The sequence below is a fragment of the Solanum tuberosum genome, unplaced genomic scaffold, assembly GCF_000226075.1.
Source record: "Solanum tuberosum cultivar DM 1-3 516 R44 unplaced genomic scaffold, SolTub_3.0 scf00161, whole genome shotgun sequence".
Taxonomy (NCBI): domain Eukaryota; kingdom Viridiplantae; phylum Streptophyta; class Magnoliopsida; order Solanales; family Solanaceae; genus Solanum; species Solanum tuberosum.
In genome coordinates, this window is record NW_006239086.1 from 1,000,133 (window position 1) to 1,072,221 (window position 72,089).

At 37.5% G+C, this 72,089-nt stretch overlaps 2 protein-coding genes across 2 annotated transcripts; both read left to right on the plus strand.

The window, feature by feature from the left end:
* Positions 1-47,507: 47,507 nt before the first annotated feature.
* On the plus strand, positions 47,508-48,464 carry LOC107061720 (uncharacterized). The gene has a single exon (XM_015311492.1). The coding sequence runs from the start codon at positions 47,508-47,510 to the stop codon at positions 48,462-48,464; it is 957 nt and encodes a 318-aa protein (XP_015166978.1).
* Positions 48,465-48,492: 28 nt separating this feature from the next.
* On the plus strand, positions 48,493-49,565 carry LOC107061721 (uncharacterized). The gene is made up of 3 exons (XM_015311493.1): positions 48,493-48,849; positions 48,907-49,086; positions 49,152-49,565. The coding sequence occupies exons 1-3, from the start codon at positions 48,493-48,495 to the stop codon at positions 49,563-49,565; spliced, it is 951 nt and encodes a 316-aa protein (XP_015166979.1).
* Positions 49,566-72,089: the final 22,524 nt, after the last annotated feature.

A 72,089-nucleotide genomic window follows, 5' to 3' on the forward strand; every position in this document is an offset into this window, starting at 1 on the left:
CAACCCACAGCCTTATGGAATCTCTGTTCCGATCTAATTTGGGGAAAAATAGATCTGAACCATAACATCTCTTTTAAGCAAATCATGGACATCAAACCTAAATTGCATGCATTAGACTAGTTACCTTTTATAATAAATCTCTTCCGAGCATCAACCAAAGATCTAAACTAAGATTAAGTTAGCAACCTTAACCCATGAGTTAATTCCATACTAATAAGGCCAAATCCATGAATGAACGGCAATATAAAAGAGAAAAACACAATACCACTAGATTAATCAACAATAACCCTATAACTATACCCCCAGACTTTGGGGTTTTAGCCACCCATCATAAAAAAGTGAAGAAATTATTCCTGTCATGAAGACAGCCCTGGATGTGATGAAATTAAGCAATTGTAATCAATACCCACTTTGATTTCAAAATTTGTCAAATCCAAGAACAAAAGTAAAAATCCCAAAAGAAAGAGTGTTTATGTCAAAAACATACAAAGTTAAGAACTCAAAACTATATTCCAAAAATCTCAAAATTTCTCTTTTGCAAAAGTTTTCTATTTTCTCTCTCGTTTGGGCTATTTATAGTTTCCCAAATTTTGGCTCAAAATTCACTATATGACCACTACGGCAATGTTAGTTGGGATCGCCAAGATGATTCGGAGGATCATCATATGGTGCTTTGCATACCTTTTCCTTGCTTTGAGCTTCAGGTGCTTGAAGCTCAGTCTTTGAGCTCATTTGAGTTTTCCTTTCACATTCGGTGAATAGACGAGTACCACCTTTGTTCGCATTTTGAGCCTTCACTTTTCCTCCAAGTCCTGTCGCCTTCGGTGATGGTCAACATGTTCGCTCTTTGTGTTCGGTGATTTATTGCTCCTCATTAAGTTCGCGGACCTTCCTCAATTAATTTATATATTGAGCACTCACTTTGGGCGAGGTCATGGCAGTTGGATGATCCACCCTTTCAGTTAGGCGATCAACAATGTGGAGTTTATACTTCTTTCCATGTATTTGGCCTTTCTTTTAAGTATTCATCCTTTCCTTGTCCCTTAGCCTTTATAGCTACAAATCATCAAAATCACATTAGAATAGGACATAATTAGGCATTGGGAAATTAATTGTTGAACTAAATAGACTTCTAATGAGTGTAAATCTACTACTCATCAACACCCCAACTTAAAATTTTGCTTTTCCTTAAGTAAATCAAGAACGTAATTCGTTAAACAAGGGTGTCTACAACAGTTCTCAATGAGAGCTAATATGCAAGTGCCACTACAAGACTACTGTTAATCAAACGCAACACTCAATCATGATAAAAAAGCTTCAAATGATAACTAGCCGGTATAAAACCAAGCTCAAGCTCACTATTGCTTCTTAACTTATGCAAAACCATGTTTCAACAAAAGCATTCAAGTGTCCTCACATCAAGAATGATTCCATGCTCTCACAAAGTAAGTCAATAAAAAAATTAGAAATCAATATAACTCTCACTCTCCAAAAGAGAAATACATCCAAGCTTCATCCCATAGGTTTGCCCATATTTTCCAATCATCACAGAACCTAGTTCATGAAAGATCTCAAGGGTCTTTAAGGCTTGTAATGGTGATGAGGGTTAATGTATGGACAATTTGGCTCTGTGACTTCACCTTTTCAAAGTATTGTTGTACTCATCGTCACCCTTCTCTAGTTCTTTCCTTTGTTTTTACTTGGAGACTCAAATTTCAATTGTTCATTCAATTCATTGGATACCCCTTCTTTTTATTTCCTCAAACCTTCTTTTCCACTTCAATTTTTTCTGAAATTTTTGGCTCAATGAGTTTTTTATAAGGAGTTGTTCCTTCTTTTCATAGCACAATTCAAAATTGAGTCTCACTTCATCTTTCTTTGCCTTCCCCTTGGCTTTATTTCCTCCTTCCTTTCAATACCCCCAACTCAGGATTTTGGCGTATGTTTTCTATTCAAACAAACCAATGCTTAGAAAATGATTAATGAGTGAGAAGTTAGGGACAATTTGGCTCAAGTGGTTTCAACAAGGTTATCAACAAACGATTTAGACTCAAATGGTGCCAAAATGATTGCACACCCTCTAGGTCTGAACATTTGGGTTCCCTCTTAAAATTTATGCCCAAGATCATTCCTTGCATTCAACAAAGCTATGGCCTTATCGACACGTCAGATTGTGGTGTAATAGTTCAGAATGGGTTAGAATATTCATTAGTAGTGGAGGTTCAAGAGAAACATTATAGTGATCCCATACTACTTCAGTTAAAAGGTGTAGTTCATCAGCAGCGAGTTGAGGTGTTCTCCCAAAGGGGAGATGGTGTGCTTCGTTACTAGGGTCGCTTATATGTTCCAAATGTGGGGGAGTCAAGGCAGCAGATCCTTATAAAATCCCATAATCCAAAATATTCTATTCATTAGGGTGCCACTAAGATGTACCATGATCTACATGAAGTCTATTGGTGGAACAACATGAAGAGGAACATCCAGATATTGTGGCTAAATGTCCTAACTGTCAATAGGTTAAAGTAGAACATCAGAAACTAGGAGATGTGACTTAGGTGATTAATATTCCTATATGGAAGTTGGAACTGATAAACATGGATTTCATTACGGGTTTAACTCGTACATGCACACAACATGATTCCATTTGGGTGATAGTGGACAAAGTAACTAGGTCGCTCACTTCTAGGCTATCTGGACTACAGATTCAACAGAGAACTACGCCAGACTCTACATCAGCAGGACAGTCAGGTTGCATGGGGTTCCCTTGTATATCATCTCAGATAGGGGTCCTCAGTTTACATCTCATTTGTGGAGATCATCTTAGAAAGGTCTTGGTACTTACGTAAATTGCAGTACAACTTTTCATCCGCAGAAAGATGGTCAGACAGAACGTACCATTCAAATCTTAGCGGACATGTTTAGAGCTTGCATGATCGATTACAAAGGCAGTTGGGATGATCACCTACCTCTTATAGAGTTTGCCTATAATAATTACTTTTATTCAAGTATTCAGCTGGCCCATTATGAGGCACTGTATGGGCATACATTCAAGTCTCTGGTTGGTTGTTTTAAAGTAGGTGAAGCTTCCTTGATTTGGCCAGATTCGGTTCATGAGGCTATGGAGAAGGTTCAACTCATTAGAGATAGACTAAAGATAACTCAGAGTTGTCATAAGTCATATGCAGATGTGAGGAGAAGGGACTTAAAGTTGGAAATTTGATGGTTGGGTTTTCCTAAAGGTGTCACCCATGAAGAGGGTGATGGGATTTGGCAATAAATGGAAGCTCAGCACCAAGTTGGTAGGTCATTACATAATCTTGAAAAAGGGTAGGTAATATGGCTTATGAGTTAGAGTTGCCAGCAGAACTAGCAGCGATTCATTCGGTCTTTCACATTTCCTTGTTGAAGAAGTGTGTGTGAGATCTACCATCGATAGTAACTCTAGAGAGTATAGATGTGAATGATAGCCTCACTTATAAGGAGGTTCCAGATGAAATTCTTGACCGTCAGGTTTGTATGTTGAGAAATAAGGAAGTCGCTTTAGTAAAGGTTTTATGGAAGAATTATTCAGTATAAGGAGCTATTTGGAAGCTGAAGCAACCATGATGGACAAGTACCCTCACTTCTTCTCCTCCGATTAAGTTTCATCTTGAAGTAATAGTTCCTCTCATGTCTGCCAATTTACTCATGTGTAATTCAATCTCAGTTTAATGTTCTATTATGTATTCCTGCATTTCAACATGTTTTCATGTCCATAGGACTCAACTCAGTTAGATATCAGTTGGTAGTACTCAGTTGGTAGGGATTGCAGCTCTTTCCCACCGAACCCAGCTTGTTTAGTCTTAATTTGAGGATTAATGATCCGAAGGGGAAGATATTGTAACACCTGAGAAATCTGAACTTGGAATGGAAACAGAAAAGAGGCAGACCACAACAGAAGGGTTCCAGGGCTGTGAAGAGGCCCAAGACCCTTCACTCAGCCCGTAAAGTTGCACCCAGTGACTAAGAAAAAGTCACGGACACTTAGACGATTTGTCATTCTTCACACGGGCCGTGATGTTGTCCAAGAAAGGGATTAGAGAACCCCCCCCCCCAATGACCATGAAGGATCGCTGACACTTAGACTGTCCGTGAATCTTTACACATACCATGAAGTTGTCCGTGAAAGGGATCAGAGAAACCCCAAGACTCTTGGGCATGACCACAACCCAGTTAATAGTATGTCATTAGGAGTACGGTGCGTCAACCAAGCCGTGATCCCTGAGTCACGATTTTCAACATAGCTTTTATAAAATTTCCCAGGGGTATTTTGGATTTTTCCTTTCTCTTTAAAGGCCTAAGTTACGTCGTTTTACATCATCTAAGCCTACTTAATTAGCCAAAAACTATCTCAAGAATTAATTCTCGTAAAATCATCAGACTCAGAAATAAAAGAAGAGAAAGAGGCTATAATTTTCATCCCAGAACAAGCAGAGCTCTCCTTCTTGTTTAGCCCCAAAATCTAAAGGATTTCTCTCTATTTTTTGTCACCAGGTATGTGGGTATTCAATTAGGTTTTCGTTCACCCTTTTACCCAAATCTTCATACTCCTTTTTCGATTATTATGGTTTTATAAAACTAGGTTTCTTGCCCAACTATGCAGATTCTTTACAAAATTGATTCTTGACTACTCGATTCTACAATTATTTAAATTAGTTTGCATGAATTCTTAGGAAGATTTGAAAGGAAAGGAACTTATCCTATAATTGTAGCTTTTCACATGAATTATATCTTGTCTAAAATTTAGCTCAGGCTGTTAGCATTTAGTTTTAAAAATAATTTAGTCAGTTTTTTAACCATATGCCATGCACCGAGGATACCCCCTAGATGTAACACGTGACCTAGGATCACGAGTGACTCTAAGGTAACCTTGAGTGTGGCATATCATAAGCATACTACAAATAACTAAGTAAGACATGAACTATGCGGAAGCTAAATCAATATATATCTAAAGAGGAACAAGCCTAATTAGTCAGAACGTAAATATAACATAATATTAGAGTTCTAGTGCAGACTGAAACAACACTAAATAACTCAAGTTGAATCTACTACTTTGTTTGAAAAGCCTCTAACTGAGTCGAGTTGCTGGGACATGTCCTTAGCTAACTCTAAGAAAACTTAAAACTGGAAGTAAAGTCTGAACTATAAATCATGTCTATTGTCTTTGAAGTATGAGGACTGACCACTCAAGCTGTTGAATGCGGACCGAGAATTTATCTAAGCGGGATCTGGATTTTGAGTGGTTGAACTTACATAATAAAACGATGTAGCGTAGAAGTATACATCATTACTTTGAATGTACTGAGTATGCATGATATATATTCTAAGCTGAATAAATTATATAGGCTGAACATTACATAACTGAACAATGATATAATCTGAACAAGGATATAGATATGTACTGAAGTATAACTGAAAATAACTAACTGAATGCAATGACTAAGTACTAATCATGAAGGTACATGCAGAACTGAATACCGAAATGTATATATTGAAAGCCTGGTCAATGCACTAAGTGTCTGACTATGGGAGCTACTATTAACCGACATAAACCACGTGACCTAACCGTGGAATCCGATGTATACGCCCAATCAAAAAGACCTAATATGCCTTGCTAGGGGTATAAAGGCATGATTGTGGCGTGATCACTAAAACTAATGCCCAACTGAGGGGACTTATAAACCTACATGAGGACGTAGTTCTAGGACATTGAGGTTACGTTAAACACTAGTCCAACTCGATGCTAAGTCTACTCCCATCTAAATATTCATGAAGCTAAAATGTACTAAATATGAATAGCTCAATAACTTAAATAGTAACTGAGAATGTGACATTTATATACTGAGAAAGTTTCATTCAAAATCTGGAGCATGATTTTATAACTGACCTAGAAAGTATAATTATGAACAAAGAGAATTTACAAAAACAAGGGTTCTGAGTTTTACCCAAAGAATTATGCAATGTTTCCAAGAAAACATATTATTTCAACTAAGGATACTATAGCAGCAAAATCACCACGAATCTCCAAGGTTTTATAAACCCTACGTCTAAACAAGCTATGAAGAATCAAAGAACAGATTAAATTCTAGGGACCTAGTGGATGAAAGGAACCCTCTAGTGAAATCCCACATACCTGGTGATGAAGTCTACAGAGAAATCCTTTGGATTTCAAGGCTGAACTTTGAAGAACACTACTGCTTGTTCTTGAAAGAAACTTGCGCCTTTTTCTCTTCTTTTCGTTCTAACTTGGATGATTTTTTTGGAGAATGAGGGTTCTGCTATGTCTGATTAGATTATTAGGCTTAGACTGAGTAAAACGACATAGTTTAGGCATCAAAAGATGTAGTTTAAGTGCCCAAAGCATAGGGGAAAAGAAAAAAATGACCCTGACTTAAATCTAATGAAGTGCCACTCACGAGGGGAGTGACAGGCCATCGTTTCAATCACTGCCTGTCAACTGGGTCGTGGTTTTCTCTCTGCAAGTAGGGCTTCACTAAAACGAGCATAACTTTAACTCTGAGCTTGGATTTTAGCAAACTCGGTGGTGTTGGAAAGATAATTCAATTATCTTTAATTGGATAGGTCATAGGCCACCTAATTCATTTTGTGCTAAAAGAGATGACTATTTAAAATTTACCCAACAACCATTTTTAGCTGCTAACCCTCACCAACGGCCTGACTTACGATCCGTAGGTCCAACCACGAACCGTATTGGTCGGCCGTAGGTGGGATCAGAGACCCTTAGATCCTAGAACCCAATTACAGGACCCACCTACGAACCATGCGTCAGACCATAGACTATTGGTGGCTTCCGTTGGTTCTGGCACTAGGTCCTAGAAAGTTTAATATTTTTTCTACGCAAATCTAAGGTGTTACAATATCTCCGCATTGGAAACATTCATCCTCGAATGAGGTCTAAACAAGCTGAGAATGGAGGGAAGGAGTTGCAATCCCTACCACTAAGTACTTGAAACTGATATCTAACTAAATTGAGTTCCATGATCATGCAAATAAGCTGAAATGCAAGAATAACTGAGGGAACAAGACACTGAGACTAAATTACTCATTAGTAAACTTAGAGACTGGAGACGAACTAGTACCTCAAGATTAAACGGAATCGGAAGGAAAGAGGAGAAGTACTTGGCCATCATGGTTTTCTCTATTTCCCAAGTAGCTCCCTCTACAGACTAACTCCTCCATAAAACCTTCACTAAAGTGACTTCCTTATTTCTCAACCTACGAACCCGACGGTCAAGAATCTCAAATGGCACCTCTTCATAAGTAAGACTATCCTTCACAACCACACTCTCTAATGGTACTATCGATGTCAGATCAGCCACACACTTCTTCAACAAGGAAATGTGATAGACTTGAATAACCGCGGCTAGTTCTACATGTAACTCTAACTCATAAGATACATTACCAACCTTTTTCATGATTCTGTAAGGACATACATATCTTAGACTGAGCTTCCCTTTCTTGCCAAATCTCATCACCCCCTTCATAGGTGAAACCTTCAGGATAACCCAATCATCGATTTCAAACTCTTAGTCCTTTCTCCTCACATCCGCATAGGACTTCTGACGACTCTGAGTTGTCTTTTGTCTATCTCTTATGAGATGAACTTTCTATATAGCCTCATGAACCGAATCTGTCCTAATCAAGGTTGCTTCACCTACTTCGAACCAACTAACTGAATATCTACATCTACACCCATATATTACCTCATAAGGGGCCATCAGAATACTAAAATGGAAGTTCTTATTATATGCGAGCTCTATGAGAGGTAGGTGATCATCCTAACTACCCTTGAAATCGATCACACAAGCTCTCAACATGTCCTGTAAGGTCTGAATGGTACGCTCTGCCTGACCATCCGTCTTTAGATGAAATTAAATACTGAGATTTACCTGAGTACCAAGACCTTTCTAAAATGATTTCTAGAAATGAGAGGTAAACTAAGGACCTCTGTCTGATATGATAGACAAGGGAACCCCATTGCAACCTGACTATCTCATTGATGTAGATTTTGGCGTAGTCCTCTTCTGAATCTGTAGTCTTGACTGCCAAGAACTGAGCTAATTAGTGACTCTGTCCACTATCACCCTAATGGAGTCATGATGTCTGCGAGTACAAGGTAAACCTGTAATAAACTCCATGTTTATCACTTCCCACTTCCAAATAGGAATTCTATTCTCTTGAGTCATACCTCCAAGTTCTGATGTTCTACCTTAAACTTATGTCAGTTAGGTCATTTAGCCACAAAATTTGTGATGTCCCTCTTCATGTCGTTCCACCAATAGACTTCCCGTAGATCACAGTACATCTTAGTGGCACCTGGATGAATAGAATAACAGGATTTATGGGCTTCTGTAAGGATTTTCTACCTCAACTCACCCTTATTTGAAACACATAAGTGACCTTGGTAACGAAGTACACCATCTCCTCCTTGGGAGAAAACCTAAACTTTGTGTTGATGAATTGCACCTTTCAACTAAAGTTATATTGGATTCCTATCCTTTTTTCCTTAACCTCTGCTACCAATGAGGATTCTAATCCATTCCGAACTATCACACCACCATCTGGCATGTCTGTAAGGTAAACTCCTAAGAGAGCGAGCCGGTGAACATTTTTGGCTAACTCTTTCTTTTCTTCCTCAACATGTGCTACACTACCCATAGTGTAACACTTCGGACAAGTTGAACTAGAGCCTAAACGAGAGGGTTAACGTCAAGGGTTAAGGGCAAGTGCTAAGGGTTTTGGGTGAAGACCATGGCTAGGGGGCCAAGGCTGCCTAAAACTAGCCTAGCCACAGCCTACCATGACCACGAGGGTCTTCACGACCCGTGGTGGCCACCGCTAGTCATGGTGTCACCCGTGGTTGGCAAGGCAGTATGCCCTAAAAAGGTGCAAAGCTAAGGTAACCCCACGAGCCTTCCCATGTCCTGTGGTCATGACCACGAGCCGTGAAGTGGCTCGTGAAGGGGAGCCTTAGCTTGGCACCTTTTTAGGGCATACTTCCTTGCCAACCACGGGTGGCACCACGACTCGTGGTGGTCACCATGGGTTGTGAAGACCCTCATGGTCATGGTAGGCAGTGGCTAGGCTAGTGTTAGGCAACCTTGGCCCCATATCCATGGCCTTCACTCAAAACCCTTTGCTCTTGCCCTTAACCCTTGGCATTAACCCTCACGTTTAGGCTCTAGTTCAACCTACTTATTTCAAAGGTGTTACATTATCTCCCCCTTGGGAACATTCGTCCTCGAATGACACATTAGACACCTTACGACTTTATAGACTCAAGACTAGCATCCCATCATGCATGACACATCAATAAAATGCACAAATCATAGGAGGAAACATCAACTCCATATCAATAAGCTTAATGCAACAGAAGGAAGTATGAACTACATCTACAAACTCATTATGCACGAAAACATCAACATTTCTTATTTTGTTGGAGGAATTTTTCCTTCTCCAACTCACATCATGCTAATCATAACATCATTAAGCAAATTATGAAACTCTTCACAAAGACACATTTCAGCATGTTCAACAAGTCAACTCAAGAAGTATTTAGGCAACTCAATATAGATGCACATCAACATGAGGTTTAAAAATCATGAAAACTCAATTTCGCTTTAAACATACATTCATAAAAAATATGCATAACATAAGGAGATCATGGAAACACATAATCACACATGACTCCAAAACATGAAACAAGCAATAAGGAACTCTTGGTCTCAAGCTTGAATAGGAATATAAGAAAGTGATGAGAATATCGGAACTTTCAATAACCTTACTATTCAACATACCATCTCCCCTTTGGGAGTAAACCCACACTAAGGCTAACATGAAAATAACATAGGGACCTCTATAAAACATTCATAACCAAAAATGAATTATCAACATACCGGTGCCTTCATCCGAAAGAGCACCTTTGTCCTTTTTAGCTTGAAGTACATAGAAATGATTTTTCTTTGGAGCATTAGGATCCAGGTCATTAAGAGAGGATTGTTTGGCCTCTCCTCCTTTGGCCGCAAGAGTACGGCAATTTTTCACTTGGTGATCATTCTTCCCACAACCATAGCACCCATTAGTACCGGCTAGGCACATTCCATAATGCCTTTTTCCACAAGTGGTGCAAGTAGGTTTAGAAAATGGAGGTCCATTACCTTTCTCTTGGTTAACCTTAGGAGTGCTTGAAGAATCTTGGTTTGGAGCTCTCTTTTTTAACCTTGGTTGACCTTGCTCACCGGATCTAACTCTCTTCATCTCCCTATTCTTCCTCTTAAGTTTGGACTCCTCAATAGATTGAGCGTACACCATAAGCCTAGAAATGTTCATATCATCATTGAGAATTGCCATACGACATTTTTCCTCAATTAGGTCGGACACACCCGTCACATATCTACTCATCTCATCCCTAGGGTTAGACACCAAAGATGGAGTATACTTAGACAAAAGTGTAAATTTCAAAGAATATTCTTGAACATTCATGTTACCTTGCCTAAGATTGATAAACTCCACCACCTTAGCCTCCCTCTTCTCACGGGGAAAGAACCTATCAAGGAATGCTTTCTTGAACACTTCCCAATCTATAGGCCCCGTTCGTAATGGCCTATTATTCTTCCATTGAGTGAACCAAACTTGGGCAATATTCTTCAATTGATAAGAGACAAGTTCTGCTTTTTCTATAGAAGTCACCCCCATAACATTCACTACCTTATACACCTCATCCACAAACTCTTGGGGATCCTCTCCCACCTTAGAACATAGAAACATCGGATGATTCATCCTCACAAAGTCTCTCAAACTAGAAGCCATAGTACTCATAATAAGGTTCACATGAGTTTGAACACCCCTAGTAGCTTGGGCCATCATGGCTTGGTCTTGAGTAGTTATGGCTTGAGCCATCATCAAAAGAGCCGACTTAACTTCTTCATTGGACATGGCCGGAGCATCAACCGGAACTTGATTCCATTGAGGAACTTGGTCACCTTGAGGACCTTGGGGAGGAAGTCCCTCATTCACATTCTCCTATTCCATTCTTCTTGCGGTCGCCCTTCTTGTATTCATATCCTATAAACACAAGAGAAGGGTTAGGAAAAGGACTTCATAGAGTTAAAACTCTAAGGCACGACTTAAAGAGTAATGAAAGAAGTGAAGTTTCCTAACGTCTTATCGCCTGTCAATCATAAATGTGTCGCAATACACACCCATGAACAAGACTCTACTCGACGTGGCTTGTGAGACATCAATCCTAAAAACCATCCCAAAATCTTACGCTCTGATACCATATTTGTCATGACCCAAGCCTAAACCCCGGACGCGACACAGCGTACAAGACTCCGAAGAGCCTCATACAAGCCTCATATAATTCATAACATAAGGCAATAGAAATAGTGAGGAATTTAAAACTTAACTTTAAATCCATACAATCAAAAATCATTTATAACAACGGAAGTCTACTAGTCTCACATGGCCACCTAAAAACAATCTTTGAATCAAAAGTAGGGTCACGACCCTTTACTATAGAAGTCAAATAAATGTCTAGTACAATGAAGAAAAGAAACATCAAATAAGCACTTGTCCTCGAATCCATGAGGACATACCACTAGCCTTGGAAGAACTCAATCCAAGCTTCAACTAGAGAGAATCAACTCACTTGCCGAAACCTACACTTTGTCGAAAAATAGAAGAATATGGGTTAGGACATTTAATATACTAAGTATGATAGCCATGCAAAAACCATTCTTAAAAAGGACATTTTGATTGAAAACCATGCATATGCCAATTTTGAGAAAGTTCATGAACATAAGCATAAGAGGCATAAGATACAACATAACCAAGATATAACCCATTTAATCACATTAAGCTTTCACCTTAAGTAGCCCTAAGCTATACTTTGTGCAATGTATGAATAGCGTCCCATACCACCATCCACACTAAGTACCACTTTAAGGCCACCAAAAGTGAACTTATCATTCCTCATTTTCATCTTTAAACAATACTCATACATAAGGAACATAAGCATTTCATAAGTCATGACAAGGAAGTAACTCATAGTACGATCCAAGTAAAGCATACATCATCATATTAAGCATATAAATCAACATTCTTCATTAGCTTTATTAAGAGCACATTCTTTCATTATACATTAGGACCTTAGAGAATCAAACCATAACCTCTCAAATCCTACTCGTGCAATGCATGGATGGCATCCCATACTACCACCCACACTTTATAGAACTTTTCAAGTAACCATAGCACGTATCTCACATGATGGGAATAAGCATTAACCGACATAGACCATGTGAGCTTGACATGGAATCCAGTTTCATGACCCCACACCGTAAAGAGGTGGTCTTACTTGCCTAAGTTAGGACCGGTAACATGTTAGCCTAAGTGCATACACTAGCTAGAAACCTATGCAGGCACATAGTTATGGGATATAAAAGATGTTCATTGAAACCCGGCCTAACATTGGGAGAGCTTCCATATTACCACATCCACTCGATGCTTAGCCTCTATTCCCATAGAGTAGTTCATTAGTTTAACATCATCACACATGAAAGAGTGCCATAAGCCTACCTATTAAAGGTACATTATTAGGATAGCTAATTGAATCCTCATGAAAGGGTGCCATAAGCTTACCGATTCAAGGTTCATCATTACATTTATGGAAGGGTGCCATAAGACTACCAATCCCAAGGTACATTATTATCATGCATCTAAGGGTGCCATTAGACTACCGATCGAAGATTCAACAATCAACAATACTTTCATGTATACAAGAAGATGATGCAAAAGCCTACATATTCAAGATATACATTACATTGAAGAACCCTTCACATTCTATCGTCAACATTCATAAGTGCACAATTGAGAATGAACCTTTCAATAATAGCAGAATTACATTATAGACATGATCATATAACATTCATTGAAATCATAAACATTTACATAACATCATACTCATACATTAACCTTCATGATATTGCCTTCCAAGGCTATAAATTACAATTCACTAACACACGTAGAATACTACAATTTAGGCATGAATAATGATGTAATTCAATAATCTAAATCAATTTAGGCATAATCCATCAACATACTTCCATAAGTCAATCAACCCAAGTCACAAACATCCAATTTAGTAATTTGGGGGAAAACATGGGTTCTTGGGGAAATTCATTCATAAATCATCATAAATACATCAATTCATTCATAAATTAACAAATATAAACCCTTGAAAACGTTTTTGAATTGAACCCATACTTTGATTGTAAACCTTACTTTTTGGGAAAGTTTGGAACTTGAAATTAATCATGTTTGGAATTGGCTCCTTGAATGAAACTTAATCAAAGATGAAGAATACCATACCTTTGATGGAGTTTTCCTCTAAATTTGGAAAGAAACACTTTGAATCTTCAAGCCCTAGCCCCCACTTTTTCTTCTTCTTCTTTGGGAACTTCTAGAGAGCGAATTTTTTAGAGAAAGAACTCTTTTGATTTGATTTGATTTGGGTTTTGGAGAATAAAGGAGTAAATGAAGTGTTTTATGACCTAAAACTATTTATATAAGTCATATAAATCAATCAAATTAGACCACATATAATAACTAATTAATTAGGAAATTACCAAATGACCCTCAACTTAGGTAGCCCATCCCAGGGACCACGCCCCCTTTCACGGCTCGTCAAGGGCACCATGGCTTGTGGTGGTGCCTAAGGTCCCTTGACCAGTAGCCTTCCCAACATGATATGACTCCCTATAGCCAAGACATGACTACGAGACCTCCCACGATCCATGGTCAAGACCATGAGTCTTGGTGATGGTCGTCGTCGTTTTATGACTTAAAACTATTTATATAAGTCATATAAATCAATCAAATTAGACCCCATACAATAACTAATTAATTAGGAAATTACCAAATGACCCTCAACTTAGGTAGCCCATCCCAGGGACCACGCCCCCTTACACGGCTCGTCAAGGGCACCATGGCTTGTGGTGGTGCCTATGGTCCCTTGACTAGTAGCCTTCCCAACATGATATGACTCCCTAAAGTCAAGACATGACTACGAGACCTCCGACGATCCATGGTCAAGACCACGAGTCGTGGTGAAGGTCGTCGTCTTGAGGCAGTGTCAAGGCTCAAAGCCTAGCCTCCATACGCCTAAGTTATCTTCACCACCACCCTTTTTGTCACGATCCGAGCCTACACCCCAGACGTGACTTGACGTACAAGACTCCGAAGAGCCTCATACAAGCCCCATAGCATTCATAACATTTGATATATAGAAAATGGTATGGAATTAAAACTTTTCTTTAAATCCATACAGTAGAAAATTTTCATTTAAAACAGTGGAAGTCTACTTCTCTCACATGTCCATCTAAATGTATTTTGAAACAAAAGTAGGGTCACGGCCCATTTACAATAGAAAGTCTAAAAAATGTCAATTACATGAAAGAAATGAACACTTGTCCTCGGATCCATCAGGACATACCGCAAGTCTTGGTAGAACTCAATCCACGCCATTTGAACTAGACAGAAAGCAACTCACTTGCTGGAACCTACACTTTGTAGAAAAATAGAAGAAATATTGGTTAGCACATTTAATGTACTAAGTATGATAGCCAGGCAACACCCATGCTTAAAAAGTACATTTTGGTTGAAAAACCATGCATATGCCAATTTTGAGAAAAGTTCATGAACATAAGCATAAAAGGAATAAGATACAACATAACCAACATATAAACCATTTAATCACATTAAGCTTTCACCTTAAGTAACCCTAAGCTATACTTTGTGCACTGTATGATAGCGTCCTATACCACCATCCACACTAAGTACCACATTAAGGCCACCAAAAGTGAAGTTACCATTCTTCCTTTTCATCTTTAGACAATACTCATACATAAGGAACATAAACATTTCATAATTCATGGCAAGGAAGTAACTCATAGTACGATCCAAGTAAAGCATACATCATCACATTGAGAATATAAGTCAACATTCTTCTTTAGCTTCATTAAGAGTATATTCTTTCATTAGACATTAGGACCTTAGAGAATCACACCATAGCGTCTCAAAGCCTACTCGTGCAATGCATTGATGGCATTCCATACTACCACCCACACTTCATAGAACCTTTGAAGTAATTATATCACGTATCTCACATGATGGGAATAAGAATTAACCGACATATACCATGTGATCTTGACATGGAATCCAGTGTCATGACACCACACCGTAAAGAGGTGGCCTTACTTGCCTAAGGTAGGACCGATAACATGTTAGCCTAAGTGGATCCACTAGCTAGAAACCTATGCGGGGACATAGTTATGGGATATGAAAGATGTTCATTGACATCTGGCCTAACATTGGCAGAACTTCCATCTTACCACATCCACTCGGTGCTTAGCCTCAATTGTCATAGAGTAGTTCATTAGTTTAACATCATTACACCTGAAAGGGTGCCATGAGTCTACCGATTCAAGATACATTATTTAACACATGATAGGGTGCGATAAGCATACCGATTCAAGGTACATTATTAGGATAGCTCATTGAATCCTCATAAAAGGGTGACATAAGCCTACCGATTCAAGGTTCATCATTACATTTATGGAAGGGTGCCATAAGCCTACCTATCCCGAAGTTCATTAATATCATTTATGGAAGGGTGTAATAAGCCTACCGATCCCAAGGTACATTATTATCATTCAAGTAAGGGTGCCATTAGCCTACCGATCCAAGATTCAACAATCAACAATACTTTCATTTATACAAAAGGAGGATGCATAAGCCTACCAATTAAAGATATACATTACATTGAAGAACCCTTCACAATCTATCATCAACATTCATAAGTGCACAATTGAGAATGACCATTCAGTAATAGCACAATTAAACTATAGACATGATCATATAACTTTCATTGTAATCATGAACATTTACATAACATATCATACTCATACATTAACCTTCATGAAATTGCCTTCCAAAGCGATAGATCACAATTCACATACACACCTAGAATACTACAATTTAGGCATGAATAATGATGTAATTCAATAATAGAAATCAGTTTACGCATAATCCATCAACATACTTCCATAATCAATCAACCCAAGTCACAAACATCCAATTTAGTAATTTGGGGTAAAACATGGGTTCATGGGGAAATTCATTTTAAATCATCATAAATACATCAATTCATTCATAAATCATCAAATATAAACCCTTTAAAACGTTTTTGGAATTTAACCCATGTTGTGATTGAAAACCCTACTTTTAGGGGAAGTTTGGAAGTTGAAATCATGTTTTGGAATTGGCTCCTTGAATGAAACTAAATTAAGGATGAAGACTACCATACCTTTGATGGAGTTTTCCTATAAATTTGGGAAGAAACACTTTGAATCTTCAAGCCCTAGCCCCCACTTTTTCTTCTTCTTCTTTGGGAACTTCTAGAGAGAGAATTTTTTAGAGGAAGAACTCTTTTGATTTGATTTGGGTTTTTGGAGAATAAAGGAGTAAATAAAGTGTTTTATGACCTAAAACTGTTTATATAAGTGATATAAATCAATTAAAATCTACCCCATACAATAACAAATTAATTAGGAAATTACCAAATGACCCTTGACTTAGGCATCCCATCCCAGGTACCACGCCCTCTATCACGGCTCGTCAAGCGCACCACGACTTGTGGTGGTGCCCGTGGTCCCTTGACCAGTAGCCTTCCCAACATGACATGCCTCCCTAAATCCAAGGCATGAACACGAGAACTCCCACGATCTGTGGTCAACACCACAAGTCGTGGTGAAGGTTGTGGTCTTGAGGCAGTGTCAAAGCTTCAAAGCCATGCCGCCATGCGCCTAAGTGATCTTCATGACCACGCTTCACGCCTCATCAAAGGTACCACGGCCCACGGTGGTGCCCGTGGTCCCTTGACTAGTAGCTCCCTCAACCTTACAAAACTCCCACGAGGCTAAGGTAACCCACGAGCCATGCCATGGCCCGTGGTCATGACCATGAGCCGTGAAGTGGCTCGTGAAGGTGAGCCTTGGTTGGCACCATTTTAGGGCACACTACCTTGCCAACCACGGGTGGCACCACGACTTGTCGTGGCCACCACAGGTTTTGAAAACCCTCGTGGTCATGGTAGGTAGTGGCTAGGCTTAGTTTTAGGCAGCCTTTGCCCCCTAGCCATGGCCTTCACCCAAAACCCTTAATCCTTGCCCTTAACCCTTGACGTTAACACTCATGTTTAGGCTTTAGTTCAACCTACTCATTTTTGAGGTGTCACATTAACTCCCCCTTGGGGACATTCGTCCTCGAATTTACACCTTAGACACCTAATGGAAACATAGACTCATGACTAGCAGCCCATCATGCATGACACATCAATAAAATACACAAATCATAGGAGGAAACATCAACTCCACATCAATAAGCAGAATGCAACACAAAGAAATAGGAACTACATCTACAAACTCATTATGTACGAAAATATCAACATTTCTTATTTCGTTGGAGGAATTTCCTTCTCCAACTCACATCATGCTCCTCATAACATCATTAAGCAAATTATGCAATTCTTATGAAAGACACATTTAAGCATGTTCAACAACTCAACTCATGAAGCATTTCGGCCATTCATACTAGATGCACATTAACATGAGGAACACAATCATGAAAACTCATTTTCTCATATAAACATAAATTTCATCAAAACATGCATAACATAAGGAGATCATGGAAACACATAATCACACATGACTCCAAAACATGAAACAAGCCATAGGGAACTCTTGGTCTCAAGCTTGAATGGGAATGGAAAAAAGTGATAAGGATATCTGAACTCTCAACAACCTTACTATTCAACATAATATCTCCCCCTTAGGAGTAAACCTCATACCAAGGCTTAACATGAAAATAGCATAGGGACCTCAATAAAACATTCACAACTTTAAGGAACTATCAAAATACCGGTGCCTTCATCCGGAAGAGCTCCTTTCTCCTTTTTAGCTTGAAGTACATAGAAATGATTTTTCTTTGGAGCATTAGGATCCAGGCAATCATCCACTTGGTGATCATTCTTCCCACAATCATAGCACCCAATTGTACCAGCTAGACAGTTTCCGTAATGCCTTTTTCCATAAGTGGTGCAAGTAGGTTTAGAAAATTGAGGTCCATTACCTCTCTCTTGGTTAACCTTAGGAGTTCTTGAAGAATCTTGCTTTGGAGCTATCTTTTTGAACCTTGATTGACCTTGCTCATCGGATCTAACTCTCTTCATCTCCCTATTCTTCCTCTTAAGTTTGGACTTCTCAATTGATTGAGCATACATCATAAGCCTACAAATGTTCATGTCATCAGGGAGCATTGCCATATGGCATTCTTCCTCAACTAGGTCGGACACACCCATCACATATCTACTCATCTCATCTCTAGGGTTAGACACAAAGATGGAGCATACTTAGACAATAGGGTAAATTTTAAGGAATACTCTTGCTCATTCGTGCTACCTTGCCTAATATTGATAAACTCCTCCACCTTAGCCTCCCTCTTCTCACGGGGAAAGAACCTATCAAGGAATGCTTTCTTGAACACTTCCCAATCTATAAGCTCCGCTCCTAATGGCCTATTATTCTTCCATTGAGTGAACCAAACTTGGGAAACATACTTCAATTGATAAGTGGCAAGTTCCACTTTTTCTATAGAAGTCACCCCCAAAGCATTCACTACATTATACACCTCATCCACAAACTTTTGGGGATCCTCTCCCACCTTAAAACCTAGAAACACCAGAGGATTCATCCTCACAAAGTCATTCAACCTAAAAGCCATCGTACTCACAATACGGTTCACATGAGTTTCAACACCCCTAGTAGCTTGGGCCGTCATGGATTGAACTTGAGTAGTTATGGCTTGAGTCATCATCAAAAGAGACGACCTAACTTCTTCATTGGACATAGCCGGAGGATCAACCGACACTTGATTTCCTTTTGGAACTTGGCCACCTTGAGGACCTTGGGGAGGAACTCCCTCATTCACGATCTCCTCTACCATCCTTCTTACATTCACCCTTGTTGTATTCATATCCTATAAACATAAGAGAAGGGTTCGGAAAAGGATTTCATAGAGTTAAAACTCTAAGGCACGACTTAAAGAGTAATGAAAGAAGTGAAGTTTCTTAACGTCTTATAGCCTCTCATTCATAAAATGTGTCGCGATTCACACCCATGAACAAGACGTTACACGACATGGCTTGTGAGACATTAATCCTAGAAACCATCCAAAAATCGTGTGCTCTAATACCACGTTTGTCACGACCCGAGCCTACACCCCGGACGCGACCCGGCTTACAAGACTCCAAAGAGCCTCATACAAGCCTCATAGCATTCATAACATTTGATATATAGAAAATGGTACGGAAATAAAACTTTTCTTTAAATCCATACAATAGAAAATTTTCATTTAAAACAGTGGAAGTCTATTTGTCTCACATGGCCATCTAAAAGTATCTTGAAATAAAAGTAGGGCCACGGCCCATTTACAATAGAAAGTCTAAAAAATGTCTATTACATGAAATAAATGAACACTTGTCCTCGGATCCATGAGGACATACCACAAGTCTTGGAAGAACTCAATCCAAGCTCTTTGAACTAGACGGAAAGCAACTCACTTGCTGGAACCTACACCTTGTAGAAAAATAAAAGAAATATGGGTTAGCACATTTAATGTACTAAGTATGATAGCCATTAAAAAAAAATGCTTAAAAAGGACATTTTGTTTGAAAAACCATGCATATGCCAATTCTGAGAAAAGTTCATGAACATAAGCATAAGAAGCATAAGATACAACATAACCAACATATAAGCCATTTAATCACATTAAGCTTTCACCTTAAGTAACCCTAAGCTACACTTTGTGCAATGTATGAATAGCATCCCATACCACCATCCACATTATGGCCACCAAAAGTTGAGGTGCACAATGTCCGATGTCGGACCAGGGCCAAGATGAATGTAACTTTTAGGCTTAGCCACCATCAACTTAGGCTTTTGGCCTAAGTCAAGGTGCACATTACAAAGGAGGGACCGGGACCAAGACAATATTTTAAGGGAAGGTGAGTTAGGTGAATCAAAAGAAATGGTCTATTTAAGGCTCAAATAGTTGGATCAAAGGGGACATTGATTTCATTTGGTTAGATCATTTTAGACTTCAATGGGCTATTTTGAACAATGGCCTATGATCACTTCCCAACTCCTAGCCTAGATCGTCTTAGCACGACCAACAAGGCAAGTTCTAGATTGGAACAAACTGTCTGAACATTAAACCATTCTACACACTTTTGGCACATTGTTTCATTATCAGATTATCAGATTACCCAGTTCATGTCTTTTTAGCTTAAGTCATGAAGTCAAATTGGTTCTTATCATGTCACATTCAGATCCAACACATTCAACTCATCAAGACTACAGATCTAGCACAATTCAACATTTTTGGACAAGGATCATTTTTCTCATGCTTTGCATACCATCATGCTTTCGTGTTTCTACTTACTCCCACACATACATTCCTAACCATGCCAGTTCGACAAAAATTAAAACAGTCTCTTGGGGGAAAAGAACACAGGTAAGAGAACCCCAAGAGAGGATTATGAGTTGGGTTACTCAGACTTCACCCTATCACTCAAAGCCCATTTACCCCACCCACAACAAAATAGAGTGCAATTGTCCCCAATGCACAAAAGTAAAGAATAAAGGAACGAGTGAAGCAAACCTGTGGTGCATATCGGGAGCGGGTGGGTCCAGTGTCCCGGAGCCCGCTGGATCACCAATCGAGTCACCCTCAATAGTGCCCGCATCAACCGTTTCAGCACCCTCATTAGTGCTAATATTAACTCTCACCGTACCATCAGTAATGTTCACACTGCTAGAGGCACCAACACCAATCTCCCTAATCCTCTGCTACTGTAACTCCTCATCAATGATAGATGCCCTCCGAGCTGCCTAAGTCTCTTGGCGCTCCATCTTGCGAACTCTCCCATCCTTAGTATCATCAGAAGGGCGACTGGAGCGGGGAAGTTTACCAGCATGATGGGAAGAAGCAGGCTGCGACATCTCATCTCCAAATAGTTCATCTAACACCCTATTATCAACCGTTGTAGTGGGGACCGACTCAGGCTCCGTCTCTAGTGAAGGTAGGAGGGAATCAAAATCATCCCAGAGACTCGCTAAATCTATTAGGCAAGTAGACACATCAGTGGAAGGGGTGGTCGGTCTAAGACACGCAACTCAAATGCATCAAGCTAAGGCGCTGGTGAATGGCCTGAACCTTTCAGTCCATCATCTGCTCCATCCGTTGCTAAACTCTAGTCGTGGACTCCTCAATAGCACGCTGCATCCAAGGCCGCACATGCTGAAATATTATGGCCATCTGGGCCTGTAGCTTCTGAACACGGGCTAGAGGCACTATAGCATACCCGGATGAGTGGGTGGCTCTAGAAGAGCTAAGGGCTTACTGGTGGCGGGAGAATGGGAAGCCGGGGAATCCTCAGTAGTGGCTGGAAGGACAGGCTCCTCACCCTGCATCTGCAACTAAGTCCGCTCCCAGTGGTGGCATCTGAACCAACGGCTCTCTGCGCGGTGCAGCCACATTGGCCTCATCTCGAATCAGGCCTATATCCCGGGTCTTAGTCATCTGAATCAGCTTGTCACAATGCCAAACCGGTACTCCAGCGTCCATGCACAGCTGAAAAATGAGGCATGGAAAGGGTAAGGTGGTGGTCGCCTTGAAGGCCCTCTCGTGTATCTTCGCAATAAGCATGCGGGCAAGGTCCATCTCCATCCCAGCAACCTTAGCTGCAACCATGACTGCGCGATCCCATGTAAGCACATTGTCTGCTTGCGCAGGAGACATCCGGTACCACACCAACAACCAGAAGAATATGCCCAAAAATGACAGGATGGCCTTCTTTATACCCAAGCTCAGGGTGCTGACCCACTCGGCACGGTCTCCATCTGTAGCAAGATGACAGGATAACCAGCACAATAGAGTATCCCTCTGACCTGCATTCCTCTGGAATGCTCTGCTCCTAACTATGTCCCAGCGATAATCGAAATCGGCCATGTTGATTGGCAGAGTGTGGCTCGAACCGTAGAGGAACCTCTGAATAGTAGTCTCAAATATATCAACCGAAAACTCGCGCACTAGTGTAGCCTTGAGTGGAGGCCAGGCGGCGGGATTGGCCCATTTTTAAATCAAACCTCGGAAGATGTGAATTTTAGAATTTTAGGATTCATTCAACACTCACGCTCAGAAGTGAATTCAAGTACAGTTAGTGCTCAATACCATAGGCTTGCCCTTCTTTTTGGGTGCTTTGAATCTCCAAACTAGTTTCTAGGATCACTGTAGGACTTTCTTAGCTTCTAACGTAGGCTCAGGGTCAGGTGTTGTACATTTGGGTGCTTTTTAGTGACTTTCTGCCCTCCTTGACATTACATTGGTTGTTTACCTCGTCGTTGACCTATTTTTGGCATCCTTTCATTTTACTTTCTTTCCCTAACGCATTTCAACATGGATGTGACTTTTGACTCTAATTTTTCACTTTATTATTTTTCTTTCACTTTATTTTTCTTTCTTTCTTTCAACACTTTTATTCATCATCTTTTTTCTTTCTTTTGCACAAAGTTACATCCGCTTTCTTTAATTTTCTCTTTTCAACACAAAACTCTTTTCATACCCTTTTTATTTTGGTTTCCTCTTTCATAGCCACCCTCAACTTATGGATTTTGCATTAGTTGAGGTGCACATTGTCCGATGTCGGACCAGGGACAAGATCAAGTTAACTTTTTGGCTTAGCCACCATCAACTTAGGATTTTGGCCTAACTCAAGGTGCACATGCCAAAGGAGGGACCGGGACCAAGATAGTATTTTAAAGGAAGGTGAGTTAGGTGAATCAAAAGAAATGGTCTATGTAAGGCTCAAATTTTTGGATCAAAGTGAACATTGACTTCATATGGTTAGATCATTTTAGGCTTAAGTGGACTAATTTGAGCAATGGCCTATGATCACTTCCCAACTCCTAGCCTAGATCGTCTTAGCAGGAACAACGAGGCAAGTTCTAGATTGAAACAAACTGTCTGAACATTCAACCATTCTCACACTCTTGGCACATTATTTCATTTTCAGATTATCAGATTACCCAGTTAACATTCTTTTAGCTTAAGTCATGAATTCAAATTGGTTCTTATCATGTCACATTGAGATCCAACACAATCAACTCATCAAGACTACAGATCTAGCACAATTTAACATTTTTGGACGGATCATTTTTCTCATGCTTTTCATACCATCATGCTTTCATTTTTCTACTTACTCCCACACATACATTCCTAAACATGCCAGTTCAACAGAAATTAAAACACTCTCTTGGGGAAAAAGAAAACAGGCAAGAAAACCCCAAGAGAGGATTACGAGTTGGGTTACTCAAACTTCACCCTATCACTCACAACCCATTTACTCCACCTCCAAAAAAATAGAGTGCAATTGTCCCCAGTGCACAAAAGTAAAGAATAAAGGAACGGGTGAAGCAAACATGTGGCGCATAGTGCCGAAGACCAGTCAACAAGCAGGTGGGTCCGGTGTCCCGAATCCCGCTAGATCAATAATCGGATCACCCTCAGTAGTGCCCGCATCAACCGTTTCAGCACCCTCATTAGTGCAAATATCAACTCTCGCAACACCATCAGTAATGTTCACAGTGCTAGAGGCACCAACACCAATCTCCCTAATCCTCTGCTACCGCAACTCCTCATTAATGATAGATGCCCTTCAAGCTACCTCAGTCTCTTAGATCTCCCTCTTGCGAACTCTCCCAGCCTTAGTATCATCAAAAGCGCAATTGGAGCGGGGGAGCTTCCCAGTATGATAGGATGAAGCAGGCTGCGACATCTCTTCTCCAATTAGTGCATCTAACACCGTATTATTAACCGGTGTAGTAGGGACCGACCCAGGCTCTGTCTCTTGTTGAGCTAGGAGGGCATCAAGATCAGACTGGAGACTAGCTAAATCTATCCGAAAAGCAGACACATCAGTGGTGGGGGCTGGTTGCTCTAAGACACGCAACTCAAATGCATCAAAGCGCTGGTGAACGGCCTGAACCGTTTGATCCATCATCTGCTCCATCCGCTGCTCAACTCTAGTCATGGACTCCTCAATCGCAGGCTGCATCCAAGCCCGCACATGCTGAAGTAGTATGGCAATCTGGCCTCCAGCTTCTGACCACGGGCTAGAGGCACTGTAGCATACTTGGAGGACTGAGTGGCTCTTGAAGAGTTAGGTGATTACTGGCGGCCGGAGAATGGGAAGCCAGGGCATCCTCAGTAGTGGCTGGAAGGATAGGCTCCTCACCATGTATCTCCATCTAAGTCCGCTCCCAGTGGTGGCATCCGAACCAACGACTCTCTATGTGGTGAAACCACATTGGCCTCATCTCGAATCAGGCCTATATCCAAGGTCTTGGTCACCTGAATCAGCTAGTCACAATGCTATACCAGTACTCCAGCATCCCTGCACAGCTGAAAAATGAGGCATGGGAAGGGTAAGGTGGTGGTGGCCTTGAAGGCCCTCTCGTTTATCTCCGCAATAAGCATACGGACAAAGTCCATATCCATCCTACCAACCAGAGCTCCACCCATGACTGTGTGGCCCTATGTAAGCACACTATCTGCCTGCGTATGAGACATCCAGTTCCACACCAACAACCAGAAGAATATGGCAACAAATGACAGGGTGGCCTTCTTTATACCCAAGCTCGGGGTGTTGACCCACTCAGCGCGCTCTCTATTTGTAGCAAGATGAAAGGCTAACCAGCGCAATTGAGTATCCCTCTAATCTACAGTCCTCTAGAATGCTCCGCTCCTAACTATGTCCCAGCGATAATCGAACTCGGCCGTGTTGATTGGCAGAGTGTGGCCTGGACCGTAGAGGAACCTCCGGATAGTAATCTCAGATATATCAATCGAATACCCGCGCACTAGTGTATCCTTGAGTGGAGGCTAGGTGGCGGGCTTGGCCAATATTTCAATCAAACCTCAGAGGATGGCTGCGTAGGAAGCATAGAACTCCCTAACGATCTCCTCACTATAGGACCCTCGGTTACGAGCCATCCGATCACACTTGTGTCTCCTGAAGAGCTCATGGATGGCAGGCGTAGTATGCAGACTGTCTGTGAGAACTCGGAGCTCATCAGTGACTAATCGAACCATCTTATCTTTCCTAGTCATCATCAAGGCGTCTATGTATATCTGCCACTGGCCATTTACACACCATCGGTTTGGCTCCTTAGCAATTGGATCAGGATCGATATTCGGTGGCACTAGAATGTCCCCCACACTTGTAGCCTTGGAGGATGAGGTGTTGGTGCCATCAAAACTGGAGGCAGATGCAGAGCGAGAGCCAGAAGCAAAAGTGGACTAAGAACAAGCCGGTGAACCAATCTGTGTATCCCCATCATCAGATTTGGGGGCAGTGACCACATCGAAAATCACCTGCCGGGATTGATTCCTTGTAGTGCGGGGTGCCGTGGGGGATGTCCTAGTAGTAGGTGGGACATAGGCGGGATCCTTCTCCGCATCAGTATTTTCATCAATTAGCTGAAAGGTTGATGCAACTGATTTTGACTTGCCCTTTGCGGCGTAGGTCAAAGCTTTCTTGGGAGCCATGGTACCTGTGGAAACTTAGTTTGTACCAAAATAAGCCAATAACACACTCGAAAAAAATTTAGACTAAAGAACGAACAAAACAAAAACAAAAAAAAAATTGTACAGTAGCATCTGACCACCTACGGTGGGTACCTACGGTCCGTGGGTCCCCTCCGTAGGTCAGAGGTCCTAAAAAGTTTGGTCTCTAATGGGAACCATGGATGTGCAGAACGGTCCGTCGATGAAATGACGGACCGTAGTCCACATCTGTGGTTCCACATTTGGTGGCTTTTCATGTCCAACAAAGCCACGGACCCGACCTAAGGTCTGTGGATGGGGTCCCATGGATCAGGACTATGTCAGTTTTCAGACATCCCTCAATGTCTAACTATTTTTTCAACAAATTAAACCATCCACGTAAGTCAAATCATGCATTTCAAAACAATATACGGAAGTTTGTCATCCATAGGGTTATGATTACTCACAATTTATTCGTTTTAACATACCAAACTAGGAACCCTAAGTCGAAACTTCCATTTAGACCTTATTCAATGTTTTATTTGATTAAAAAAAGAACACAATCACATTCTATCGTCCCAAGGATTTTTTTAACATACAAATCATGGGTTACACACAAAATTTTACCACTCAAGGTCAAGATCCACTTCATAACTTGATAAACCAACAATGAATAGTGAATTAAAAGTCAGGGTGAATTCGATTACCTTACAAGTAATGGAAGTCGGTGATTGTGTCATGCAATGAACTCCTTAAACCTTTTTCGAACCTTTGACACCGAACCCGGACCTTGAACTCATAAATCAACAATGAAAGTTGTGGATTTAGTTACTCATGCTTGTAAGAACACAATTGATAATAGTAGAAGAAGAATTCATGAACTTCCTTATTCAGTAGAAGAAACCCGTAATCTTCAATTGAAATTCAAAGCAAAAATCCTATAAACCGAAATTAGGAAATCAAATTGCCAGAGTTTGCAAGTTAATTCCCAAGAAAGTACCAAGAACTCAAATAATACTATGGTGTCTAACCCCCAAAAATGAGGTTTACATACCCTATTTATAGAAAAACTTGTCCTAAACAAAAAGAAAATGAAATAAGGAAATAAACTTTTCTGGACGCGGCTTCGATCTACGAAACTGACTTGCGGTCCGTAGGTCCCTTCCGTGGCTCAATACTTAGACAATTTCTCAGAAGCTGGAGCCTTCAATCTTCCAGGTACAAACGATGGACCTGCAGGACGTACCGTAGGTCGACCTACGGTCTGTGGGTCCCCTTTCGTGGCTCCACACTTAGAACTTTTCCTCAGGTACTGGAACTCAAAATCTCTGAATCAATCGACGGTTGTGCAGGACGGACCATGGGTCAAACTACGGTCCGTCACTCTCTTCTGTAGTTCTACACTTGGTTAGATTTCCCTAAGGATCATTCCACGCCATCCCAATGACGGACCTGACTAGACCTACGGTCCGTAGGTCTGTTCTGTGGGTGGCCACTTCTGCAGAATTTCAGCTGTCTCTCTCTCGACCTTGTCCAAGTATATTTCCTGCAAATATAGCACAATAAACACTAGTTCTAATCCAAAATGGCCCTAGACACATACAACTCTTAAGTGAAATATATTAAAAATACCGTAAACTCACGGTATATCAATACCCCAAACAAGAACTTACTCATTTGTACCCTTGGATCGTCATCTATGTGTTGAACATGCCTAGAGATCTGGGTAAACTTTAGCCCGTACTCTTGGACCGACATTGAACCCTGCCTCAAGTTCATAAACTTTTTTGCCTTAGCTTCTCTTAATTCCCTTGGGAAGAACCTGTCTAGAAAAGCTACAATAAAACAATCTCAATTCAGAAGAGTTGTTTCTGCACCCTTGTTGTCTTTCCACTCAGTGAACCAGATATGAGCCAAATACTTAAGTTTGTAGGATGCCAGTCCACCTGTCATTTCTAGGCACTTGCATCACCTCTAGGATATTCTTAACTTTATTAATGAAGTTCTTTGGGTCCCCACAAACCTGCGACCCTAGAAACTCGGGCGGATTCATCCAAATAAAGTCTCGAACCCTAGATGCAGTTGATCTACCATTACTGTTCGCAGGAACTATGGCCTGCTGATTGTTTTAATTTGACACATTCTAAGCCAAGAGCTGGATCGCTTTTCAAAATTCTCCATTCGTAACCTCATGGCTTGGGACTAGAGGAACCGTGTTAGCATTACATGCATTAGCATTCTGTTCATAAGCTCTACGAAGAGGCATGATCTGAAATGCATAACAACGGACTAGAAAGGAGAAGTTGAAGCATACCTCACGCACGATACGAATAACAAAGAAACTAAAGTTTTTCTTAAAATACTTTGTAGCCTACCCCTCATTATCATGACCCAAGGGTACCCCCTGGATGTAACATGGCGTATAGAACCCCGAAGAACTCCATACAAGACACTTAGCTCTCATAACATAAGAAATAGAACAATAAGCGTAAAACAATAATTCAAGTCCAATAGATTTTATAAGATGTAAAGCGGAAGCCTAAAACACTGTCTCATCATACCCATCTAAACAATAGGATGAAATTAGGCCTAGCCTACATATCATGTCCAAAGAAGAAATACATGAAAAGGAACTAAAACAATGAAAGTATGTCCTCGAAGCATGAGGACTCACCAAAGCTCAAAAATATCTCAAGTCAACCTCTAGTCACGAAACTGATTACCCTGACTGTCGGACCCTACATTTAGGGAAATGTAGTCAAGAGTATGCATTAGTACAAAACAATGTACCAAGTATGATAGTCATGCATAAAACATTGAAAACATTCTAAAATGGACATTTCATTTCATGAGATCCAATTTACCAAGCTAAAACATCATATAAGAGAGTTAGAAAACATAAGTCATAAATCATGGTCAATGCAAGCTAGCATCATCTTTAAAACATTTGAACTCATATGCGATACTTTTTGAAGTAATCTTAGTTCATTATTAATGTGGGGGATTAGCCTTAACCGATATAGGGACCATATGAGCTATTACATAATCCCCCGGTGTCACCCACACCTAAAAGGGTTGTCCTACTTGCCAAGGTAGAACCATGAATTTCTAGCTTAAGTGGATCCACTAACTAAAGTCTATCTAGACAATCATCCTATGGGGGCACATAGGTAAGGGATAAGTAGATTGCTTCTAGAAACCCGGCCTCTACTAACGTGAGAGTTTCCATCTCAATATCCTCTCGGTGCTAAGCATAAATCCCACAGAGTAGTTATTAAGTCTTGACTTATCTCATGATCCATGGATAGGTATCTTAGGATAACCAATCCAAGCTAGTTTCATTAGGATGGCTCTTACTCTTTGATTCAATTAGGTGAGAAAGCCTTTCAACTAAAGAATCTTTATTATGTGAGAAAACCTTTCACATCATGCTAGTATGTGTTTATGAGAATATTCTTTCAACAACACAACAATATCATCATCATTGGTACTTTACTCTTAAAGCACCCTTAAAACATTTGCATAGATTTCATAAGAAAATGCATGATTCCATAATTTACCTCTTGAGGTTCAAAACCACTTCCAATCATGAACACTTAGAAAATATAGGTTAGATATAGATTTCATCATAAATTCATGTAAAGCTAGCAATACATGCTTAATCTCATAAAACTCTTCCTTTACAATAAAAATCCTACATCACATGATTCATAACTTGAAAACATGGGGGTTACATGGGTTCATGGGGAAATCATCATAAAATCATCATATTTCATCAATTCATGCATAAGAGATCATAATTCAATCATTTAAATCAACATTGAAGACCCATTACAATTAAAGGAAACCCTAACTTAATTTGGGATTTCTAAATTTGAAAGTAGAGAAATTTGGGAACTCCATGGATGAAAACTATCATACCTCAAAGCCCAATGCTTAACTTCAATGGAGGAATTGAGGCTTGACCTTGATCGTAACTTGAATCCTTTATTCTTCTTCAAGTTCTAGAGAGAGAAATATTTGAGAGGAAGAACTTTGGGGATCTCTTTTGGGTTTTGGAAATAATGCCTTGAATGGGTAAGTTTTGGGGTTAAAGTCACTTATATAGGGGTCCTAGCCTAAGGTAAAATTACATAGCTTTGATTTAATTAAAACCGGAAAAGACCCAAACCACTGAACTAAAACTGCTGAACTACCACCACGCATGGCTGCCGTGGTCCCTTGACCAGTGGCTTGGCCACCACCCCTTAACCCCTAAAATCCTATCTCAACACCACGACCCGTCCCACGGCCCGTGGTGGCCTTCACGAGCCATCTAGTGGATGGCTCGTGGGAAGGGTCCTGTTTTGGGGCAGTGTAGCCTAGCTACTGCCTAGCCCTCCACAAACTTCACCACGAACCGTCATGGTGTTCGTGGGAAGGTGGGCAATGCTTGGTGAAGGCTAGGCTGCCCATGCTCCCTTCTTGTCTCTTTCCCTCTCACTTAGCCCTAGTTTAACCTACTAGATTACGTGGTGTTACATTATCTCCTCCTTGGGAACATTCGTCCTCGAATGGCATTCTAGACACCTCTTAAGGGAAATGACTCAAGACTACCACCCCATAATGCATGAAACTCATCAAAATGCACACAACCAAGGAGGAAACATCAACTCCAAGCTAAACATACTCAATGCATCATAAGGAAGGTAGAAACTACATCTAACAACCCGATATGCCTGAAATTTCAAGATTTCTCATTTTCAAGGAGGAACTACCTTCTCCAAGCTAAAACCATGCTCAACACAATCTCATGGAGCCTTTATGCAATTCATACTCAATAGAGTACCTAAAGAATGTTCAACAATTCATCTCATGAACTCTATAGGCAATTCATACTCAATGCACACCAACATGAGGAAAATTAATCATATAAACTCATTTTCTTTCAAAACACAAGTTTCTCATGAACATGCATAAAATAAGGAAATCATGGGAATAGATAAAACACACATGACACCAAACTAAAAACAAAACACGAGGAACTCATTACCTCAAGCTAGAGTAGGAGTAGAAGGAAAGAGATGAGGATATCGAGACATCATATCGGCCTTGGCCTCCCAAGTAGTACCCTCAACTAATTGATTCCTCCATAAAACTTTCACGGAAGCAACCTCTTTGTTTCTTAACCTCTTGACTTGCCGTCTAAAATCTCAACCGGAAGTTCCTCAGAAGAAAGATTTTCCTTAACTCCCAACCCTTCTAAAGGAACAATGGATGTCGGATAACCAACACATTTCTTTAACATAGAGACATGGAAAACCGGATGCACCGATGCCAACTCATTAGGCAAATCTAGTTCATAAGCAACCTTACCAACACCTCTCAAAATCTCATATGGGCCTACAAAACGGGGACTAAGCTTCCCTTTCTTACCAAACCTCATTACACCCTTCATAGGTGAAATTTTCAAATAAACTCAATCAAGAACATCAAATTCAAGATCACTTCTTTTAACATTGGCATATGACTTTTGTCGACTTTGAGACATTTTCAACCTTTCTCTAGTAAGTCAAGCCTTCTATATAGCCTCATGAACTAACTCGGGACCTATCAAGGCAAGTTCACCTATACCTCCTACCATAAAGAGCCTCAAATGGAGCCATACCAATACTCGAGTGATAGCTATTATTATAAGAAAACTCAATCAATGGCAAATGGTCATCCCAAATACCCTTAAAATCTATCACACAAGCTCTCAACATGAAATTTATTTTTATTGTACTTCTTTTTAAAACTAATTAAATTTTATCAGATTTAGAGTTACATATTTGTAATTTTTGTGCTAAATTCTAAAACATTTCATTTAAATATTTTTAGTATTATTAATCATTCATTATTTACTCATTAACTCTACTTTATCAAAAGCAGTATAAGAAACAGCATCTATTTAATATTACAACTACAATTTTATTTAGAGAATATTATGAAAACGTAAAACTTAACTCAAACTACATTAGAACAGAAGAAAATAAATTTAAGAAATGACATTACACACACCATGCTGATTTTTTAACATGTACAATTTGTAAATTAATCAAATAAATTTGCATGAATTAATTAAGTCATCCCATAATTTATAAATTCAAATGTATGTAAATTGAACTAAACATTACGTGTAAAAAAAGTAGAAGAAAATGATGTACTTTTTTGTTGTTGAAGTTTTCATGTAGTCCATTTTCTCAATTGTATTGAGAATTCAAAAGTAAGTTGTTTTAAGAATTCTGAACTAATTTTTTAATTTACTCATCATTAATTTCCTCTTGTTTGTGTGTTCTCCCATTAAAACAAAATATATACTTGTGTATTTGATATCAAATCTACATCTCTTCTATCCAGCTTTATATACATATATATAATCACCATATAATTAGAAAAAAAGAAGAGAAAAATTACTTTAACTTTAATAATAGAGTACAATCCATAAATGATATTATGCTATCAATTTATTAAAATTGAAATCTTTTCTTCCGAAGTTTGATAAGTTACCTTTATGTGCATTTATAAAATTTGAAGCCGAAACAATTTCAACATAAAATGTAAAATAGAAAAACAACCTTTTTAATATAGTCTTGTTTCACATTTTCTCCCACCTGAACAAATGCATCCAATGCAAACACATTTATTGGTTCATAAAAAATGAAGTAAAATAGACATATACATGCTAATTTGGATAGAATAATTAACTACTTAATAACAATTTAAATACTAAAATCTAAATTGAATAATTATTCTAAATTGTGAATAAAGAAGAAGAAATATATGTGCAATTGCCTAAAAAAAGAAAAAGAGAATCAACATCAATCCAAACTCGCTAGGTATGCACCACATTGACTTGGAAAAGATATTCCCATCCTAATTTGGTCTATTCGTATTGTTCCTATATGCAACAAATATTATATGCATATAACTCTTCACTTCAAACCATAAACACTCATTGGCAGAAACGAAAGAACTATTAGAAAATAAATTATAAGATTTGAAAGAGCACCTTGAAAAGCAAGAAAGTTATCATGTTAAGAGGTTGAATAAAGATAAGGCAATAAGAAAATTATGGTGTGAATAGGTTTTTAAAAAGATGGAGTTAACTGTTAATAGTAGTTTTTTTCCCTCAAGAAACGTGGGTTAAGTATTTTTAGGGATAAGATTAGTTATCCATCTTTTAAAATTTGAATTTAAATCAATTATATATGCATTTAAAAATATATACATTTTCATATAAAAAGGAGAAGGAAGAAGGAGTTGTATTTTATGTATATTTCTTAGTTAGTTCTTTAACATGGGATAGGGACATGCATAAATTAGTTTACTTTTTAAAAATCTTATATTTCTGTGTTCTTTTGTTTTTCTTTTTCAAAGATTTAAAAACAGAAAAAGAAGTAACTATTGTTTTTAATAATTGGTGTATTATTCAAAAAATAATTCTAATAATTTAACTTATAATTTAAATATTTTTTTGAAATTGTCTTATTTTTAAAATTATTTCAGAATGTATCAAGAAAATTTTACATTTTTGAATTTTTTTTGTTTTTATTTTTTAAAGAGTAAAAATACAAAAAGGTAGTAATTATTGTTTGTAATAACTGTGTATTATTCAATAAATAATTCTAATAATTTATCTTATAATTTTTTTTTAAAATGGTGTTATTTGTAAAATTAATTTAGAATGTATCAAGAAAATCTTACATTTTTGAATTTTTTTATTTTTATTTTTTAAAGATTAAAAATATAATACGAAAAGGTAGTAATCATTGTTTGTAATAACTGTGTACTAGTATACATACCCGCGCGTTGCGCGGATATTTTAAAATATAATAATTTTTAAACTTAAAAATAATTAATATGAATTATTATTATTGAGTAACAAAAGTGCATGTATATAATAGTAGGATATAGTTTTTAAAATTTTAAATTAATTTTATATAAATAATTAATATATTTTTTATAATATTAATTAGAAAAAGTTTAGACATTATAAACGCCATCAACATGATATTATGAATATAACGTGAAAACATACATGGTAATTCATTTCAAATCAATTTTAATTTGAAATTTGAAAGCAATGATATCAATTATTATCTTTAAATTGAAATACATGTGGAGAGATTTTATATGATAGAATGAAAATTTTGAAATGATAAAATAAAGTTGATCAAGATGAAAATCTAAAAATAACACTTTGCAAGTTATCATTCATTATATTGAAATCTTCTGAGCTTGTTAAATTGCTAAAGAAATAAGAATTACAACACAAATTAAGCTTGACTATATAAATTCTCACTAGTCTAAATCTTAACTTTTATCAACGTGAATCTCATCCATTTTATTCCATTTTCAAATGTAATTTCTAGTATAGTAAGATAAGCCATATATTTATAAAATTGTCCATATGTCTTTTATTTTGTATGTACAATTCAACGTTAGCTTTAATTATTATATTTTATTTATAAAGGATAAAAAGCTATAATAATTTACATTATGACAATTTAGTTTACACGATTATTAAAAGATATAATAGGGAATACTTCTTATTCTAAGTTAGCCTATATATTAAAATAAATTATTAATTTAAAATTATTTAATTTATTATTTTGGCAAAAGAGGAATTATTATTTTTTAAATTCAATTTATTATTATAATTTATAATAAATAATAAATTTGAGTTATTAAATTTTAAAAAAAGAAAGAAGAAAATTTCTTGTCACAGGCTATGCAAACCCTTCAATCCTCAACATGCTATGCAATCCTTCAATCTGGAAAAAAAAATACACACTATTTTAAGTCATTTCGTCATAGTGCATAATAAAGATAATCATTAATAATTATGAAATAATTAAGAAATAGAACTTACTAAACATTTTCGGTAAAATTATGTGAATCATCTTCTTCAGTTATAAAATCCCAGATGATTGCATATATGTTAGCACATACTATGTCTTCATTGCCAATATTTTTTAATAGTTCGTCAATTTATTTTTGTATTCAACATATATTTTTCCAAATAATAGCATAAAACATCATTCTCTATAATGCAAATAACATCTCCAAACTAAAATGTAAAAAGATAAGGCAAAAAACTAATAGAAATTGATAGAAAATTAGGAAAGCAAAATAAGTTTCCTACATGAAAAATACGATAGCACAATCTCTTAAAATGTAAATTTGAAAGTAATGTGAAGTGAACTTCAGATCTGCCTACTCTTAGCAAGAATGTTAATGACTTCTTCCTTCAGTTTTACCATTGAAAATACAACACATTGTACCTCGTGACAATTTTATTGATATATTTATATTAATATTTTAAATGGTAATGTGTTGCTTAAAATTGTTTTGATTCTTTTTAATTTTATTTTATGTAGCATGAATTCAATTGTACAACCCTATCATTAGAATGACTTTTTTCCCATAAATTGTAAAACTTTTTCTTCTTTAATTAAAATAAGTCTGAAAAATTAGTACTTGTAAATTTAACAAATGATATAGTAGATTTCCTCACAAAAGCAATATACACACACGCACCACCACTTTCAACTTGACATTTTCATGTTGCGGGGATCACATCAACTCAAATCTGCAAGATATAAAACAATTTTAGTGCATGGTAATATTTTATATTAGAAACTCACATGATAAATAAAGAATTATATTTATTATAATATAAATAATTAACGACCACCCATACTCCTTTATACAACAATTTTTCCTTCCAAACTATTATTTTATTAGAAGAAGAACAATAGACTGTAAATGATTAATCAACTGTAATAACTATCAACCATATTGATAGTTGATAGAAGTCCACATTTTTTGGTATGTAATTTAAAAAAATCTTGGATAGTTTTTCATACCTGATTTTAAATTAATGCATATGATAATTCACTGCTTGAAGCAATACATCTGTGCATTGAAGATGAATTTGTCACTCCGAAAAATGATTGTTCTAAAGGATAATACTAACAAAATGAATAAATTTTTTCTGAAAAAAGAAGACATTTATTTATAGAATGAATGAAGCAAATGGATAAAGTAGGTGGTTGCCTTTATTATAGGAATTCAAAAATAAAAAAATGGTTACATATTTGAAAAACACCATTTTCAGATATGTTTTTTTTTTTCAGATTTAAATTAAACCGTATTTGATTATCCTTTAAACAAATTTTCAGATTTAAATGGGAAGTTAGATAAACATGGAATTTATTAGATTTTCTCTTCTTTTTTTTGGGTCATTTTTTTATATACATTTTATTTTTTAAAAAAGTAAATAAATTCGTGAGTTGGTTATTTTTTTGAAAAAGTGATTTCCTTTTTCATTTATACTTTTTCCATTTATAAATTTATTATTTAAATTATTTTTCCATATTAATTAGTGGCCATTTTTTCTTTTTATCTATTATTAATAAGAGTTAAAAACTTTAATTTTTATTTTTTGAAAATGGTTGATTCACGGCCGTTTTTTATTTTATTTTATTATTATTTATTATTTTTCTAAAAAAATTTATTTAAATATTTTACACATATTTTTGAAATTCAATTATTATTATTATTATTATTATTATTATTATTATTGTAATTAAAAAAATCAAAATTTTATGGTGGTTTCTATAAGTTTACACATATTTTTGAAATTCAATTATTATTATTATTATTATTATTATTATTATTATTGTAATTAAAAAAATCAAAATTTTATGGTGGTTTCTATAAGTTTACACATATTTTTGAAATTCAATTATTATTATTATTATTATTATTATTATTATTATTGTAATTAAAAAAATCAAAATTTTATGGTGGTTTCTATAAGTTTACACATATTTTTGAAATTCAATTATTATTATTATTATTATTATTATTATTATTATTGTAATTAAAAAAATCAAAATTTTATGGTGGTTTCTATAAGTTTACACATATTTTTGAAATTCAATTATTATTATTATTATTATTATTATTATTATTATTGTAATTAAAAAAATCAAAATTTTATGGTGGTTTCTATAATTCAATAAATGATTCTAATAATTTATCTTATAATATATATTTTTTTAAATTATTTTAGAATGTATCAAAAAGGTTTTCTGCTTTATTAGAAATTTGTATTTTTTTTAATTTGAAGTGATCATTATCAAGAATAACTCTCCATGTTTCTCTCCCTCCAGAATACACATTATATTCAACTACTCATCTTTTAAAAAGCAAATACTTCCTAATCGATTATTATTGATCTCTTTACAGGATGAGAATTCATTAAGTTCTTTAATGCTTAATGTTAAACTTCATGGTTATGATTATATGAAAACAACTTCAGTTCCATACATATAAATATATAATCATAACCATGAAGTTTAACATTAAGCATTAGAGAAATTAATGAATTCTCATCCTGTAAAAAGATCTGTAAACTAGGATAAGCATTAAAATAAACTGGTTCATAAGCCAGATTAGTCTATATAGTCCCTATAAGAAATTTCTTCCAATTTTGATTTCTACGTTCTCTTAAAGCTGCTATAAAGCTTTCTGGTAGACCTCTTAAGGGTAATCCAACGGATTCATTCGACAGTCTTTCAAAAATCTGTCTGGATCATTTTAACTTAACCTTAGTAGAACTGTTCAATATGTTTTAACAATAGACATAATTGCCATTTCTTACAGTAACTTAGTAAGTTATAGTTCAACGCAAATAGTCTAGCCTATCATTTAAGCTAAGCACATAAAGAAAAAAAAACTAAAATTAAAATAATACCTGGAGTAGGACTTGAAATACACACCAAACTGAAAGTTTTTCTTATTCAACAAACTTAAAAATTTACAAAAGAAAGTATTCTAAGAGAGAGAGAGAGAGGGTTCTGAGACCTGCCTCTTAACATAAACTTATTCCTCCTTATATAGAGGTCTAAAAGATAAAAATATAAAAAGTAAAGATTACAATGGCCCACACAATTTATATTGGCCAATAATAAGAAGATAAGACCGACAAGGAAACATGGTCTTTCTACTAATATGTGGCTGACATATTATCATGGCCTTTAATCAAACATTATTAAAGTCTTTTGTCTTACTCCCCAATTATTTTATTTGTGGGGTCTTCTCATATTTTGCCTTTCCCTTTGTCTTTGCAGGCAGTGTTGTTGGAAGATTCTTCCACTTGATTTTGGATTTGTTGAAGAAGAATATCGATTTCAATTTCCTCATTGCTATCAGCACTTTGCACCTTGCCTGCTATGTATGATTCTTCACCTTAAGTGGTGTGGCTAGCTGATGCCATGGATACATCGTCGCAAATATCTATATCAAGATTCTTCATTAAGTCTTTTTTAACTTCTTCCATGTATGACGCTATTATGTCATTTTTAGAGAGTGATCCTTTTTTCATCTGAATCCTTCTGTCAATTTGCTTAAATGTACTATGTATATCCACTTCTGGTTGTGATGCTGTGATTCCATAAGTATCAATGGTTGTTATAATCGTATCTATAGTTTCTTGACCATGACATTTTCCCTCCAGGTCTTTCTGAACTAGTTTATTCCAGAATTTTGTATAAAAAATTCTATTTAGGCAAGGGAAACCGTCCTCGGTGTTATCAACATCGACCGCCCATCTCATTATCCACGGTATTGAAAATTCCATAAAGAAATACATCGTAGCCATTCCTTCAAAATATATATTATCTTTCTCTAAACTTATTAGTGTAGGAGATATATCGACCCCCCCATTCAGTGTATAAACTTTTGTGAAGTACTACTCTCAGGGTTTTGTGGAGTATTACCCTTATGTCCCCTTGTTTTTACCAAATTCAAAAACTCTTTGTATAATGGGTGATCTGTATTAAGATCAGATGTAGTAGCAATATTTGTTGCTACCAATTTTTAGTTTCCTATTTGGGAAAAGATATTACCTCTGCCTCATCGTCCTCTTTCCTTCCTTCCTGATGGGGGACAAGAAGGCCTCATCCTGTAAAATAAGAAGAGGATATTAGTTTAAATATTCTCTTGTGAGAAAATCGGGAAGACTATTATCTATTTCCTTTTTATAATGAATTTCGAAATCAAATGGGGCTAATAAAGTCTGCCATCTAGCAAACATTTGTTTTGAAATATCATGTTTACAATCTTTATTAAACATGAACTTAGCTGCTTGGCAGTCAGTTTTTATTAAAATTTTTTGGATATATAGATCACCTTGAAATTTTAGAACACTTTTCACTATTGCTAAAATTTCTTTTGCTATCGTGGCATAATTTTTCTGAGCATCGTTCCACTTGCCAGAATAGAACTAAATAATATAATGGCGTTTATTAATCAGATAAAATTGGGTTAAGATACTGCCATATCCTAAGTCAGAAGCATCTATCTCAACCATTTTTTCCCAATTTGGGTTGGCCAAAGTAAGACAAGGAAGGTTTTTAACCTTTGTCGTAATCTTTTTAACAGCTTCAGTATGTTTGTCAGACCAAGCTTTAGGATTATATTTTAGCATGTCATATAGAATAGTAGTATCCTTGGCTAAATGCTTTATAAAAGGAGCAACATAGTTAAGACTTCCAAGAAATCTCTGTAACTGAATCTTATTAGTCAGAATATCAGGAAATTTAGATGCAAATTCAATACTTCTATTAATAGGGCTAATGTTTCCTCTTTCAATATTATGACCCAAAAATCTAACATTTGTTTGAAATAAAGCCATTTTAGGGCTAGATATTACCAAGTCATTTTGGATAATAATCTTTTTAAAAAATTCTATGTGTTTAAAATGAGTTTTCACGCTTTTGGAAAATACAAGAATATCATCTATATAAATTATTATGAAATTACTGTAGGTTATGAAAATATCATTCATAATCCTTTGGAATTTAGAAGGAGTGATTTTTAAGCCAAATGGCATAACATTCCATTCATATTGCCCCATAGGAACATTGAATGTTGTCTTGTATCTGTCTGACTCAGTTATCTAAATCTGCCAATAAACTGATTTTAAATCAAATTTGGAAAATATAATGGCATCATAAACTCTATCTAATAAATCTTTCTTATTAGGGATAGGGTACCTGATCTATTTTAAGGCTTTATTAAGAGGTTTATAATTAATAACCAACATGGGCGCACCTCTTTATTGTTTAGTATGTTTCTTAACATAAAAGGCTGTACAAGATCATGGAGATTTAGAATGCCTTATAGGGCCTTTTTGAAGCAAAGAGTCAATTTCTTTTTTGCATAATTTCAGATAATCAGAATTCATCTGACAAGGTCTTACTTTTGTAGGAATATTATCCTCTATAAAATTATGCTCATATGAAAGGCTAACAACATGCTTTTTTCTATTCCAGAAAGAATTTGGATGATCTCCGCAAATATGAATGGAGAACTGATTTTTTAAAATAGCAATCTTATCCTGTAATTTAGGATTTTAAAGAATGTTATCAATCTTAATGCTATTAATTTCTCTTTTTATAAATGTGACTTATTATTTTTTAAAATCAATTTCGAAGATAATTCATTAATCATTCTTGTAAAAGGTTCTGTCATAAATTATAATGTAAAAGGTTTTTCATTCCTAGTTCCAATGATATTTTTATTATTCCAATAAGTAAGGGGGGAAATATCATTTATAAAAGGAATTCCCAAAATAATTTGGTTAGTAATATCTTTTACTAAGACAAAACATTGAGGGATACAATTCTTCCCTGTGCATATGAAAGCTTTGGGTAACTTATATTCAATACCCATTTTACTACCATTTGCCAATCTGAGGCTATGGGTTATTTTATGAAAATATCTTGAAGGGATAAGCCCTTCTTGAATGCAATTTAAATCAGCAGCACTGTCTATTAGAGCAGTAAATACTTTTTTGTAATTATAATCTATAAGAAGAGTAATCTTAGTATAAAATTTTTGGGAAGTGATAGCTTTCAAGCTTTGTAAAAAATCTTCTTTATTAGTACTGAAATTAAGGGTTTTAAGAAAGTCAAGATCTTTACTATCTCCTTCATAAGAAGATGTTTCTGAGATACTACCCAGATCCTTAAGAGTTTCGATATTATCAAGTCTATTTTCTATAGTGATATTCTTTTCTTTTAAACGATGAAAGTCATCTTTGAGATTATTAATCTCTTGCTTTAGATCACTAATTGTAGTAGGAGAACTTATAAGTTTCCTTCTTTCTAATAGGATATTTTTGACTTCAGGCATGGTGTATGAACCTTCTTTGGTAGGGACATCTTCTGTGATATGATTTTGAAAAGTGGAGGTATTGCTGATTTTATCAATAATTTGTGCTCTTATTTTCGAATCTTTAACAATTTGTTAGAGCTCTATGACTTTGTCAGTATCAATGACAGTGATGCTTAATTCCTTGAACTGGGAATAGATCTTATAGAGATCATCTTCTTCGCCTTCATTTTCGCAACTTAGCACTTGTTGACAAGGCAAGCAATCATCATATGATGACATAGAATCTTCTTAGTGAAGGGCTTTTAAATCTTCACTTGTAGAGGATTCTTCATGACTGCTGTATTCTGTTTCTGATTTTCCTAAATCAGAATTTAGCATAATTTTGCATAAAGATTCTTTGATATTATCATCTATATGTTGATTTTCTCTTTGACTCTGCAATCTCTAGCATAATGACCAAATCTACCACACTTGTGGCAAGCATCTGTTTTGTTAAATTTTTGTCTAGATTTATAAAATCTCTTCTTTTCTCTATAAGGTTCAGCTCTTCTTTCTTTCTTCTCAATTCTTCTTTTCTTTCATGCCTTATAATCCTTTTTGGAAGATTTGTTCTTAGAAGAATGCTTCAATTCTTTGGAGCTTGGTTTAGGGATATCCAAAGCCATCTGTTCACGGAATTCTCCTAACTGTTGTCTTTCATTAAGATGATGCTTTTTAACTTGTTGATTCAACTTGATTTCATTGCATAAAGAAAGTCCTTTTTGTATGAAAGCACTTATGAGTTTCCCATAGGTACAATTGTCGTAGTTAATACTATGACTATCTCCCCTTAGAGTCTTTCTAACTCTTTCTGCAAATAGAGCTGGTAATCCATCTATAAACTTAGATTTCCAATGAGAGCTATTACACTCTGGCAGCTCCATAACCCTGCTAAGAAATACATCTTTATAAAATCTAAAAGATGTGAGAGTCTTACACCTAAGATTTTGGAGCTTGGTTCTTATGATCTCGCTATTATCAGACCATCTTGCTGAAAAATGTTCTATGATATTAAAAACAAGGGTATACACAGCATTCTGAGTCAGATTATGCTCTCCTTCTTGCTTTACAGATTGAAGGATCTTATCTCTCTGCTCTGTATTAAGATAATTATCCCACCAGGCTTTTAGTTGACCAGTAAAGCCTGTCGTTATCATAGCAGCAATAGTTTTGTCACTATTGTTGTTTGCCTTATAGATAGTTTTGTACATAAGCATTCTATGTACAGTTGTATAAATCTGTCTATCTGTATAACCATCTACGTTCCATTCATAGATTTCCTTTCTATTATAACTATTAGTTATAATTTGCTCATGATCTTCCAAGAGCATATCCTGAGGAGTAGGTCTAGCATAGTAGTACATCCTTTGGACAACTTTTCTCGCATATTTTTCTGAGATTTTATTAATTTTATCAGAAAACTCTTTTTTATAATTGCTTTCTCCTCTTGAAAAATCGTCAGTACCCAAAGGCTTCAAACTACAACCTTTGAATCTCTTTTCTAAGAGACTTTCCAGATCTGAAAAGTCTTTTAACTTGAAATATCCGATCTCCGGGGGAGGTTGGATACTGGTATTGCCGACTTTTTCTTTTCCTTTAGTATTGGAATTTATTCTAGAAAGAAGTTTATCGACATTATCATGAATAGAAGTAATCTGTTCTCCTAATATGCTCATATAAATGTTAGCATAATTTTGCTGCTTGATCATAATATTAATATGCTGAGTAGTAAGTAAAGCAGTATTATCTTTCAGAAATTGGTTTTTATAATTTTTTAATAAAGAAAAACATATTTGATTTCAAGAAGAATTTTATACAGATCTTATTGAATCAAAGAAAAACTTATTAATTTCTTTTGTTCCTTGGTTTATGGCTAAGTATGTTCATAATTATATCTCTATGATAGAAAGAGATTTTACATTAAGTATTGGGGAAGTTACTAAATTTGTTTTTCCTCCCTTACAATCATTTCAAATTAATAAGGACGAAAAGATTGTAGTGAAAGCTTCTACTATTCGGGTCCGCCCTAACACCCTCCTGGATAACGGGTAATCCAACTGATTCATTCGACAGCCTTTCAAAAATCTGCCAGGATCATTTTAACTTAACCTCAGTAGAATTGTTCAATATGTTTTAACAATAGACAAATCGCCATTTCTTATAGTAACTTAGTATGTTATAGTTCAACACAAATAGTCTAGACTATCATTTAGGCTAAGCACATACAGAAAAAAACTAAAATTAAAATGTCACACCTGGACTAGACTCGCCTCGTGATACTAGATCACTGGCTAGAGGAGCTATTCTCCAAGACTCTTCTTCTTAAGCTGAAGAGGGAGGTAGTAGTTCTGATAACGGGGAAAACTCGGGCAGTAAATCTGATGTTGCTGCTGGCAGCCAATCTGCGAATGACTCGAGGGCAGTGCTGAATCTGAAAGAGGTTCTCAGGGAAACACAAGTACCTCTCCACCTGTGGCTACCATAGAAGCTAAAGCTGGAGTACAAGAAGAAGCAGCTAATAGAGAAGATGAGGAAGAAATCACCGATGATGATACCATGGTGATGTATGTGAACACTCAGGAACTGAACCCTGCATTGAGACCACAGCTGATTGTTTGTTATCATTTCATGTGGACTGTCAACCGGTCTAAAGAGTTCTTTGACAATGGTATTGTGAACAAAATTGGGGGCTTTAAGAATCGAGCAATCATGCCTGAGACTAGGGTGGTGGTAACTGATATCAAAGCATTCTCGGACATCTATCGGATATTTTAGCTCCATCAGTTCGACTGGATGGACAATGCACCTGGCAAATACTCTAGCCACCTGACTAGAGAATTTTATTCCTCTTATGCAGCTACATTGATGAATTGTGCTGCGGTTACAGAGACCACGAAACATGGACAGAAATACATGGCTATCACATGGGGTCCACTCAACTCAATCATAGTTAGGGGCAAATCAATAGATATTTCTGAGGCGTCGATTAACAAAATGTTGTACGGCTCGAAATACTCTGCACCAACTTCAGTTGGCCTTTTCGAGGGAAAACATAATGAGGTCACCAGTGATGCTACAATGGTAGATCGGACTTCTCGAGAAAGGGTTTTATGCTGGATTGCGAAGCAGATTGCCATAGATGGGGAAAATGCAGTTTGGGTCATCACAACTCTAACACTCATCACTAAAGCTTCGTTGTCTTTTCCAACCAAGGTTTGGTAGGCTATTTTCCGAGCGCAATTGCGATCGATAGCTATTGATAACATTTGTCACCTTCCTTGGCCTCATTGGTAGACTATCTTTTGGTAGGTTACCCGGTAAATACGGGATGGATAATAGCAATCAAGATTAGCGACAGGGCGTTAAATGTGAGAGATGCACTTCCTTTTCCCTGTCTGATAGGGAAATTATGTTGAGGAGCGAACATTCCTCCGAACAGCCTAGTTGACAGATGGGGTAAAGTATTCAGACTAACCCAGGTTTCTAAAATCAAGGATGTCGTGAACAATCTCTTTGGCGCGAAGTCTGCCACTGTGAGTACTTTACCTATTGTTCCTCATGTCCCACTTGACATCCCACATGCATATAAAGGTCCAGAACATGGAGAGTCATCACAGCCGTCCACAGAGGCATCAACACCTCCAACTTCAGCCTCCCAGACTCCAGGTACCTTTGTCACTATCCCTATTCTTTTTCTTGAGAAATTGGTTGCAGATCAGCGCCAGACTAGGACATTGGTAAACCAGATTCTGCTCTGGATATCCCAGTTGATAGAAACAAAGGTATTAGCTATGAAAAAGGAGATCAAAGATGAGATGAGGATGGAGCTATCGGTCTAAAAGACAAAATGGATGGTTTGGAGAACCTTGTTCAAGATCGATTCCAAGCAGCCGATTCAGCAGATACTAAGGAGTTCAGAGCCCAGTTAGATGAGATGCGCACTCAAATTACTAAGTTGGTTGAAAAGCCAGTACAGGTGCCCACTCTGGTCATGCCAGAGTCGTTGATGCAAATGTTATGTCAGGCACCCTCAACTTAATCACTCGATGATCTTTGAGGAGAACCCCACACGAGTAAATCCGGTAAGAGAAAACACAAAGCTGGAGAACTTGATGAGGAGACCCCTACTGACCCAGCTAGAGAGGCAAGAAGGCAAGAAAAGAGAGCTCATAGAGCATCAAAGAGGGAAGCTTGGGAAAAGGAAGCCCTTGAACAGGAACAACGAGATGCAACCTTAGTTGGAGCTTCTGGTAGTGGCGCACCTGCTCCGACTAATGAGGCCCAAACTGATCATGTCTCGATTTTGGAGAGTGCACCCATTGATAAGGGTGTCAATGCTGATCCGACTATCGGCGCCTAAAGTGTCGTAGGTATGACCCCTCCTCATAGCCTATGTATTTGATTGTTCTGTATCGACTTTGAGGGCATAGTCCTTTTTATTTGGGGAGGGGGTGGTCAACAACCTGCCATAGTTGTTAGAAAAATAGAGGTTGTTTATGTGTATTATTGTTTTGGTTGTTTTATGTGTTGAGCAACAACTACTCTGTGAAAATTGAGAACCTGCATCTGAGTTTGACTGTTAGGATCTTTAGATGACATCTTAGATACTGATATGTTGAACATGGCTAATATGACAAATTAATTGGTGAACCAAGAAACTAACAAAATGCAATCCTGTGTAGTGTGTGTAAGTTTTGATTGAAGTCTAACACTAGGAGCAGAAACTAGAACTTGCCTAAGTAGTCTTGCTTGAATCTGAGAATAACCGGATAAGAATGGATCAGTAGGCCATTTTTGTCAAACCAGTAAAAACCAAAAAAATAAAAGAACCAATGAAAAGCTTATCACTTGAACCCAATTTGAGCCTTAAATCAGTCTTTGTTCTTACCCAACATATATCATATCCTTGGTTCTCCGAAGGTACGATATCACAACTCAGGCCAAAAGCCTAAGTTGAGGGTGATTGCAACCCGAACAAAAAAAAGAAGGGAAAAAAAGGTTCCACCAGTGAGCTAAGTGCATATCAAAATTGCATATAATAAAATAAAAAAAAAAAAAAAGAAAATAATAATAGCTACTGGATCGGGCTGAAATAAGAAAAAGAGGGAATCACTCATAAAAGAATATGTGAAAACGACATGTTGGAAAACCAAGGGATTAGTCACTCACAAAATCAAATATCCATTCCCTAGCCCAGAGCCTAAGTATTTCTTAACATGTTATCATTAGCCACTACTGATTCTTTATGCGAAAACATGAGTGGCTAAATGTCACGACTGGGTGTGTGGGATCTATGACGACATTCTAGTTGCGATTCCGTAAAACGAGTAAAAGGCAATCTCTGTTTACAACCTGTAGTTTACAACTTTCATTATCATTTTAAGTTTATTGAGTGCACGCTTTAGACAGGCCTGTATCTGGTGTTTGTTCGAGAGAAAAGCATCAGTTAGGAAAAAGCTAAACTAAGTTAACGAAAGTTGGAGTTCTAGAGAAGAGATATTTAACACCATATCAAATTAAGCGAAGTCCAATATTGATAACACTTTAAGTTCGACAGAATTAGAGTGAATATTATCTAATTAGGCTGAGAAGCATTAGATTAATTCAATTTGCAAAGGTTCTGTAAACATTGATCTACCTAACACTCAATTTACGGAATAACATTATAGTCGATGTCATAGTGAACACAAAACCTGGTTTCTTTAAATTAACTGAATCAACTTATAACGAGATCGTCTGTAAACTGTGTATTTACATTTTGACTGTAAATGTTGCTGATAGAATACTTTTCAATCAAACCCAATTTAGTTTCCGTTTTATTTGTTTAGGAAATAGTAACGACAATTGAGTAAACGTGAAAGTGAAAGTTTATGTGTAAAGAAATTCTCTGTGGGATCGACCTTAACTCTAGTTGAGTTCTGTAAATTGACAACGACCGTTTACTCTTCTTATTTGGAGTGTAAGTTTGGACCTGCCAAATTTTGGTGCCGCTGCCGGGGAATTTCAATTCAAAAGTGTTTTACTAGCTTTTATTCAATTTGTAGTTATATTTCCTAATTTTACGTTTTGTTTTGTGTTTGTGTCTCTTTCAGGTATGTGCTACTGTGTATGCCAAGTACCAGGAATAAAAAAGCTCCATTGATCCCTTACGACTCAGAACTCAAAGAGATTCTTCGAAAAAGGTGAATGCACAAGAACTGGAGGCACAAAGACAAAGGTTGGGACTAGAAGCTGAAGCCGCTGCAAGAGGTGTTCAGCAGAACGGCGGTAACAACCAACCTAGGATTGTAGATGAGAATAGAGGAGTGGACAGATTGATCCCTCCCCAGTGCCACCCAATAGCTCCAAGGGGTAGAGCTCAACATCCAGCGCACATGATGTATGATGAAGATGATGTAGATTTGGATGGAGCTTGAGCCACTGGAGCGATAGTGTTACCTGCACTACCTCCAGGTGTTAAGTTCAAAATCACCAGCACTATGATTCAATTGTTGAACCTTAAAGGTATGTTTAGGGGTGCAACTGGTGATGATGCAAATCAACACTTGATGAATTTTGTGGCTATCTGTAAGTCACAAGAGATTCTTGGGGTCAACCAAACAACAATGAGATTGAGGCTATTTCCATTGTCTCTTACTGGAGAGGCGACTAACTGGTTAAATGAGATGCTAGATGACTCCATCAGAACTTGGAATGAGTTGAACGAAGCTTTCCTAGAACGATTCTTCCCAGAATCAAAAGAGTTGCAGATGAAGGACGAGATTAGTACACACAAGCAGCTACCAGGAGAAGCAATGCATGATACTTGGTGGAGGTTCAGTCAAAATTTGAAGAAATGCCCCAAGCATGATCTTACCGAAAGGCATGTTAAACAAGCCTTTTATAGGTCTCTGAATTATGTTACTAAACATGTTGTTGATGCAGTTTGTGGAGGCTCATTTATGAGGAAGTCATTTGCGGAGAGCATACAACTATTGGATGAGGTCTCAAAGAATAACAGAGCATGGTACACTAGAGATGCAGAGGTAGGAGAGTTTGGGTATAAATTTGAGCTTTCAGCTGAACAGAGGAAGAAAGAAGAAGAAAGGGACCAAGACATGGCTCATATGAGGACTCAAATAGACCTGCTCACAGATCACATTGTTGCCAAGTCTGAAAAGGTGAATGCTGTGGGACAACATAACAGGTATGAAGATCAGAATCTTGACATTGATGAAGAAGCTAACTATTTGGGAAACCAAGGAGGTTTCCGAAATTATAACTCTGGAAATCAGGGTTACAATTCTGGAAATGCAGTTCGGAGCTATACTAGGGATGGTCAGTATGAAAGGCCAGCAAATAGATATCAAGAAAACTGGCAAAACAGAGATGGGTATAGGAATGATCGCAGTGGTGTATATGTACCTCCAGGTAATAGAGACCGGGCGAGGGGGTAGTTCTAGCGGGTCTAAGCTTGAGGACATGATGGCAAAGGTACTTCAGATGGTTGAGTCAACCGATGTAGGGGTGAAAGAAATGAGAGGTGACTTCTCGAGCATGAGTCAGTTGGTGGACTCTCACACTACCTCCATTAAACAAATAGAGCAGCACTTGGGGCAACTCTCAGCCTCACTAAATCAGAGAAAGAACGGATCAGTACCTAGTGATACCATTCAAGATCCCAAGAAGGACGGACACTACATGGCAATTGCCACCAGGAGTTGTAAAGTTCTTTCTGACCCTATTTCTACAGGTACCAAGTATGAACAGGTCTTGGAGAAAGCTAGCAGAGAGGAGGATGGGACTATACATGTAGATGATCTAGAGGAGGCTCAACCTAAAGTACAACCTGCGAGAGGAAAACAGAAAGAGGTTCAGGAAAACCTGCCTTTATAGCAGATTCCCAGACCGCCTCCTCCTTTCTCTCAAAGGTTCAAAAAGAAAGCTGAAGATGGAAAGTATACAAAATTCATCACCATACTGAAACAACTTTCAGTACACATTCCATTGGTAGAAGCTCTGGAGCAGATGCCAGGATATGCCAAGTTCATGAAAGACTTGGTTACCAAGAAAAGAACTGTAAGTCATGATTTTATAACGATGTTCATCATTGCAGTACCATTGCTACAAGATCTCTGGTTCAGAAAAAGGAGGATCCAGGTGCATTCATGATACCATGCAACATTGGGTCAATCAAGTTTGCAAAAGCTTTATGTGATCTGGGAGGAAGCATAAATCTGATGCCTTTAGCCATTTATAAAAAGTTAGATTTGGGAGTACCAAAACCTACAACAATGAGGTTGATGATGGCTGATAGGTTAGTAAAGAGGCCGGTGGGAATCCTATGTGATGTACTGGTAAAAGTGGACACTTTCATCTTTCCAGCTGATTTCATGATTCTGGATTGCGAAGTAGATTTTGAGGTTCCCATCATCTTGGGAAGACCATTTTTGGCCACTGGAAGAGCTTTAGTGGATGTTGAGATAGGGGAGTTGAAGTTCAGACTCAACACAGATAAAGTAAGGTTCAATATTTGCAGGTCAATGAAGCAACCATGAGATATGAATGTGATATCTGCAATAGAGATGGTCACGGATGAAGACATGATGGTACCCACAGAAGAGAGAATGGTTGTTCAAACATTAGCAGAGTACTGATGAACTTTGATGCTGATTTCTGGTCTGACTATGTAGAGACCGTGAATGCCTTGCAGGGTATGGGAGCACACTCGTATGCTCCAAAGAAATTGGTCTTGGACTTGAAAAATAGGCCAAGCCCTCCAGCGAAACAATCCATTCAGGAGCCACTTGTGTTAGAGCTGAAACAGTTACCTACTAACCTCAGGTATGTATTCTTGGGTACTAATAACACTTTACCTGTGATATTGGCTGCAGATTTGAATGAAGAGCAGGTACAAGAGGTGATCAAGGTGCTAAAGAGATACAAAAGAGCCATTGGTTGGACCATTGCTGATATAATTGGGATACTTCCAGGTATTTGTACACATAAGATTTAGCTTGAGGAAGACTGCAGCCCGAGTATTGAACACCAATAGAGGTTGAATCCACCTATGCAAGAGGTGGTTAAGAAAGAAATAATCAAATGGTTAGATGCTGGGGTGGTCTACCCTATCTCTGATAGTCACTGGGGTGGTCTACCCTATCTCTGATAGCCACTGGGTCAGTTCCATGCAATGTGTGCCTAAAAAGAGAGGTATGACTGTGGTGGAAAATGAAAATAATTAATTAGTCCCGTAGAGACCAGTCACTGGATGATGAGTGTGCATGAACAACATGAAGCTGAATAAGTGGACTTTGAGGGATCATTTCCCCATGCCTTTCATGGACCAGATGTTTGACAGGTTGGCAGGTAAAGGATGGTACTGTTTCTTAGATGGATACTCTGGCTACAACCAGATATCAATTGCACCTGAAGATCAGGAAAAGACCACCTTCATATGTCCTTATGACACCTTTTCGTTTAAACGCATGCCATTTGGACTATGTAATGCACCAGCCACATTCCAAAGGTGTATGATGTCCATCTTTTCAGACATAGTTGAGGACACTCTAGAGGTATTTATGGACGACTTCTCTATAATAGGTGATACCTTTGATGACTGTTTGTTAAATCTTAGCAGGGCTTTACAGAGATGTGAGGAAGCCAACTCAGTGCTAAATTGGGAGAAGTGCCACTTCATGGTAAAAGAGGGCATAGTCCTTGGACACAAAGTGTCACAGAAAGGAATTTAGGTCGACAAGGCTAAGATTGAGGTGATTGAAAAATTACCTCCGCCAATCTGTGTGAAGGGTGTTCAAAGCTTCCTAGGACACGCAGGATTCTATAGACGTTTCATCAAAGACTTCTCTAAAATTACACACCCCATATGTAAGGTTTTAAAGAAGGAGGTGAAGTTTGTCTTTGATGAGGCATGCCTTAAAGCTTTTGAGTGCCTAAAAGAGAAGCTGATTTTACCACCAGTGATTATTGGCCCAGACTGGGCGGAGCCGTTTGAGGTGATGTGTGATGCTAGTGGGACTGCGTTAGGAGCTGTGTTGGGACATAACCGCAACAAGATGTTCCATCCGATTTACTATGCTAGTAAGTCACTAAATGGGGCACAACGAAACTACACAGTCACTGAGCAGGAACTATTGGCTGTAGTGTATGCTTCAGAAAAGTTCAGAGCTTATCTGCTGGGCACTAAGGTGATAGTTCACACAGACCATGATGCCTTGAGATATCTCATGGAAAATAAAGATGCCAAGCCTAGGCTGATTCAATGGATATTGTTTCTCCAAGAGTTTGACTTCGAAGTGAAAGACAAGAGAAGTTGTGAGAACCAGGTAGCTGATCACCTGTCTAGGTTGGAAGCTGCAAAGACGGAAGAACTTGAGCTCAAGATAGATGACACATTCCCGGATGAGCAGGTATTAGCTGCTGCTCTTGACCTTCTTCCTTGGTTTGCTGACTATGCTAATTTTTTGGTTAGTGATTTGATGCATGAGGGGCTAACATATCAGCAAAGGAAAAGGTTCCTGCATGATATAGGCAAGTACTTTTGGGATGAATCATATCTGTACAGGGTGTGTGCAGACAATATAATTAGGCGATGTGTTCCGAAAGCCAAAATGTTTCACATTTTAGAGGCCTGTCACTCATCTCCAGTTGGTGGTCATCATGGCGGTGCTCGAACAGCCCACAAGATACTTCAGTGTGGGTACTACTAGCCCACAATTCATCAATATACAATTGACATAGTAAGGAGCAGTGATGTGTGCCAGTGGCAATGAGCCATATCTCGGCGCCATGAGTTACCCATGACACCTATTCTGGAGGTCGAATTGTTTGATGTGTGGGGTATTGAATTCACGACCCCTTTGTGAGTTCATATGGGAAGAAATATATACTGGTGGCTGTGGACTATGTGTCCAAATGGGTTGAAGTTGTTGCATTACCTGAGAATGATGGAAAGAGTGTTGCTGGGTTCCTGATAAAGAGCATCTTCTCAAGGTTTGGAACACCCAGAGCCATTATCAGTGATGGTGGGTCTCATTACTGTAAAAAGGTTTTTAGTGCACTTCTGACCAAGTATGGGGTAAAACAACACAAGGTTGCAACACCTTATCAGCCACAGACTAGTGGTCAAGTGGAGGTCTCCAACAGGGAAATTAAATCAATCTTTGCAAAGACAGTGAATGCCAATAGGATAGATTGGGCACAGAAGCTAGATGATGCCCTATGGGAATTTCGGCAGCTTTCAAGACACCTATTGGTATGTCTCCATATCAATTGGTGTTTGTAAAGGCATGTCGTTTGCCAGTTGAGCTTGAGCATAGAGCACTCTCGGCGTTGAAGAACCTGAACAAAAATTGGAGCGAGACCACATATTTGAGGCTAGATCAGATCAATGAGATGGATGAGTTCCGTCTGAGGGCCTATGAGAGAGCTGCACTGTATAAAGAGAGGATGAAGCTATATCATGACAAGCATATTGAGAAGATAAGCTTTACTCCTGATGACTTGGTGTTATTCTTCAACTCCAGACTGTGTCTGTTTCCAGGAAAACTGAGGTCTAAATGGTCTGGACCTTTTAAGGTCACACAGGTGATTCAATCTGGTGCTATTGAGCTAGAGAATGATAAAGGTGAGAGGTTCAAAGCTAATGGCCAGAGAATCAAGGCATATCTGGGTGTCCCTGATGATGTGAAGATCGTCAAGGAATGCAGAGTTGATAAAGACTGAGTAATCAAGTAACCTGCGTCGCGCCGCGACGTTAAATTATGCGCTAAAGAAGAAATTTGGGAGGCAACCCAAGATGTAATTGTATTAGGTATTGTCCCTGTCACCTTATTTTTTTCTTTGTTTTTATAGAGTCATGGTGTGCTGATGTGTGCAAGAGAGAATAGATGGAAAAATGCAGGATCTGGTGCAGACATTACCACGGACCGTGGTGTTCTTCACGAGCACTTCCACGGTCCGTCAATTGGAGGAAAAATTGCAGAAGCTACTGGAAATTGAAAAAGAGGGTTCACGGAAGGGTTCACGATCCGTTAAAGGTTGTACGGACCGTCTAGCCTCTCGTGAACCTCAGGTATGAATGCCAAGTTTGGAAGTTGCAGTCACGGACAAGTTCACGGACCGTGATGCCCGTCACGGGAAACTTCACGATTCGTGGTCTTCCGCAGTCAAGTGTTAGGTCAACCCAATACTTCTAAGAAACCGACCCGACCCGTTAAAGGCGAAATTGAATTAAAACGTATTTATTGCTCTTCAAACGCCAAAGGTCAGGTTGTTCTCCCTATTTTCTCTTCCATAACGGTTTTTGAGAGATTTAAAACCGTCCCCATCATGCATAATTCCTAAATTCATCAAAGATTCCAAGCCCTAATCCTAAGTTGTCAAGAATCTCAAGTAGCAATCACTGATTCATCCTTCTGCGCAAAATTTGGTTCTGAACTCCAAGTAAGTTCTTTCATCACTTGCTATAAGATCGATCTTGTATGACACTTAGTTGAGTTATTTCAATTTCGTCGAGTGTAGTCTAAGTATGTGACGAGTTACTTGTGATTTATGCTGATTTACAAGTGGGTAAGTCAATTTGGGAAGTTTTTGTTGTTCTTATGTGTTAGTCTATGACAGAGGGTCAAATTTGTTAGTGGGTGGTGGACTTTAGGTTAAGTAATATAGTGAGAAATAAGTAAGGTAAAGCTTCAGTTATAGGAAGATTTTGTATTTGTGTAAATATGGTGCTTAAGTGCTAAAATTCGAGGTTGGGAAGAAGGTGACTGACATATTGCTTTGTGTAAGACTACGACAGGTTGTACGGACCGTGGAAGACATCACGGGTCGTGCAATTTGTCGTAAACCACACTTGAACTCAACCCAACAGTCAGTTAAAGTTCACGGGCAGTATTACGGACCGTGGTGCACTCCACGGGCCGTGAATCCGTCTGTGAACATCCCTTTGTAAATAGTTCCACAGTCCATCTTGCACACTAACTCTGTCTCAATCCCACGAGTGCTTTCACGGTCCATGTTGCAAACCATGACTCGTACAAGTTCTCGTCCAGTCTACTTCAGTTGTACAATTTTAAATTTTTTCCATATGTGGTTTTTGTTCATTGCTGGTTCCGTAGCCCTTCTCGATGATATATTGGGTGACGACATTATTAAGGTAAGGCGTCACGATGATATGACATAGGGGAAGTCTGAGTACCCGCTAGTGTGTCATTTTATTGATGATTATTCTAAATTGGTTATTTGTTCCTCAGGTACAATGGGTCCTGCCCCCATCACCGCTTCGTAATTAGATGGTCATGACGACTCCGAAGCGAGTGGGTTTTGAGGTGCAAATAAATGTCACACCTGAAGATCACTCGCCTCGTGATACTTGATCACTGGGTAGAAGAGCTATTCTCCAAGACTCTCCTTCTTAAGCTGAAGAGAGAGGTAGTAGTTTTGATAATGGGGAAAACTCGACCAGTAAATCTGATGCTACTGCTGGCAGCCAATCTGCGGATGACTCGAGGGCAGTGCTGAATCTGAAAGCGGTTCTAAGGGAGACACAAGTACCTCTCCACCTGTGGCTACCATAGAAGCTGAAACTGGAGTACGAGAAGAAGCAACTAATAGAGAAGATGAGGAGGAAATCACCAATGATGATACCATGGTGATGTATGTGAACGCTCAAGAACTGAACCCTGCATTGAGACCACAGCTGATTGCTTGTTATCGCTTCAAGTGGACTGTCAACCGGTCTAAAGAGTTCTTCGACAATGGTATTGTGAACAAAACTGAGGGCTTTAAGAATCTAGCAATCATGCCTGAGACTAGGGTGGTGGTAGCTGATATCAAAGCATTCTCGGACATCTATAGGATATTTCAGCTCCATCACTTCGATTGGATGGACAATGCACCTGGCAAATACTCTAGCCACTTAACCAGAGAATTTTATTCCTCTTATGCAGCTACATTGATGAACTTTGCTGCGGTTATAGAGACCACGAAACATGGACAGAAAGACATGGCTATCACATGGGGACCACTCAACTCAATCATAGTTAGGGGCAAATCAATAGATATTTCTAAGGCGTCGATTAACAAAATGTTGTACGGCTCGGAACACTCTGCACCAACTTTAGTTGACCTTTTCGAGGGAAAACATCATGAGGTCACCAGTGATGCTACAATGGTAGATCAGACTTCTCGAGAAAGGGTTTTATGCTGGATTGCGAAGCAGATTGCCATAGATGGGGAAAATGTAGTTTGGGTCATCACAACTCCAACACTCATCACTAAAGCTTCGTTGTCTTTTCCAACCAAAGTTTGGTGGGCTGTTGTCCTTGCGCAATTGTGACCGACAACTAATGATAACACTTTGTCACCTTCCTTGGCCTCATTGGTAGCCTGTCTTATGGTAGGTTACCCAGTCAATGCGGGATGGATAATAGCAATCGAGATGAGAGACAGGGCGCTAAATGAGAGAGCTGAACAACCTAGTTGACAGATGGGGTGAAGCATTCATACTAACCTAGGTTTCTAAAATCAGGAATGTCGCGAACCATCTCTTTGGCGCGAAGTCTGCCGCTGTGAATACTTTAGTTGTTGTTCCACATGTCCCATTTGACATCCCACATACAGATAGAGGTCCAGAACATGAAGAGTCATCACAGCCATCCACAGAGGCACCAGCACCTCCAGCTTCAGCCTCCCAGACTCCAGGTACCTTTGTCACTATCCCTATGCTTTTTCTTGAGAAATTGGTTGCAGATCAGTGCCAGACCAAGACATTGGTAGACCAGATTGTGCTCCGAATGCCCCAGCTGATAGAGACAAAGGTATTAGCTGCGAAAAAGGAGATCAAAGATGGGATGAGGACGGAGCTATCGGTCTTAAGGGTCAAAATGGATGGTTTGGAGAACCTTGTTCAGGATCGATTCCAGGCTGCCAGTTCAGCAGATACTGAGGAGTTCAGAGCCCAGTTGGCTGAGATGCGCACTCAAATTGCTAAGCTGGCAGAAAAGCCAGTACAAGTGCCCACTACGGTCATACCAGAGTCGTTGATGCAAATGTTAAGTCAGGTACCCTCCACTCAATCACTCGATGATCTTTGGGGAGAACCCCCTATGAGTAAATCCGGCAAGAGAAAACACAAAGCTGGAGATCTTGATGAGGAGACACCTACTGACCTAGCTAGAGAGGCAAGAAGGCAAGAAAAGAGAGCTCATACAACATCAAAGAGGGAATCTTGGGGAAAAAAAGCCCTTGAACAGCAACAACGAGATGCAGCCTTAGTTGGAGCTTCTGGTAGTGGCGCACCTGCTCCGACTAATGGGGACCAAACTGATTATGTCCCGAGTTCAAAGAGTGGACCCATTGATAAGTGTGCCAATGTTGATCCGATGACCGGTGCCTAGAGCTCCGTAGGTATGAACCCTCCTCATAGCATGTGTATTTGATTGTTCGGTATCGATTTTGAGGGCATAGTCCTTTTTATTTGGGGAGGGGGTGGTCAACAACCTGCCATAGCTGTTAGAAAAATGGAGGTTGTTTCTGTGTATTATTATTTTGGTTGATTTATGTGTTGAGCAGCAGCTACTCTGTGAAAATTGAGAACCTACATCTGAGTTTGACTGTTAGGATCTTTAGATGACATCTTAGATACTGATATGTTGAACATGGCTAATCTGACAAATTAATTGGTGAACCAAGAAACTAACAAAATGCAATCATGTGTTGTTGTGTGTAAGTTTTGATTGAAGTCTAACACTAGGAGCAGAAACTAGAACTCGCCAAAGTAGTCTTGCTTGAATCTGAGAATAACCAGATAGGAAAGGATGAGTAGGCCATTTTTGTTAAACCAGTAAAAAGTCAAAAATAAAAGAACCAAATGAAAATCTTATCACTTGAACCCAATTTGAGCCTTAAATCAGTCTTTGTTCTTACCCAACATATATCGTATCCTTGGTTCTCCGAAGATACGATATCACAACTCAGGCCAAAAGCCTAAGTTGAGGGTGATTGCAACCCGAACAGAAAAGAGAAGGGAAAAAGAAAGTTCAACCAGTGAGCTAAGTGCATATCAAAATTGCATATAATAAAAAAAGAAAAAAATATAATAATATCTACTGAATCGGGCTGAAATAAGAAAAAGAGGGAATCACTCAGAAAAGAGTATGTGAAAACGACATGTTGGAAAACCAAAGGATTAGTCACTCACAAAACCAAATATCCATTCCCTAGCCCCGAGCCTATGTTACAAGCTGACAAACTCCTACAATGATTCTATTTTGAGTGTTGGAAAGGTAAAGCGTAGAAAGCAAGGGCAAGCCTATGGTAGTTTGTTGTTAGTGTTAGAAATTCATTGAGAATGTAAGCGTAGTACTCAGTCCCTACTAGTATGAGCAAGGGACTTCTTTGGTGTGAGGACACAATGGTTGCATTTGAAAGTAGATTATGTGAGCTGATAATTCACAGGTATAAGCATGATTGACTGAAAGTAATGAGATGTCATGTATCGATACTTACATGTTAGATTCAGAGGTTTGGGATACAAATTGTGCTTGAAATAGTTGTTGGGTAGGGTCATAAGTATGTAAATGATGTGAAGACTGATTCTATTTGTTTTGCTCATCACTTGAGGACAAGTAATGGTTCTAAGTTGAGGGTGTTGATGTGCCGTGAAATCGTGGCACATTTGATGCTTAAGAACTATGAATTAACACTGGAATTAAGTGAAATTTTGTACTATTTGATAGGTTTGTTGAATGTGTAGGCAAAAGTCTGGTTGGTATAGAAAATGAAAAAGAAGCTGCAAAATGATGATGGTTGAAGTAAAGTTCACGGTCAACCTCACGGACCGTGACTTCCATTAAGGTCCATGGTTGAGCCCGTGAAAGTGAAGCAGTGCTGGCCTTGAGAAGACGAAGAAGAGTAATAACCAAGTGACAACCAAAGAAGGTTCCACAGGCCATAGCTCTTACCACGGACCGTGGTACCTACCGTAGAGTTGAACCAGTGTTAAATAAAGGAAGTTGGCAGAATGTTGGAATCCAAGTGAAGACCACGGACACCATCATGGGCTGTGGTCCTCACTACGGACCATGGTACAGTTCGTAGTCCTTGTTTCAGTGGGTATCATTTAAGACCCAAACTTTGGGAAGTCCAAGGGAAGACCACAGAAGGCTTCACGGACCGTGAAGCCTTTGACGGGTCGTGGTAGTAGCTGTAAAAATGCCCGACAATTCAGTCCTAGTTCGATTAGGACTCACTTTTAACATTCTATTTTTGAAATACTTTAGGTCGTTTTTGAATTATTATTCATCATCTTATGTTTTACGACTAAGAACAGAGTATCACTTTTAGCTTTAGATTTTGGATTCAAATTATTTTTATCAGTTTGAAGTTTGGATATCGATTTTCAGATTATCAAGTGGTTGTTGATTTACCAATTATTTTCGTAAGTATTTCTTAACATGTTTTGATTATCCACTACTGATTCTTTATGTGAAAACACGAGTGGCTAAATGTCACGACTGGGTGTGTGGGATCTATGACGACATTCTAGTTGTGATTCCGTAAAAGGAGTAAAATACAATCTTTGTTTACAACCTGTAGTTTACAGCTTTCATTATCATTTTAAGTCTATTGAGTTCACGCTTTAGACAGGCCTGTATCTGGTGTTTGTTCGAGAGAAAATCATTTGTTAGGAAAAAGCTAAACTAAGTTAACGAATTGGAGTTAAAGTTGGAGTTCGAGAGAAGAGATCTTTAACACCATATCAAATTAAGCGAAGTCCAATATCGATAACACTTTAAGTTCGAGTGAATTAGAGTGAATATTATCTGATTAGGCTGAGAAGCATTAGATTAATTCAACTTGCAAAGGTTCTGTAAACATTGATATACCTGACACTCAATTTCCAGGAGAACATTATAATCGATGTCATAGAGAACACAAAACCTGGTTTTTTAAAATTAACTGAATCAACTTACAACGAGATCGTCTGTAAACTGTGTATTTAAGTTTTGATTGCAAGTATTTCTGATAAAATACTTTTCAATCAAATCCAATTTACTTTTCGGGTTATTTGTTTAGGAAATAGTAACGACAATGGAGTAAACGTGACAGTGAAACTTTATCTGTAAAGAAATTCTCTATGGGATCGACCTTAACTCTGGTTGAGTTCTGTAAATTGACAACGACCGTTTACACTTTTTATTTGTAGTGTAAGTTTGGACGTATCAGTATCCATTCCTTCAAAAAATATATTATCTTTCTCTAAGCTTATTAGTTTAGGAGATATATCGACCCATTCAGTGCATAAACTTTAGTACGGTTCTGAAAGGTTATTTAAAGAGGGACCGTATAAAGTTCACCATTGGTAAAACCAAGTTGGTATCTGCTGTTTTGCGGCATGTGAACATATTTTGATAAACCATGAATGATTTTTATTAGCATTTTCATATAAAAAAGTTTTATAAAATCTTTCTTTATAATCCCAGTAATTATATTTTACTGCAACTTTTTGTTCTGGATGAATATAATCCATATCTTTTAGGGTGTTGATTCCCCAATCTTCAGGAGACATAATTTTCTTAATTATTATTTTTGAAAAGTTATAAACTTTTCTAGTATTCGCTGGGTAAAAATGTTGAAATTCTCCCGATCATGTTGATGAGAGTATTATCTCATAGTGCATTCTATACTTATAAGCTAGAGTAGCATATGATGCTGAGTCAAGATACCTGTGCATCAATTTCCACGGGTCATCTTTCCATCTTAAATCACTATGTTCTAGGAGAAGTATAACTTCTTTCTTTTTGTTTTTAAGAAAAACATCAATATTCTCGTCGTCTGTAAAAGTTGAGGAGTATGATTGAGCAGGTTGTGAAGTAATACTCTCAAGGTTTTGTGGAGTATTACCCTTCTGTCCCCTTTTTTTTACAAAATCGACAAACTCTTTGTATAATGGGTGATATGTATTAAGATCAGATGTAGTAGCAATATTTGCTGCTACCAATTAGTTGTTTCCTATTTGGGCAAGGATATTACCTTTGCCTCCTCGTCCTCTTCCCCTCCTTCTTGGTGGGGGGCCAAAAAGGCCTCATCCTGTAAAATAAGAAGAGGATATAAGTTTAAATATTCTCTTGTGAGAAAATCTGGAAGACTATTATATGTTCCCTTTTTATAATGAATTTCGAAATCAAAAGGGGCAAATAAAGCATGCCATCCAGCAAACATTTGTTTTGAAACATCATGTTTACAATCTTTATTAAACATGAATTTAGTTGCTTGGCAATTAGTTTTTATTAAAAACTTCTTGTTATATAGATCACCTTGGAATTTTAGAATACTTTTAACTATTGCCATAATTTCTTTTGCTATCGTGGCATAGTTTTTCTGAGCATCATTCCACTTGTCAGAATAGAACTGAATAATATAATGGAGTTTATTAATAGGAAAAAATTGGGTTAAGATACCTCTATATCCTATGTCAGAAGCATCTGTCTCAACCGTTTTTTCCCAATTTGGGTTGGCCAAAGTAAGACAAGGAAGGTTTTTAACCTCTGTCTTAAATCTTTTTAACAGCTTCAATATATTTACCAGACCAAGCTTTAGGATTATTTTTTAGCCTGTCATATAGTATAGCAGTGTCCTTGGCGAAATCCTTTATAAAAGGAACAACATAGTTAAGACTTCCAAGAAATCTTGGTAACTGAGTCTTATTAGTCAGAATATTTGGAAATTTAGACGCAAATTCAATACTTCTATTAATAGGGCTAATGTTTCCTCTTTCAATATTATGACCCAAAAATCTAACATTTGTTTGAAATAAAGCCATTTAGGGCTAGATATTACCCAGCCATTTTGGATAATAATCTTTTAAAAAAGATCTAGGGGTTTAAATTGAGTTTCCACGTTTTTAGAAAATACAAGAATATCATCTGTATAAACTATTATGAAATTACTATAGGGTATGAAAATATCATTCATAATCTTTTGGAATTTAGAAGGTGCATTTTTAAGCCAAATGGCTATAACATTCCATTCATACTATCTCATAGGAACATTGAAAATTGTCTTGTATCTGTCTGACTCACTTATCTGAATCTGCCAATAATTTAATTTTAAATTAAATTTGGAAAATATAATGGCATCATAAACATTATCTAATAAATTTTTCTTATTAGGGATAGGGTACCTGATCCATTTTAAGTCTTTATTAAGAGGTTTATAATTAATAACCAACATGGGCGCACCTCTTTCTTGTTCAGCATGTTTATTAACATAAAAGGTTGTACAAGACCACGGAGATTTAGAATGCCTTATAAGGCCTTTTTGAAGGAAGGAGTCAATTTCTTTTTTGCATAAGTCCAGATAATCAGAATTCATCTGGCAATGGTTTGCTTTTGTAGGAATATTATTCTCTATAAAATTATCCTCATATGAAAGGCTAACAACATGCTTTTTTCTATTCCAGAAAGAATTTGGATGATCTCCGCAAATATGAATGGAGAACTGATTTTTTAAAATAGCAATCTTATCTTGTAATTTAGGATTTCGAAGAATGTTATCAATCTCAATGTTATTAATTTCTTCTTTTATAAAACTGACTTGATTATTTTTTAAAATTAATTTCGAAGATAATTTATTAATCATTCTTGTAAAATGTTTTGTAATAAATTCTAATGTAAAAGATTTTTCATTCCAAGTTCTAGTGATAATTTTACTATCCCAATAAGTAAGGGAAAAAATATCATTTATAAAAGAAACTCCCAAAATAATTTGGTTAGTAATATCTTTTACTAAGACAAAACTTTGAGGGATAGAATTCTTCCCTTTGCATATGAAAGCCTTGGGTAACTCATATTCAATACCCATTTTACTACCATTTACCGATCTGAGGCTATGGGTTGTTTTATGAAAATATCTTGAAGGGATAAGCCCTTCTTGAATGCAATTTAAATCTGCAACACTGTCTATTAGAGCAGTAAATTCTTTTTTGTAATTATAATCTATAAGAAGAGTAATCATAGTATAGAACTTTTGGGACGTGATAACTTTCAAGCTTTGTAAAAAATCTTCTTTATTATTACTAAAATTAAGGGTTTTAAGAAAGTCAAGATCTTTACTATCTCCTTCATAAGAAGATGTTTCTGAGCTATTACCCAGATCCTTAAGACTTTCGATATTATCAAGTCTATTTTCTATAGTGACATTCTTTTCTTTTAAACGATGAATGTCATCTTTGAGATCATTAATCTCTTGCTTTAGATCACTAATTGTAGTAGAAAAACTTATAAGTTTCCTTCTTTCTAATAGGAGATTTTTTACTTCAGGCATGGTGTATGAACCTTCTTTGGTAGGGACATCTTCTGTGATATGATTTTGAGAAGTGGAGGTATTGCTGATTTTATCAATAATCTGAGCTCTTATTTTCGGATCTTTAACAATTTGTAAGAGCTCTATGACTTTGTTATTATCAATGATATTGACGCTTAATTCCTTGAACTGGGAATAGATCTTATAGAGATCATCTTCTTCGCCTTCATTTTCTCAACTTAGCACTCGCTGACAAGGGAAGCAATCATCATCTGATAACATATAATCTTCTTGGTGAAGGGCTTTTAGATCTTCACTTGTAGAGGATTCCTCATGACTGCTGTATTCTTTTTCTGATTTTCCTAAATCAGAATTTAGCATGATTTTGGATAAAGATTCTTTGATATTATCATATATATCAAGGTTTTTGATTTTCTCCTTGACTCTGCAATCTCTAGCATAATGACCAAATCTACCACACTTGTGGCAATCATCTGTTTTGTTAAATTTTTGTCTAGATTTATAAAATCTCTTCTTTTCTCAATAAGGTTCAACTCTTCTTTCTTTCTTCTCAATTCTTCTTTTCTTCCATGCCTTATAATCCTTTTATGAAGATTTGTTCTTAGAAAAATGCTTCCTATCTTTGGAGCTTGCTTTAGGGATATCCAAAGCGAATTGTTCACAAAATTCTCATAACTGTTGTCTTTCATTAAGACGATGCCTTTTAACTTGTTGATTCAACTTTATTCATTGCATAAAGAAATTCCTACTTGTATGCAAGCACTTATGAGTTTCCCATAAGTATAATTGTCATAGTTAATACTATGACTATCTCCCCTAAGAGTCTTTCTAACTCTTTCAGCAAATAGAGCTGGCAAACCATCTATAAACTTAGATTTCCAATGAGAGCTATTACACTCTGGAAACTCCATAACCCTGCTAAGAAATACATCTTGGTAAAATCCAAAAGACGTGAGAGTCTTACACCTAAGATTTTGGAGCATGGTTCTTATGGTCTCACTATTATCAAACCATCTTCCTAGAAAATATTCTATGATATTAAGAACAAGGGTATACACAGCATTCTGAGTCAGATTCTGCTCACCTTCTTGCTTTACAGCTTGAAGGATCTTCTCTCTCTGCTGCATTTTAAGATAATTATCCCACCAGCCTTTTAGTTGACTAGTAAATCCTGCCGTTATCATATCAGCAATAGTTTTGTCACTATTCTTGTTTGCCTTGCAGATAGTGTTGTACATAAGCATTCTATGTATAGTTGTATAAATTTGTCTATCTATAGAACCATATATGTTCCATTCATAGATTTTCTTCCCATTATAACTATTAGTTATAATGCGTTCATGCTCTTCCAAGAGCACATCCTGAGAGTAGGTCTAGGATAGTAGTACATCCTTTGGACAGGTTTTCTCGCATATTTTTCTGAGATTTTATTAATTTCATCAGAAAACTCTTTTTTTATAATTGCTTTCTCCTCCTGAAAATTCGTTAGTACCCAAAGGCTTCAAACCACAACCTTTGAATCTCTTTTCTAAGAGACTTTCCAGATTTGAAAAGTCTTTTAACTTGAAATCTTCGATCTCCAGGGGAGGTTGGATACTGGTATTGGCTACTTTCTCTTTTCCTTTAGTATTGGTATTTATTTTAGAAAGAAGTTTATCAACATTATCATGAATAGAAGTAATATGTTCTCCTAATATGCTCATATAATTGTTAGCATAATTTTGCTGCTTGACCATAGTATTAATATGCTAAGTAGTAAGTAAAGTAGTATTATCTTTCAGAAAATTGTTTTTTTAAAATTTTAATAAAGAAGAATAGATTTGTTTTCAAGAAGAATTTTATACAGATCTTATTGAATCAAAGAAAAACTTATTAATTGATTTTGTTCCTTGGTTTATGGCTAAGTATATTCATAATTATATCTCTATGATAGAAAGAGATTTTACATTAAGTACTAGGGAAGTTACTAAATCTGTTTTTCCTCCCTTACAATCATTTCAAATTAATAAAGACGACAAGATTGTAGTGAAAGCTTCTACTATCTGAGTCCACCCTAACGCCCTCCTGGCTAATGGGTAATCCAATGGATTCATTTGCCTGTCTTTCAAAAATCGCCTGGATCATTTAAACTTAACCTTAGTAGAATTGTTCAATATGTTTTAACAATAGACATAATCGACATTTCTTATAGTAACTTAGTATGTTATAGTTCAACACAAATAGTCTAGCCTATCATTTAGGCTAAGCACATAAAGAAAAAAAAACTAAAATTAAAATAATACCTGGAGTAGGACTTGAAATACACACCAAAGTTAAAGTTTTTCTTATTCAACAAACTTAAAAATTTATAGAAGAAAGTATTATGAGAGAGAGAGGGGGTTTTGAGACCTGCCTCTTAACATAAACTTATTCCTCCTTATATAGAGGTCTAAAAGATAAAAATCTAATAAGTAAAGATTACAATGGCCCACACAATTTATATTGGCCAATATTAAGAAGATAAGACCGACAAGGAAACGTGGTGTTTCTACTAATATGTGGCTGACATATTATCATGGCCTTTAATCAGACTTTATTAAAGTCTTTTGTCTTACTCCCCAATTAATTTATTTGGGGGTTCTTCTCATATTTTGTCTTTCCCTTTGTCTTTGCAGGCAGTGTTGCTGGAAGATTCTTCCACTTGATTTTGGATTTGTTAAAGAAGAATATCGATATCAATTTCCTCATTACTATCAGCACTTTGCGCCTCGCCTACTATGTATGATTCTTCACCTTCAGTGATGTGGCCAGCTGATGCCATAGATACATCGTCGCGGATATCTATATCAAGATTCTTCATTAAGTCTTTTTTAACTTCTTCAATTTATGATGCTATTATGTCATTTTTAAAGTGTGTTCCTTTTTTCATCTGAAGCCTTCTGTCAATTTGCTTAAATGGACTATGAATATCCACTTCTGGTTGTGATGCTGTGATTCTATAGTCTTTCTAGTAATATGTGGCTGACATATTATCATGGCCTTTAATCAGACTTTATTAAAGTTTTTTTGTCTTACTCTCCAATTATATTATTTGTGGGGTCTTCTGATATTTTGCATTTCCCTTTTTCTTTGCAGGCAGTGTTGCTCGAAGATTCTTCCACTTGATTTTGGATTTGTGGAAGAAGAATATCGATATCAATTTCCTTATTGCTATCAGCACTTTCCGCCTCGCCTGCTATGTATGATTCTTCATCTTCAGTGGTCGCCATACATCGCCGCGGATATCTATATCAAGATTCTTCATTAAGTCTTTTTTAACTTCTTCAATGTATGACGCTATTATGTCAGCTTTAAAGTGTGTTCCTTTTTTCATCTGAAGCCTTCTGTCAATTTGCTTAAATGGACTATGAATATCGACTTATGGTTGTGATGTTGTGATTCTATAAGTATCAATGGTTGTTATAATCGTATCTATAGTTTCTTGACCATGACATTTTCCCTCCAAGTCTTTTTGGACTAGTTTATTGCAGAATTTTGTATAAAATATTCTTTTTAGGCAAGGGAAATCTTCCTCGGTGTTATCAACTTCGACAATCCATCTCATTATCCATGTTATTGAAACTTCCATAAAGAAATACATCGTATCCATTTCTTAAAAAAAATTATTATCTCTCTATAAGCTTATTCCGTGTATAAACTTTTGTATTGTTCTGGAAGGATACTTAAAGAGGGACCGTATAAAGTCCACCATTTGTAAAACCAAGTTGGTATCTGCAGTTTTGTGGCATGTGAACATATTTTGATAAACCATGAATACATTTTATTAGCATTTCCATATAAAAAAGTTTTATAAAAACTTTCTTTATAATCCCAGTAATTATATTTTACTGCAATTTTTTTTTCCGGGTGGATATAATCCATATCTTTTAAGGTGTTGATTCCCCAATATTCAGGAGACATAATTTTTTTAATTATGTTTTTTGAAAAGTTATAAACTTTACTAGTATTCGCTGGGTAGAAATGTTGAAATTCTCCCGATCCTGTTGATGAGAGTATTATCTCATAGTGCATTTTATACTTATAAGTCGGAGTAGAATATGATGCTGAGTCAAGATACCTGTGCATTAATTACCGCGGGTCATCTTTCCATCTTAAATCACTATGTTCTAGGAGCAGTATAACTTCTTTCTTTTTATTTTTATTAAAAACCTTAATATTCTCGTCGTCTGTAAGGGTTGAGGAGTATGATTGAGCAGGTTGTGAAGTACTACTCTCAGGGTTTTGTGGAGTATTACCCTTCTGTCCCCTTGTTTTTACAAAATAGACAAACTCTTTGTATAATGGGTGATTTATATTATGATCAGATGTAGTAGCAATATTTGCTGCTACCAATTTTTGGTTTCCAATTTGGGCAAGGATATTACCTCTGCCTCCTCGTCCTCTTCCCTTCCTTCCTGGCGGGGGCCATGAAGGGATCATCCTATAAAATAAGAAGAGGATATAAGTTTAAATATTCTTTTGTGAGAAAATCTGGAAGACTATTATATGTTCTCTTTTTATAATGAATTTCGAAATCAAATGGGGCTAATAAAGCCTGCCATCTAGCAAACAGTTGTTTTGAAACATCATGTTTACAATCTTTATTAAACATGAATTTAGCTGCTTGGCCATCAGTTTTTATTAAAAACTTCTGGTTATACAAATAACCTTGGAATTTTAGAACACTTTTAACTATTGCCAGAATTTCTTTTGCTATTGTGGCATACTTTTTCTGAGCATCGTTCCACTTGCCAGAATAGAACTGAATAATATAATGGCATTTATTAATCGGACAAAATCGAGTTAAGATACCTCCATATCCTATGTCAGAAGCATTTGTCTCAACCATTTTTTCCCAATTTGGGTTGGCCAAAGTAAGACAAGGAAGGGTTTTAACCTTTGTCTTAATATTTTTAACAGCTTCATTATGTTTATCAGACCAAGCTTTAGGATTATTTTTTAGCCTGTCATATAGAATAGCAGTATCCTTGGCTAAATCCTTGATAAAAGGAGCAACATAGTAAAGACTTTCAAGAATTCTCTGTAACTGAGTCTTATTAGACAGAATATCAGGAAATTTAGACGCAAATTCAATACTTCTATTAATAGGGCTAATGTTTCCTCTTTCACTATTATGACCCAAAAATCTAACATTAGTTTGAATTAAAGCCATTTTAGGTCTAGATATTACCAAGCCATTTTGGATAATAATCTTTTTAAAAAGATCTAGGTGTTTAAAATGAGTTTCCACGTTTTTGGAAACTACAAGAATATCATCTATATAAACTATTATGAAATTACTGTAGGGTATGCAAATATCATTCATAATCTTTTGGAATTCAGAAGGAGCGTTTTTAAAGCCAAATGGCATAACATTCCATTCATACTGTCCCATAGGAACATTGAAAGTTGTCTTGTATTTGTCGGACTCACTTATCTGAACCTGCCAATAATTTGATTTTAAATCAAATTTGGAAAATATAATGGCTTCATAAACTCTATCTAACAAATCTTTCTTATTAGGGATAGGTACCTGATCCATTTAAAGGATTTATTAAGAGGTTTATAATTAATAACCAACCTAGGTGCACCTCTTTCTTGTTCAGCATGTTTATTAACATAAAAGGTTGTGCAAGACTACGGAGATTTAGAATGCCTTATAAGGCCTTTTTGAAGCAAGGAGTCAATTTCTTTTTTGTATAATTCCCGATAATTAGAATTCATCTGCCAAGGTCTTGCTTTTGTAGGAATATTATCCTCATATGAAAGGCTAACAACATGCTTTTTTCTATTCCAGAAAACATTTGGATGATTGATGAGTCCACGATTTGGACTCATTTAAGGCTATATTTTGAAGAAATTAGTGTCCTCAAATGCATGTTTTATCTCGATATCTGATAAAAACCTTTAAGTTTCAGGTATTTGAAGTTTGAGGGAAATCATAGACATGATCGAGCAAAAAGGAGCAATAGAAGATAAGAGAACGAAGAAATGAAAATCTGCGAACCGCCGAACCCATTCGGCGAATTGCCAAAAGATCACATATTCGCCTTTTGTTCCATTGTGCTGAGTCCTACAGGAACGGAGAAAATCAGCGATGAAAAGGAGAAGTTGGCGTATCACCGAGCAACTCCGCAAAGTAGTGCTACATCACCCAATGATCCAGTATACAAAGATGCTGAAGGCAACTAATAAAAGGTGACAAAGTCGACCAAAGGGCGGATCGCCAAGTGCATCGGCGATCCCGACTAACGTCGTCAAAAGATCCTTCGGAGCACATTTTTTTAAAACTATAAATACTAGTTCAGTTTTAATTCTTAGGAGAGAATTTGACCTTGTTTTATTTAGTTTTTAGATTAATAAATGGGAGACAGAGTTTTGGAGATATTCTCTCTAAGTTTTGGAGAAGGTTTTGAAGAACTTGGAGTTTTCAAAGGGTTTCAAATACAAGGAATTGGACTTGGGTCTCTTGGATTCTTCACCTTTGGCTTGTTTTAAGACTTAATATTGCATATCCATTAATGGAAATTGATATTGGTATACGTCTTTATCTCGTTTACATACGTAGCTAAAACCCCAATTCTTGGGGTGTGATTTTGTGAATATGGGTTAGATTAGTTGTTGGGTCTTGCTTGCTGATAGTCTATTCGTAGTTTAAATGTGATTTCGTTTAGTGGTTGTGGATGAACTTAATTAGATTGTAGTTACAAATATAATCTCATATATGTGTTTTCGGCTTGCTCAAGAGAGAGGTCGTAAAACTAAGACCATTAAATTGATGGCCAGTGTGAGTGGGTCGACATGAGGTTCAGCTTAAGAGAGTGAACCCTAGTCCCATGTCCACACACTCAGCTCGACAGAGTGAGTGGGTTAAGGCGGAGAATGTTCTTCATGCATCAAGTGGGTGTCCGAGAGGAGCGCATTTGAAACGGGGTAAGTTGCTCGAGAGAGAGCTTATCCCCTTTAAAGTATACCCTAGTCAGAAATACTCAATGAATTCACTATCAAAAGCATGTACCCAATGATTTTGTCTATCTCGTATTCCTATCACATCCCAAGAATCCCTTCTCCATACTGGTATTTTTCCGTATTTTCACTGTGTTAGTTGTTTCTTGCTTACAAACCCCCATTTGATACTTGACGCTTGCGTCACCCTTTTTAATTTGTTATGTTTTCATTCGCCAAAGTCTTTAGCTCCGATTAGCCTTATCTCTTTCGCCCTGAACCACTAATTCTCATGCCCACTTCCTTGGGACTCGACCCCAACCTTTGGTTGGGTTACTAAACTATTGTACGATCGTAGACAATTGCACCAGAAGTTGTGTCTTGATTACGCAAACATCAAAATGGCGCCGCTGCTGGGGAGTGGTGTTACGTGAAAGTTTGTGGTTTAAGACGAATTTTGCTTTTGTTAGTCGTAGTTTACTAACTTTATTTTTTGTTTTGTTTTCCTTTGAATTTATTGATGTAGGTAGGTACCCTAAGCATGGCTGGGGGAAAGGGTGGCAACTCGGCTGAGATGAAGCAAGAAGTCAAGAGGGACTCCGCATTACCCGCACTGGTAACTCAGCTGAACGAGTTGGCCACCAAAATAACATAGGTGGAAAACCAGTGCAAGAGTCAAAGAAGGTACATACCTCCTTACGAGAGGAAGCAGTCTAGAGACAGGGAGAACAATCGAGTCTAGGACACACTTTAAATCATTCTCCAAAAGATCACCGAACAAGATCGAATGTTGAAAGAGATGAAGGAGAGTATCAAAGTGTTGAATCAAATGGTTGGATCTCAATCTAGATCGATCCAGATGATCAGGACACTCCTAAATTATGCGGTGCCTCTTCTTCGCTCGAACGAACCATTGGGGTTACCTAGTAACACTAGGGCCAACCCAACCAATGGGAAGTGAGTAAGGACTTGCATCGTGCCATGACGTTAAATAAGGCGCTTCTTGGGAGGCAACCCAAGGTTTTAAATGTTTTATTTTGCTTTTATAAATAATGGTGTATTAGTGGTGCAGGTTTGAATGAGAAAAGTGGTGAAACATACAGATTGTCAAGAAAATGGTCAGTTGGCAGATCAACAAAGAGGTCGGCGAGCCCAACTTGACCCACCTTTTGGCTCAATTCAAGGTTAAGTCAGAGCCTGTAAAACTCGGCGGACTTACGAAGCAGTTCGGTGTGTCGGTGACCTCGATGCAGATCGTCGTCTTGACCCCCAAGAAACTAAAAGAACTTTAGCAATCGGCGGGGCAAGTGATCACTCGACGTATCGCCGAGTGCAACTAACATCCCGAACAGGCGCGAACTGGATGGTTTATAATGGCCAAGAGACTTCAAATTTGAAATTCTTCACTTTCCCTAGCTCTTAAACCTCCTAAATTCACACTAAGGTAGTAGTTTCTTTACTTTAGCCCTTTACTAGCATTTTAGTTTGTTGATTTGTGCTCGGAGTTGGAATACTTTGCCGCCTAGCTTTTCAATAGAAATTTAATCGGTATCAAATGTTGGTTTCCAAATCCCGAGTTTACTTTGGAAAATTGGTTACTCATTCGCAATAATTGTCTCTGAGTGATGTGTGTTGGGCCTCCCTGGTAGGATTAGAATACTTAATAGCCTATTTTAACTTGAAAATCTTGCCTGTAATATTTGATTGTCAAATACCTGTAGCTTTTGTGCTTTTTAATGAGTTGTATTGTGATTGAGTGTTGGTTAATTGATTGGGTGAAGCCTGAGTAACCCGCGTTTGTGCTAAATGTCAAAAAATTGTTCAATGATAGAACGAGTGACACCGCTTTTCAGAGCAAATATTGTCAAATAGCCAAATGCAGCAAATCCGGGAAAAATTTGAGTATCCCGGGTGATGGGTAGTATGGGTCTTGTTTGAATTCCATGAATGCATGCATTGATTTTATTTTCAGGGGTTGTGGGATGGAATTCGAGAAGGTGAATTGAAAATGGGCACGTTGGATCATTCGGCGAGCTGGGTCAAGCTCACCGAACCACTCCGCAGTTTGCCTATTTTCCTCATCTCACTTTTTAATTGCTTGTCAACTTTGTGATTTGAGTCGGGAACTTTCGGCGAGAGACCTGAGTTACCCGAAGGCACTCGACGACTCACCAAAAGCACTCGTTATCGCACTTTATCTACATCCCTGGAACTATTGTGCAGTGTAATTTTCGGTGGACAAAGCTTGCTTGCCGAAAGTAGTCGGTGATTCACCGAAGGGCCCTCCCTATCGCCAACTTGTCTTTATTGTTGAGCCAATCCCTTCGGCGAGCTCGACTTAGCTTGCCAAAGAGGTTCGGTGACTTGTCGACTGGATCGGCGAGTCTGTCTGTAATAAATTTTCTGTGCTTGCATTTGAGTTTCTTCTTGATCTTTTACAAATATGGTACACACCAATCTAACCGAGTCACCTAGGAAAAAGGCAATGGGCATTATGATAAATGAAGGAGGATCACATCCTTCATAGAAACGAAAGGAAAATCTCCCACTAGGAGACAAAGACAAGAGGAAAAAGCATATAGAAAAGAAAGGAGTAGCTATTGAGACCCAAGTTGAGTGGTCTGAGCCTGAAGATGATCAACCCTTGATTCACCGACAGAATAGGCTCCGAGATAGACCTTAACCCAAACCCACCAGAGTTTCATCAGCTGCATCTCCTTATGCAGTGCTAGCTCAAGAACCCTCAGTAACTCCTGCACTGCCTATTGCTC

What these genes read in the sequence shown, in the direction of transcription:
- LOC107061720 (XM_015311492.1), top strand. Translation starts at nt 47,508, where the DNA reads ATGATTCAATTGTTGAACCTTAAAGGTATGTTTAGGGGTGCAACTGGT.
- LOC107061721 (XM_015311493.1), top strand. Translation starts at nt 48,493, where the DNA reads ATGGCAAAGGTACTTCAGATGGTTGAGTCAACCGATGTAGGGGTGAAA. An exon ending in TAGAGGAGGCTCAACCTAAA is followed by an intron (nt 48,850 to 48,906) that starts GTACAACCTGCG and finishes CCTTTATAGCAG; the next exon opens with ATTCCCAGACCGCCTCCTCC. An exon ending in TGGTTACCAAGAAAAGAACT is followed by an intron (nt 49,087 to 49,151) that starts GTAAGTCATGAT and finishes TCTCTGGTTCAG; the next exon opens with AAAAAGGAGGATCCAGGTGC.